A 72089-nucleotide genomic window follows, 5' to 3' on the forward strand; every position below is an offset into this window, starting at 1 on the left:
TTCTAAAATTCCAAAAGAATAAGATTGTCTTTTTTAATAGAATGTCCTTTGGGACTAGTCATGAGTTAATCATAAAATGTTAAATATTCTCTTTCAGTGTGATTAGTTATTTGAGCTTTCTTTTCTTCCCTCCTTGCTTCTTTCCTCTGTTTTTTTAAGTAGCATGGGACCCTACAAGGAGTAACCACCCTAATCATCAGGAGGCCCAGGTTCTTAATATTGCACTTCTATCTCCATGACCTTAAGCCAATCGATTCTTTATTTATTTGTTCCCTCATCTCACAAACAGAAGTATCAGCCCAGATTGTTGCTAAGGTAGTTTTCACTTCTAACACTTCTGGGATTCAAAAAAACTTTGAATGAGTTTCAAACCTAAGCAATCAGTAGTTAAATCTTCAGAGAAGCTACTACAGCAGAAAACTAACTTAAGTTTTTCATCCGAACATTTTTACTAATCTTCTGTCTAACAAGATGCTTTGGGCATTATTAAGACTGATTGAGTGTTCAGAGATGGGCGATTACTAACCTTGAAAGAAATTATTTGCCTCACTCCTAAACAAGTTTCAGAGGAACTAATTAATGAAGGCAGTTTTAAATAAGAAAACTCCCTGGGTGATAATTGCTGTTCAACTCTGAAATGTAGCTCTTGAGGCCTGATACAGTGAGGCAGCAGAGAAGAACTGACCCCGGGGAATCACAATGACTTTGTAAATTAATGTAAGGAGTGGGGTAGTTCTGTATAACACTATGAGTTTATTGATTGTTATCCTGGTTTCTTGAAGTTAGATTGTTTGCCCTACAAAACAAACAAAAGAAAATTTATTCCCATTTAGCAAAAACTGGCAAAGCTAGAAGAATAAATTACTTTATAAAAATCAGAAGCTATAGGAAACCCTCTAATTCAAACTCTTTGCTAGTTGAAGAACATGGATCCTAGTCTTCAAAGGCTGCATATTTTGTTATTCCCATTATATGACATTATAGAAAAGGCATAAATATACAGACAGAAAAAGATCAGTGATTGTCAAGGGTTTGGAGGTGGGTAGATATGTAAAGTAGGTGAAGCAGAGGAGATGTTACATTAGAAAAATTAAGTAAAAAGTGTATGGGATTTCTTTGTATTATTTCCTGCTGCTGCATGTGTGTCTACAATTATCTCAAATAAAAACTTAATTAAAAACAAAAACAGAAGAGTGTGTGTACCTCAGGAGGACACTTTCAGGTCAGAACACCAGGCCTTGATCTTGAGCAAGTTATCTAAAACCCCTGACTTTCTGTTTCTTACAGTGTAGCAGCAAGTTAGTGGTATTCACAGTCAGGAATTAAATAAGACAGTGTATATAATATGCCTAGTAGATCATAACTGCTCAATAAATATTAATTCTCATTCTTGCTTCAGTTCAGTTCAGTTCAGTCACTCAGTCGTGTCTGACTCTTTGTGACCCCATGAATCGCAGCACGCCAGGCCTCCCTGTCCATCACCAACTCCCGGAGTTCACACAGACTCATGTCCATCAAGTCGGTGATGCCATCCAGCCATCTCATCCTCTGTCGTCCCCTTCTCCTCCCGTCCCCAATCCCTCCCAGCATCAGAGTCTTTTCCAATGAGTCAACTCTTCACATGAGGTGGCCAAGTACTGGAGTTTCAGCTTTAGCATCATTCCTTCCAAAGAAATCCCAGGGCTGATCTCCTTCAAAATGGACTGGTTGGATCTCCTTGCGGTCTAAGGGACTCTCAACAGTCTCCTCCAACACCACAGTTCAAAAGCATCAATTCTTTGGCACTCAGCCTTCTTCACAGTCCAACTCTCACATCCATACATGACCACAGGAAAAACCATAGCCTTGACTAGATGAACCTTTGTTGGCAAAATAATGTCTCTGCTTTTGAATATGCTATCTAGGTTGGTCATAACTTTTCTTCCAAGTAGTAAGTGTCTTTGAATTTCATGGCTGCACTCACCATCTGCAGGGATTTTGGAGCCCAAAAAAATAAAGTCTGACACTGTTTCCCCATCTATTTCACATGAAGTGATGGGACCGGATGCCAAGATCTTCGTTTTCTGAATGTTGAGCTTTAAGCCAACTTTTTCACTCTCCTCTTTCACCTTCATCAAGAGGCTTTTTAGTTCCTCTTCACTTTCTGCCATAAGGGTGGTGTCATCTGCATATCTGAGGTTATTGATATTTCTCCCGGCAATTTTGATTCCAGCTTGTGCTTCTTCCAGCCCAGCATTTCTCATGATGTACTCTGCATATAAGTTAAATAAGCAGGGTGACAATATACAGCCTTGACGTACTCCTTTTCCTATTTGGAACCAGTCTGTTGTTCCATGTCCAGTTCTAACTGTTGCTTCCTGACCTGCATACAAATTTCTCAAGAAGCAGGTAAGGTGGTCTGGTATTCCCATCTCTTTCAGAATTTTCCACAGTTTATTGTGATCCACACAGTCAAAGGCTTTGGCATAGTCAATAAAGCAGAAATAGATGTGTTTCTGGAACTCTCTTGCTTTTTCCATGATCCAGCAGATGTTGGCAATTTGGTCTCTGGTTCCTCTGTCTTTTCTAAAACCAGCTTGAACAACTGGAAGTTCATGGTTCACATATTGCTGAAGCCTGGCTTGGAGAATTTTGAGCATTACTTTACTAGTGTGTGAGATGAGTGCAATTGTGTGGTAACTTGAGCCTTCTTTGGCATTTCCTTTCTTTGGGATTGGAATGAAAACTGACCTTTTCCAGTCCTGTGGCCACTGCTGAGTTTTCCAAATTTGCTGGCATATTGAGTGCAGCACTTTCACAGCATCATCTTTCAGGATTTGGAATAGCTCAACTGGAATTCCATCATCTCCACTAGCTTTGTTCATAGTGATGCTTTCTAAGACCCACTTGACTTCACATTCCAGGATGTCAGGCTCTAGGTCAGTGATCACACCATTGTGATTATCTGGGTAGTGAAGATCTTTTGTGTATAGTTCTACTGTGTATCCTTGCCACCTCTTCTTCTTATCTATCTTATCATTCTTATCTTGTCTTCTTGTCTATCTTATCGTTCTTGCTTAACTATCACTATTATTCTCACCCAGGCTATTGCACTAGCTCCTACCTGGTTGCATCACCTCTAGACACTCTGACCATCCTACACAAAGCCACCTTTCCAACAGGGTAGCTCTAATGTGATCAAAATTAGCCTCTTTCTAGAGAGTAATGTTCCAACTCACTACACCAATTAGATCATAATATGACTCCACCTATTTTTCTGTTCATATCCCATACCACTCGACTTTACTGTTCCCACAGTCTCAACTAAATGTGACCCCCTATTTGTCACATCTTCAGGCCCCTCCTTGGGTCATTCCCTTCACCTGCTATTCCTCTCATCCCAGTTGGACATCCAAATCCTACCTTCAGTGCCCGTCTCAAAGGTCACCTCCTCCACAATGATTATTTACTGCCTAATCTAATACACAATAAATATTCCTTCCTTCTTTCCTTCCTTCCTTTGAGTCTTCATCAAACCCTGTGTTTCCTTCTTATGACTATTAACAATTCTGTCATAAATTTTAGTCATTATACATTAGCCATGCATTATTCGATTGGGACTTTCATAAGGATAGAGACTATATTTTTCTAGTTATTGTTATTAATAGCAACAATAAAGGCCAAGAAACTATAGTATTTTAACTTTAGTAAATAAGCCCTATTGTGTTGCTCAGAAATGGTTGTAAGTCTATCTTATAAATGTGAAAATGAAGCCCTCCTAGGAGCAAAGTATCCGGAGGTTAAAGAAAAAATTAATGACAAAGTTCAGTCTGATACTCTCCCCTTTGACTTCCTATCCAGTAAGCTTCCCAGACCAATATCTTCTTAATCTTACCTGGACAAGATCACCAGTCCTGTATTGTCAACGTTGTCAACAGTCCATATGCTCTCAGGCTTCCCACATAAACTCTTACACATTTGCCAGAGTATTAGTTTCATGTCAGTTTTACAAAACAAAATTATGCAAAGATTATCGTCATTTAACTTCCCCAGTCGCATGTACTATTCCCGTTGTTTTGTTGTTTTGTTTGTTGTTGTTGTTGTTGTTTTTGTTGTTTTCACACCAAAGGGTCCACAAGCCCAAAATCTCCTAAAAGCCCTTAGAAGTACCTCATCAAGGGCAAAATCCATGCCACAGAGGCCTCAAGTTTAAAACCAGGTAAATCAAAGTATGAAATGAGAATGGTGAATATGTCTTTTATACCAAGAATAGTAAATTAAAAATTGGAAGGCTATAAATTGGCAAGGGAATGCTTAAAGCATTGTTCTTGACTGGTACTGGATAATAAATATGTTGAACAGGTTTATTTTGAAATCCCAATCTCAATTAAAAATAAATAAAAGGAGACTTACTACCCTGAAAAGGACAATGAAGAATTAAGTGGACATTCTTAAGGGTATTCTAGGATCCTTTTTAAGTAGATATTATAGAAATGTACTCATTATCAAAAGCTTAAACAACACAGAAACATAGAAAAATTTTTCAATGATCTCATCACACAAATATAACTGCTACTAAGTTAGGTGGTTCATTTCTGATCTTCCTTGTTTTAAACCTTTCCCCTCTGTTTAGTGTTTTGAAAACATCTGTATAACATTTTATTTTTACTACATATTTAGCCAGAGAATAATATCTTCGTGGTTTATAAACACTTGTTTAAGACTGGTAATAGCTGAAAAGTAGTTTTATAAACAGGACAAAATGCTACAGTTTATTGGGCTTAAATATTCAACAGAGAAAAATTATTATTTTAGTAGTTGATCATTCCATCTGTAGCCAGGTGCATCTGAGCCCAAAGCTTGTACTTTTAAGGATAAAATTCATAAAAGCCATTTTAAAATCATATTGAGGTTCTCATTTTTTAATTTTTGTTTTTTTTTTTTTTCTTTTTTTGTAGAGAAAAGGTAGAGACCTGGATACTTCTTTAAGGCAGAACATATACCCTTATTCTGTATAAATCCTGTTTATCAATTTTTTAAAAATTAGTAGTAAAATAACATAAACACATATAAAATTGTCATTTTAACCATTCAATGTATAATTGACATTATACGTAATTGACAATGTATAAGTAACATTAGGAAAATAACACTGTCATACAACCATTACTGCCATCCAACTCCAGAATTATTTTTTCACCATTCGAAACTAAAACCTGTACCTATCAATAACTCCATGCTGTCCCCTCCCCTATCTGCTGGTGTTCACATTCTATTTTCCATCTCTGTGAATTTGACTACTCTTAGCTTCCCAGGTGGTGCTAGTGGTAAAGAACTCACCTGCCAATGCAGGAGATGTAAGAGATACCGGTTTGATTCCTGGGTTGGGAAGATCCCCTGGAGAAGGAAATGGCAACCCGCTCCAGTATTCTTGCCTGGAAGGTCCCATATGGACAGAGGGAACCTAACGGGCAACAGTCCATAGGGTTACACAGAGTCAAAAACAACTGAAGCGACTTGGCACAAGTACCTCAAGTAAGTGGAATAGTACAAGATTTGTCCTTTTGTGTCTGGCTTATTTCACCTAGCTGAATATTTTAAATTTCATTCATGTTGCAGCATGTATCAGAATCCCATTCCTTTAAAAGGCTGAATAATATTCCACAATATGTATATCTGCCTGCAATGCAGGAGATCCTGGTTTGATTCCTGGGTCGGAAAGATCCACTGGAGAAGGGATAGGCTACCCACTCCAGTATTCTTGGGCTTCCCTTGTTTCTCAGCTGGTAAAGAATCCGCCTGCAATGTGGGAGACCTGGGTTCAATCCCTGGGTTGGGAAGATCCCCTGGAGAAGGGAAAGGCTACCCACTCCAGTATTATGACCTGGAGAATTCCATAGACTGTATAGTCCATGGGGTCACAAAGAGTCAGACATGACTGAGTGAATTTCATTTTCACTTTCACTGTATGGATATATCAATTTGATTATCCATTTATTTGTCAATGGATATTTGGGGGTTTTTTCCCCACATTTTTGACCATGATGAATAGTCCAGCTATTGTCAGTAAGCTTTCTAGCCATGCAAGGACAAAGCAAAGATTTTCTACTGAAATTAGGATGAATATGACAATATAAAATATTAGCTAGTTTATGAACATTCATTTAACAAATATTTAACAAATAAGTGTGTCTGGTGAAGTTTTCTGGCAAATACAGCTCCACCTGGGCTCCCAAGTCTGTCTTCACGTTCATCAGACACATGCGCACCTTTGGCTGACTTGTCATGTTACTGACATCTAGGCTGCAACATGACTATCTGACATCTTGTGAACATTTTGCAGTTTGGAGATTCATCAGCTTTTGGAATATGCTATATGTGAACATGAGGCTGGATTTGAAATTCATTTGCATTGTAACAAGAAATCTCAACACTGTGTTTCTCAAAAGGAGAAAATGAAAAGCTTTAGCATCATTTCTTTAAATTTAATGTCAGGCCCTTTAAGTATTTGAATGAGACAAAAATTAAATTTCAAATTATTATGGACAAAATTGATAGGGCTTCTCTGGTGGCTCAGGTGGTAAAGAATTGGCCTGCAATGCAAGAGACCTGGTTTCGATGCTTGGGTAAGGAAGATACCCTGGAGAAGGAAATGGCAACTCACTCCAGTATTCTTGGCTGGGAAATCCCATGAGCAGAGGAACCTAGTGGGCTACAATCCATGGGGTCCCAAAGAGTCTGACATGACTTAGCGACTAAACAACTCCAACAAATAAAGTAGAAAACTGATGAGAACTGACTACATAGCAAACTCTACTGCTCTGTGGGGAAATAAATGGGAAGAAAATCAAACAAAGAGGAGGAGATAATATGCATATGTAGAGCTGATTCACTCTGCTGTATAGCAGAAACTAGCACAACAGTGTAAAGCAACTATACTCCAATAAAAATATTTTTTTTTAATTTAAAAGATTATTCTTCAGAAATTTTTCATAGTCATTTCAACTGAAAAAGCTGAGGTAAACTGTTGGAAGCACACTCAAGTTTTCCATTCAAACATTTGGAAAAAAAATTATTTGTAATTTTTATACAAATTCAAATCACCTTTCTTATCATTTTGAATTGTATTTGTTTCATTAAAATATGATATTTGAAAATAATACAATATTCCACTTGGATACTCCAGTCGTTTCCCAGTGTCTTCAGTGTGCTGAACAATTAACATGTTTCTTTATTTTACCATGACATGAAATCTATTCGGCTCTATGATGACTAATTTTATGTGTCAATTTGGCTGGGTCACAATGCCCATCTGTGACCAAACATTATTCTACATGATCCTGTGGCAGACTCCTTTCAGACTTGAAATTCCAGCATTGGGTTTTCCTGTGTCTTCAACCTGATGGTTGGACTTGAACTATAACATCAACTCTTTCCTGAATCTCCACCCTGCAGAGTTTGTACTTGCCAGCCTCCGTAATATCATGAGTTCATTACTTAAAATAAATGCCATTCTACTTATACACACACATGCTATTGGTTCTGTTCCTCTGGAGGACCCTGACTAATACAAACACAAATGATAACAGCAAACAACTAGAGTTCCTGTGTAACAAGACACTATTTCAGTCACTTTACAAAAATTAACTATGTAAATACTATTATTATCATTTCACTCTATATATGTGGTTACAAAAGCTCAGAGGTATTAAGTAATTTGCCTAGGTTCACACAGCTATTAAGTATAAAAGTAAGAATATAAACCCAAGTTCTGTTTTAATGTATATGATCTTAATTAATATGTATTAATAATATACTTCTTCTCTAGGTCTGAATAAGAATAGTGTTTTTCAAACTGCAATTTAAGTTCTGTTAATTGGAGTAAAATCACTGTGCATGGAGACTGTAGCCATCAAATTAAAAGAGGCTTGCTATTCTTTTCGCATATGATATTATACATGTTTCAATGCCATTCTCCCTAATCATCCCACCCTCTCCCTCTTCCACAGAGTCCAAAAGACTGTTCTATACATCTGTGCCTCTTTTGTTGTCTCACTTACATGGTTATCGTTACCATCTTTCTAAATTAAAAAAAAAAAAAGATATTGGTCAACTTAAAAAAATAAATAAATAGGAGGAGGAGCCAAGATGGTGGAGGAGTAGGACGGGGAGAACACTTTCTCCCCCACAAATTCATCAAAAGAGCATTTAAACGTCGAGTAAATTCCACAAAACAACTTCTGAATGCCGGCAGAGGGCATCAGGCACCCAGAAAAGCAACCCAACTCTTCGAAAAGAGGTAGGAAAAAATATAAAAGACAAAAAAAAGAAACAAAAGAGGGAGGGATGGAGTTCCGTCCCGGGAAGGGAGTCTTAAAAAGAGAGAAGTTTCCAAACACCAGGAAACCTTCTCACTGCCGAATCTGTGCCGAGCTTTGGAAGCACAGAGGGCAACATAACAGGGAGAAAAAATAAACAATTAAAACTCACAGATTGCGAGTCCTACGGTAACTCCCCCAGCGGAGAAGCAGCGCAGACGCCTGCACATGCTATTAGCAAGCGGGGGCTGGGCAGGGAGGCGCGGCGTGGGCTGCATCGCTTAGAGTAAGGATCTGGCCTGAATACCCTGAGCGCTATCTAAGCGAAATAATTTGGGCTAGCAAACCAGACTGTGGGATATCTACCACGCGAAAAGCCAGCCCCAACCTAAGACACCGCCAGGCCCGCACACGGAACAAAGGACTGAACAGAGATAGCCGGCTGCAGACTTTCCCCCTCCGGTGACAGGCAGCCAGAACCGGAAGGGGACAATCGCAGCCCCAGAGAGACATTACCTATAAAACTGTAGGCAGGCTTCTTTGCTAACTAAAACTTCTTGGGGGTCTGGATGGTCAACATCTGCCTGAGAAGGTGCGCCGGTTTTACACCCAGATAATCGAGTGGTGGGGAGGCGATAAGTCGCAGCATTGGCGCTCGCCAAACACCTCATCACCTGAGCTGCTCGGACCTGGGAAGAGCACAAAACGCAGACTCAACTGAGTCTGCGCCTCTGAGGACTACCCGAGTGCCTGAACCTGAGCGGCTTGGACCTGGGAGGTACATGCAGCCCAGGGCCGGCCACGGATTGTTCCCGGCGGAACAACCTAGAGCCTGAGCAGTGCGGGCAGGGAGGCTACACGCGCCGTGAGCGGGGGCAGACCCAGTGTGGCTGAGGCACTGCGAGCGCACGCCAGTGTTATTTGTTTGCAGCATCCCTCCCTCCGCGACTGAACAAGTGAGCCTAAAAAAAAAAAAAAAAAAAAAGTTTCCCCCACCATCCACTTTGTGTCAGGGCGGAAGCCAGACACTGAAGAGACCAGCAAACAGAAGAAGTTATAACAGAGGGAAACGCCTTGGAAGCTACGGGCAATAGATTAAAACCCCGTGGTTTCTACCGACTACATAGGAAGGGGCCTATAGATCTTGAGAAATATAAGTCGGACCAAGGAACTAGCCAAAAATGAACTGAATCCACAATACAACAAAACCAGAGAAAGTCCTAGATATATTTTTACTATTTTTACGATCATTATTTCTTTCTTTTTTTTAATTAAAAAAAATTTTTTAAGTCCTCTATTGTTCCTTTAATTTTCACTTTTATAACCTATTACTTTGCAAAAAAAAAAAGACCCTATTTTTTTCTTCTTCAGCAAACTTCATATATATATATTTTATAATTTTTTGACCTTGTTTCTTTTTTTTTTTTTTTCCTTCTTCTTTTCTTTAACATTGTATTTCTGAAATTCCAAACTCTACTCTAGTTTTTTTAATTTTAGCTTTTTGGCATATGTTATCAACTTTGTACCTACAGATTTTTCTTTTATAAATTTCTGTGACTTTTTTTTTTCTGTTTCATTCTCTTCTTCTTTTATATAACATTGTATATCTGAAATTCCAAACTCTACTCTAGATTTTTAATTTATGCTTTTTTGTATTTGATATCAAATTTGTACCTGTATTTTCTTTATAATTTTTGCAACATTGTTTTTGTTTGTTTGTTTTCTCTCTTTATGTTTCTTCTTCCTTTTTTTTAACATTGTATTTTTGAAATTCCAAATTCTACTCTAGATTTTTAATTTTTGCTTTTTGGTATTAGCTATCAATTTTGTACCTGTATTTTCTTTATAATTTTCGCGAACCTTGTTTGTTTTTCTTTGTTCGTTTTTTCTCTCTTTCTTTCCTTCTTCTTATCTTTAACATCTTATTTTTGAAATTCCAAACTCTACTCTAGATTTTTAATTTTTGCTTTTATGTATTTGTTACCAATTTTGTACCTTTAAGAACCCAATCTTCAGGACCCATTTTTCACTAGGGAACGAGATTACTGGCTTGACTGCTCTCTCTCCCTTTGGACTCTCCTTTTTCTCCACCAGGTCGCCTGTGTCTCCTCCCTAACCCCTCTCTACTCTACCCAACTCTGTGAGTTTATGTGTGTTCCAGATGGTGGAGAACACTTGGGGAACTGATTACTGGCTGGATCTGTCTCCCTCCTTTTCATTCCCCCCTTTTATCCTTCTGGCCACCTCTGTCTCCTTCCTCCTTCTTCTCTTCTCTGTATAACTCCATGAACATCTCTGAGTGGTCCAGTTGTGGAGTGCACATAAGGAAGTGACTACTGGCTAGCCCACTCTCTCCACTATTGATTCCACCTCATCTCATTTGGGTCACCTCTAATTCCCTCCTCCCTCTTCTCTTCTCCATGTAATGCTGTGAACCTCTCTGAGTGACCCTCACAGTAGAGAAACTTTTCATCTTTAACGTAGATGTTTTATAAATGGTGCTGTATAGAAGGAGAAGTTTTGAAACTACTGTAAAAATAAGACCGATAACTGGAAGCAGGAGGCTTAAGTCCAAACCCTGACTCCAGGGAACTCCTGACTCCAAGGAACATTAATTGACAGGAGCTCATCAAACGCCTCCATACCGACACTGAAACAAAGCACCACACAAGGGCCAACAAGTTCCAGGGCAAGACATACCAGACAAATTCTCCAGCAACAAAGGAACACAGCCCTGAGCTTCAAGATACAAGCTGCCCAAAGTCAGCCCAAAACCATACACATCTCATAACTCATTACTGGACATTTCATTGCACTCCAGAGAGAAGAAATACAGCTCCACCCACCAGAACACTGACACAAGCTTCCGTAACCAGGAAACCTTGACAAGCCACCCGTACAAACCCACACATAGCGAGGGAAAGCCACAATAAAGAGAACTCCACAAACTGCCAGAATACAGAAAGGACACACCAAAATTAGCAATTTAAGCAAGATGAAGAGACAGAGGAATACCCAGCAGATAAAGGAACAGGATAAATGCCCACCAAACCAAACAAAAGAGGAAGAGATAGGGAATCTACCTGATAAAGAATTCCAAATAAGGATAGTGAAATTGATCCAAAATCTTGAAATTAAAATGGAATCACAGATAAATAGCCTGGAGACAAGGATTGAGAAGATGCAAGAAAGGTTTAACAAGGACCTAGAAGAAATAAAAAAGAGTCAATATATAATGAATAATGCAATAAATGAAATTAAAAACACCCTGGAGGCAACAAATAGTAGAATAACAGAGGCAGAAGATAGGATTAGTGAATTAGAAGATAGAATGGTAGAAATAAATGAATCAGAAAGGATAAAAGAAAAACGAATTAAAAGAAATGAGGACAATCTCAGAGACTTTCAGGACAATATTAAACGCTACAACATTTGAATCACAGGGGTTCCAGAAGAAGAAGACAAAAAGAAAGACCATGAGAAAATACTTGAGGAGATAATAGTTGAAAACTTCCCTAAACTGGGGAAGGAAATAATCACCCAAGTCCAAGAAACCCAGAGAGTACCAAACAGGATAAACCCAAGGCGAAACACCCCAAGACACATATTAATCAAATTAACAAAGATCAAACACAAAGAACAAATATTAAAAGCAGCAAGGGAAAAACAACAAATAACACACAAGGGAATTCCCATAAGGATAACAGCTGATCCTTCAATAGAAACTCTTCAAGCCAGGAGGGAATGGCAAGACATACTTAAAATGATGAAAGAAAATAACCTACAGCCCAGATTATTGTACCCAGCAAGATCTCATTCAAGTATGAAGGAGAAATCAAAAGCTTTTCAGACAAGCAAAAGCTGAGAGAATTCTGCACCACCAAACCAGCTCTCCAACAAATACTAAAGGATATTCTCTAGACAGGAAACACAAAAACGGTGTATAAGTTCGAACCCAAAACAATAAAGTAAATGGCAACGGGATCATACTTATCAGTAATTACCTTAAACGTAAATGGGTTGAATGCCCCAACCAAAAGACAAAGACTGGCTGAATGGATACAAAAACAAGACCCCTACATATGTTGTTTACAAGAGACCCACCTCAAAACAGGGGACACATACAGACTGAAAGTGAAGGGCTGGAAAAAGATTTTCCATGCAAATAGGGACCAAAAGAAAGCAGGAGTAGCAATACTCATATCAAATAAAATAGACTTTAAAACAAAGGCTGTGAAAAGAGACAAAGAAGGTCACTACATAATGATCAAAGGATCAATCCAAGAAGAAGATATAACAATTATAAATATATATGCACCCAACATGGGAGCACCGCAGTATGTAACACAAATGCTAACAAGTATGAAAGGAGAAATTAACAATAACACAATAATAATGGGAGACTTTAATACCCTACTCACACCTATGGATAGATCAACTAAACAGAAAATTAACAAGGAAACACAAACTTTAAATGATACAATAGACCAGTTAGACCTAATTGATATCTATAGGACATTTCATCCCAAAACAATGAATTTCATCTTTTTCTCAAGCACACATGGAACCTTCTCCAGGATAGATCACATCCTGGGCCATAAAGCTAGCCTTGGGAAATTCAAAAAAATTGAAATCATTCCAAGCATCTTTTCTGACCACAATGCAGTAAGATTAGATCTCAATTACAGGAGAAAAACTGTTAAAAATTCCAACATATGGAGGCTGAACAACACGCTGCTGAATAACCAACAAATCACAGAAGAAATCAAAAAAGAAATCAAAATTTGCATAGAAACGAATGAAAATGAAAACACAACAACCCAAAACCTGTGGGACACGGTAAAAGCAGTCCTAAGGGGAAAGTTCATAGCAATACAGGCACACCTCAAGAAACAAGAAAAAAGTCAAATAAATAACCTAACTCTACACCTAAAGCAACTAGAAAAGGAAGAAATGAAGAACCCCAGGGGTAGTAGAAGGAAAGAAATCTTAAAACTTAGAGCAGAAATAAATGCAAAAGAAACAAAAGAGACCATAGCAAAAATCAACAAAACCAAAAGCTGGTTCTTTGAAAGGATAAATAAAATTGACAAACCATTAGCCAGACTCATCAAGAAACAAAGGGAGAAAAATCAAATCAATAAAATTAGAAATGAAAGTGGAGAGATCACAACAGACAACACAGAAATACAAAGGATCATAAGAGACTACTATCAACAATTATATGCCAATAAAATGGACAACGTGGAAGAAATGGACAAATTCTTAGAAAAGTACAACTTTCCAAAACTCGACCAGGAAGAAATAGAAAATCTTAATAGACCCATCACAAGCACAGAAATTGAAACTGTAATCAAAAATCTTCCAGCAAACAAAAGCCCAGGTCCAGACGGCTTCACAGCTGAATTCTACCAAAAATTTAGAGAAGACCTAACACCTATCCTGCTCAAACTCTTCCAGAAAATTGCAGAGGAAGGTAAACTCCCAAACTCATTCTATGAGGCCACCATCACCCTAATACCAAAACCTGACAAAGATCCCACCAAAAAAGAACACTACAGGTCAATATCACTGATGAACATAGATGCAAAAATCCTAAACAAAATTCTAGCAATCAGAATCCAACAACACATTAAAAAGATCATACACCATGACCAAGTGGGCTTTATCCCAGGGATGCAAGGATTCTTCAATATCCACAAATCAATCAATGTAATACACCACATGAACAAATTGAAAAATAAAAACCATATGATTATCTCAATAGATGCAGAGAAAGCCTTTGACAAAATTCAACACTCATTTATGATAAAAACTCTCCAAAAAGCAGGAATAGAAGGAACATACCTCAACATAATAAAAGCTATATATGACAAACCCACAGCAAACATTATCCTCAATGGTGAAAAATTGAAAGCATTTCCTCTAAAGTCAGGAACAAGACAAGGGTGCCCACTTTCACCATTACTAGTCAACATAGTTTTGGAAGTTTTGGCCACAGCAGTCAGAGCAGAAAAAGAAATAAAAGGAATCCAAATGGGAAAAGAAGAAGTAAAACTCTCACTATTTGCAGATGACATGATCCTCTACATAGAAAACCCTAAAGACTCCACCAGAAAATTACTAGAACTAATCAATGACTATAGTAAAGTTGCAGGATATAAAATCAACACATAGAAATCCCTTGCATTCCTATACACTAATAATGAGAAAACAGAAAGAGAAATTAAGGAAACAATTCCATTCACCACTGCAACGGAAAGAATAAAATACTTAGGAATACATCTACCTAAAGAAACTAAAGACCTATATATAGAAAACTATAAAACACTGGTGAAAGAAATCAAAGAGGACACTAATAGATGGAGAAATATACCATGTTCATGGATTGGAAGAATCAATATAGTGAAAATGAGTATACTACCCAAAGCAATTTATAGATTCAATGCAGTCCCTATCAAGCTACCAACAGTATTCTTCACAGAGCCAGAACAAATAATTTCACAATTCGTATGAAAATACAAAAAAACCTCGAATAGCCAAAGCGATCTTGAGAAAGAAGAATGGAACTGGAGGAATCAACCTACCAGACTTCAGGCTCTACTACAAAGCCACAGTTATCAAGACAGTATGGTACTGGCACAAAGACAGAAATATAGATCAATGGAACAAAATAGAAAGCCCAGAGATAAATCCACGCACATATGGACACCTTATCTTTGACAAAGGAGGCAAGAATATACAATGGATTAAAGACAATCTCTTTAACAAGTGGTGCGGGGAAAACTGGTCAACCACTTGTAAAAGAATGAAACTAGAACACTTTCTAACACCATACACAAAAATAAACTCAAAATGGATTAAAGATCTAAACATAAGACCAGAAACTATAAAACTCCTAGAGGAGAACACAGGCAAAACACTCTCCGACATACATCACAGCAGGATCGTCTATGACCCACCTCCCAGAATATCGGAAACAAAAGCAAAAATAAACAAATGGGATCTAATTAACCTTAAAAGCTTCTGCACAACAAAGGAAACTATTAGCAAGGTGAAAAGACAGCCTTCAGAATGGGAGAAAATAATAGCAAAGGAAGCAACTGACAAACAACTCATCTCAAAAATATACAAGCAACTCCTACAGCTCAACTCCAGAAAAATAAATGACCCAATCAAAAAATGGGCCAAAGAACTAAATAGACATTTCTCCAAAGAAGACATACAGATGGCTAACAAACACATGAAAAGATGCTCAACATCACTCATTATCAGAGAAATGCAAATCAAGACCACAAAGAAGTACCATTTCACACCAGTCAGAATGGCTGCGATCCAAAAGTCTACAAATAATAAATGTTGGAGAGGGTGTGGAGAAAAGGGAACCCTCTTACACTGTTGGTGGGAATGCAAACTAGTACAGCCACTATGGAGAACAGTGTGGAAATTCCTTAAAAAAACTGGAAATAGAACTGTCTTATGATCCAGCAATCCCACTGCTGGGCATACACACTGAGGAAACCAGAAGGGAAAGAGACACGTGTACCCCAATGTTCATCGCAGCACTGTTTATAATAGCCAGGACATGGAAGCAACCTAGATGTCCATCAGCAGATGAATGGATAAGAAAGCAGTGGTACATATACACAATGGAGTATTACTCAGCCATTAAAAAGAATTCATTTGAATCAGTTCTAATGAGGTGGATGAAACTGGAGCCTATTATACAGAGTGAAGTAAGCCAGAAGGAAAAACACCAATACAGTATACTAACGCATATATATGGAATTTAGAAAGATGATAACAATAACCCTATGTTCGAGACAGCAAAAGAGACACTGATGTATGGAACAGTATTATGGACTCTGTCGGAGAGGGAGAAGGTGGGAAGATTTGGGAGAATGGCATTGAAACATGTAAAATATCATGTATGAAACGAGATGCCAGTCCAGGTTCGATGCACGATACTGGATGCTTGAGGTTGGTGCACTGGGACGACCCAGAGGGATGTTATGGGGAGGGAGGAGGGAGGAGGGTTCAGGATGGGGAGCACATGTATACCTGTGATGGATTCATTTTGATATTTGGCAAAACTAATACAATTATGTAAAGTTTAAAAATAAAATAAAATTTAAAAAAATAAATAAATAAATAAAAGAGGCTTGCTCCTTGGAAGAAAAGCTATGATAAACCTAGACAGCATATTAAAAAGCAGAAACATCACTTTGTCTACAAATGTCCATATAGTCAAGGCTATGGTTTTTTCAGTAGTCATGTACAGATGTGAAAGTTGGACCATAAAGAAGGCTGAGCACTGCAGAATTTATGCTTTTGAACTGTGATGCTGGAGAAGACTCTTGAGAGTCCCTTAGACTGCAAGGAGATCAAACCAGTCAGTCCTAAGAGGATAATAGGGGATGTGAAATCATGCAAAGTCAGCAGTCTTTGATCCTTATCAAAAACCAGGGTTTCTTTCCTGCAAATTTATTGTATACAAATGGTTTAGGTGATTTACATCATCTTCTGGCCAGAAGGCCTATTAACATTTTATGACTCTTGACAAAGGTTTATCAACCGTAAGACTTATTTTCTCTAAGAGTAATTATTTTAAGGTTTGACGCCATCCTCCGAAGGTGTTAGATAAAGTTACATTCCTATAGGGCAGATGTGCAGTGGGTTTACAACAAAGGAAATAATTTATTACCTTAAGGGTCTAAAGTTGCTAACACCAAGGCCACTACTTATTTTTTCTACATACCAACTATATTAATTAATATACATTCAAGGATACAACACAGGGGATGTGGAAACTTGGCAGCAAGCATTGGCTCATCAATGAAATCTTTTACTAGTTTTATTCTGACAGTTTCTAACTCTTTGAGAGGCTCTAAGCTATTTGAATATCTTAAGCTTCCCGTGCCCCTCAAGGCTGGGAGACTGTAAATAATCATATGCATAGCTGTAGGAGTCCGGGTAGACTTGTCAGGCAAGTTAGAGAGCTATCTGTGGGGTTTGGATTTAAACACTCCTAATGCCCAGGAACTTTATTAATTGGAGCTGTAAGTTAACTTTTTGTCAGAGAGAGCAAGATGGTGGTGGGGGACAGCCCCCAGTAATGTCAGAGGTGAGAGCACAAAGCAATAAAGTAGGCAGACTCTGGTTTTTGGGGGTAGATGCTCGAGAATATCCAGGGGGACTCCTGAGGCTCGATCCCGCCTTTGCATATGCCGAGCCTCCTTCCTCATGACCTTTGTCATGAGTGGAGTGCCTCTCACCGGCTCCCGGCACTGACTTACTAGAAGAGACCCTGATGCTGGGAAAAATTGAGGGCAGGGGGATAAGGAGGCAACAGAGGATGAGATGGTTGGATGGCATCACCAACTCAATGGACATGAGTTTGAGTAAACTCCAGGAGTTGGTGATAGACAAGGAAGCCTGGCATACTGCAGTCCATGGGGTCGCAAAGAGTTGGACATGACTGAGTGACTGAACTGAATTGAACTGTTAAACTTTATTCCTTCTTTATTCTGTTCTATCCCTTTAAACAATTCTATTCTATTCCATCCTACCAAACTGGTTTTATTAATATTCCCATTGTTGTTGTTCAGTCACTAAATCGTGTCCAACTCTTTGGAACTATCTCCTGGAATTGGCTCAAACTCATGTCAATATATGGTCAAATCTATCAGGTTTTTTCCCACAGTTATTTTAAGCTTAAAAAATGCACCGCTACCCCCATGTGTCTTTACTGGTATTATGTTATGCTTATGTTTACCCATCATGATTTTCAAACCAAACCCCCACAAAATATCCGTTAAATATATGTACCACATCTTCTTTACTCATTTAACTATTTATGAACAATTAGGTTGCTTCCATATCTAGGCTATGTAAATAACACTTCTATGAACATTAGGGTACATATGTATTTTCAAATAAGTGTTTTTGTTTTCTTAGGATAGATACCCAGGAGTGGAGTTGTCATATTGTATGGTAGTCCCATTTTTAATCTTTTGAGGAACCTCCATATTGTTTTTCATAGTGGTTGCTTTAATTTACATCCCCACCCATGTGCACAAACGGTTCCCTTTTCCTCACATTTCACCAACACTTGTTATTACTTCTCTTTTTTAATTTTCCATTCTAACAGGTGTGAGGTGATAACTCACTGTGGTTTTACTCAACCATTAAAAAAAATGAAAATTTGCCATTTGTAACAACATGAATGGACCTGGAAGGTTTAATGCTTAGTGAGATAAGTTAGACAGAAAAAGACAGATGCTGTACATTTTCTCTCTCACACACACACACATATAATTTTCCTCCATTCCATCAGAAGGTCTTTCAAGCATGAAATTCATTAGCGATAATCCCAAGGGCCTGTGTTACTATAAACAGGCTCTGTGGACCACTCCGTTTGTCAGGGTTGAACACAAATAGATCTTTAGTTCCTAGGATACACATAGCTCCTTTTATCAAGGCCATTCCAAAAAGTGGTGTGTACAGCCAGGGATTTCATTCCATTTATGAGGTTGAACGTAAAATCCCACATCATTTATTGTACCAATTCCTATCGATGGGAGCTAAATGTGAGTGCAAAACCTTGTGCAAACACTGGCATTTTAAAAGTCAAATTCCAAGGAATCAGCAGAAAAAGAAAATAGATATACAGAATTTTTATTTAAAATAGTAGTTAATATTAAATAATAAGCTTTTTCTGAAAATGATTGGACTATGAGGTGGCTGAAAGGAACCAGATTAAATGGGCTGTGGATTTGAACTATAACTTTGGCTTATTATACAGAAGAGATCAAGGCTTAAGGAATCCACGTTGATTGACAAGATGAATGAATAATTGGATGGATGAATGGATAAAGAGGTACCACTGCATCCCCAAATACTTGCAAGAGGCCTGGAACCTTAGGAATCCACACAGTCTGTCATTTTTAGCTTTTTCCTCCAATTTCCATTCTAGATAAGAATTTATGCCCTAGAAAACATCCTTTTCAACACGGCCCTATGGATGGTATCTTTGACCTCCTTATTCCTCAAGCTATAGGTAAATGGGTTCAACATGGGGATGCCTGCAGTATAAACCACAGACACCACTTTGTCAAGACCCAGGGAGACACAGGCACTAGGCTGGACATAAATAAAGAGAAGAGGGCCATACAAGATAGATACGGCTGTCTGGTGCGCAGAGCAGGTAGACGAGGTTTCACGTCTCCCATCAGCAGAGCGGATCTTCAGGGTGGGGATGAGGATGTCTGTGGAGGAGCCCAGGACAGTCAGGCCACTGAAGACGACCATAGCTCCAGCCACAACAAAAACCACCCACTTGCTGAGACTGGTGTCGGCACACAAGGGAAAGCAGAAGGGGCAAGTCACAGAAGAAGCGAGGGATGACATGGAGCTGCAGAAAGGAAGGCCAAAAGCATCATGTGTGCGTCATGGGGTTCACGAACCCAGGGACATAGGGACCCACCACCAGCTGGACTCAGAGTCTCTGGGACATGGTGACGTAATACCACAGTGGGTTTCAAATGGCGCCACAGCGGCCATAGGCCACGGACGCCAGAGAAAACACTCTGCTGGGACGAAGAACCCAAAGCACCCCTGTCGCAAAGCACAGCCCCAGAAAGTCAGAGAGCATCTTGGGGCTCACGACCAAACAGAAGCACATGTCCACAAAAGACAAGTGACTGAGGAAAAAGTACATGGGGTGCAAAGGCGGGAATCCATGTGTATCAGAATAATCACACCCAAGTATCCTGTTAGGTTGATGAGGTAGAAACTCAGAAAGAGCAGGAAAAGGCAGACCTGCAATTGAGGGCTGAAATTCAAACCTCTGAAGATGAACTCTATGACCCTCATGTCGCTGTCATTAGCCGGGGACAGACTCCGGATTCCGCTGGAGAAGAGAAGAGAAATTTGGTAAACATGTCTTCAAAAAGGGGACACAGGAAAAAATAAACTAGTCCCTAGGAGAGTATACGACTTTTAGGTGCATGCCGTGGCTAAGGAAACAATAGTGAAATAGAGACCAGAGCAAAGGATCAGATTTGAAGCTATAATATTACAAGGCTCCATAGGAATCCATCAATATATGGGTGAGAAAACCACAGCTTAGGAACTCAAATTCCCATAACCAATAGCAGAGAAAATTCCAGAATAACTTTCCAGTAATTTTAACTTCAGTGAAGTTTACCTGAGTTCACCAGGTGGGTACAGGCCTGGTGAAGTGATGTAGGAGAGTGAAATGAAACAAGCAGAGAAGAATGAGCCGCTGCTCAGTTTCAGGCCACGTGCTGTGCACTTTGGGATTACAGCTTAAGCCTTAGTGCACGCTCTGCAAGTGCTCTGACCCTAGGAAAGTTACTTTTCTTCACCTGTGAAATAGGAGTAATAATAGTAACACCTACCTTGTAAATTGCTGTGAGGATTAAATGAGTTAATGCGTGCAAACATTTAACAGAGTCTTATTGAGTTCCTAGTAAGTTCACACTAATTATTGGCATTTGTGCCTTACATATTGTCTTTAACAAGCCTGCAAGCTAAACATCATTATTTCCTTTTACATAGGAGCAAAATAAAAGTTTAATCCGTGTTCCCTATTCTAGTGACTGGCAGAAGTGGGCACTGAGTATTTACCTGTCAAAACAGACTGTAATATTTCTTTTTTCACACTGTAACAGTGTTTCCTGTGTCTTCATAAATCCTTTCATCTTAAAGAGATTAAACATTGTACATTGCAATAGGAGTACACAATAATGCATTTTGGCTTCCTATTTTTTTGAGGTTATAGCCAATGGTCATTAGTGGGAAGCCCATAGGATAATAGAATGCTGAGTTGAAGCATCACTTTATGGAAACAATACAAGGAAGAAACCATGAGAAAAGCCTGAAGTAGCCCACCTCTATATCCTCTATGTATTCTTTTTTCATGCACTATAAGAATGGCCTTGGTTAAGTCAACTGATCTCCTTGAACCTGAGTTGTTCAATCATTCATTGTTGGCCGTGCTGGGATTTCATGGCTGAGCGGCTTTTTCCCTGGGTGCGGCAAGTGGAGGCTCCTCTCTAGTTGCGGTGCTCAGGCTTCTCATTGTGGTCCTTCTCCTGTTGTTAAGCACCAGCTCTAGGGTGCTCGGGCCTCGACAGTTGCAGCGTGTGGACTCCACCATGAGCTCAATAGTTGTGGAGCACCCACTAAGCTGATCCACAGCAAGTTAGATCTTCCCAGGTCAGAGATCAAACCCATGACTCCTGCATTGGCAGACTGATTCTTTACCATTGAGCAACAAAAGAAGCCCTTGCCCAGGCCTTCTGCATGACATTTTAATTTCTCAGTTTTTCAATGTGGCTTGATGCCTAAAATAGATTACTGTGCTCCAACAGGTGAGACCACGCAGGATGAGGAACACAGGTCTCCCTGGGGTTCAGAGCACTTAGGATAACAACAACACAGCCCACAATAATTCTTTCAGCAAGGAGAAAGGAAATCACCCAGATGGCTCAGACTGGAATTTGAATTGAATTCAGGGCTTTTCTTTTCCCCTTTTCCTCCTCTCTGACCCATTTTATACTCATGTTATAATATTTTGATCCAGTTGCAGAATCTAAACTTTTCTCTACCTAGGTTATCTCTTCTTAGATCTTCCTTAACCATCCATCAAAGACAAGGATAATGCCATCGTGGCCATGAATCAAATATAAAATTTATTTTAAATTTACTTCATTTATGTTCTCCTGAACTTGCTAAAAATCAGGTAGGAAAAGGAACAGATAATGATTTAGAAGTTCTTAACGTTTCAATGGGGTCCCTCTTGTTTAAAGATGACAAGAAGAACTAAAGTAAAAACAAACCAAGTTGGTTAGCTTTCATCTCTTCCCTTACCTTCACACATAGAATGGGTCCAAATTTTCCACAGTCATTTGATTTTACTTTTTACTTTCTTCCAGAAAGAAAGTGTGGAAGACTCCACTGTGACACATACAGAGTCTTAGACAACTAGCTGAAAGTCCCCTGAATTAGTTGCATCATTTTCTGCTTGTTCTTATGGAAGATGTCCTGTCCCCAAAGTGTACTGTATCTTGGGAAAGAACAGTTAAGGGAAAGTGCAATTAAAATTCTGCTCCATAACCTCAGTCAGTCCAATCAGATCTATTTTCTGATAATTTTATATTTGTTTCTAACTGGATATAGGCTCTCCATTTTCTCTAGTTCCAAGATACACAGGAAACTCTATGGAATCCTTTGTAAATTAAAGTAGTAGAGGGGACTTCTCTGGTATCCAGTGGTATCCGGTATCCAGACCTTGTCTTCTGATGCAGGAGGTATCCCTGGTCGGGGAGCTAAGATCCCTTGTGCTTTGTGGCCAAAAAATAAAAAAATAACGTAAAATAGAAGCAGTATTGTAACAAACTCAATAAAGACTTTAAAAATGATCCATACCCAAAAAAAAAAAAAAAAAAAAAATCTTAAAAAATAATGAAGGAAATGTGAACAAGCTTTTATTGTGATTGATAAGCTGATGCTGCCACCTCGTGGCAACGTTTAACACCACCTTGAAAAGGAACTATAACAATGTTACTTCACTAAGAACCTTGCCTACACTTTATTTGAACACACCCTATATTCAATATAGGGGCAATATAGCAGAAAGTGGACTTCCCTGGTGGCTCAGACTGTAAGGAATCTGCCTGCAATGCCAGAGATGCAGATTCAATCCCTGGGCCAGGAAGTTCCTCTGGAGAAGGGAATGACCACCCACCTCAGTACTCTTGCCTGGAGAATTCCATGGACAGAGGAGCCTGGGGGCTACAGTCCATGAGTCTCAAAGAGTCAGACACAATTGAGCGACTAAAGCTTTCTATATGCACTGAAGCTTCCCTGGTGGCTCAAAAATAAAAAGTCTGCGGGCAATGCAGGAGACACAGGTCCCATCCTGGGGTTGGAAAGATCCCCTGGAGAAGGAAATGGCAGCCCACTCCAGTATTTTTGCCTGGAGAATTCCATGGCAGAGGAGCCTGGTGGGCTATAGTCCATAGGGTCACAGAGTCAGACACGACTGAGTGATTATCACTTTCACCTCACTGTATTCACTGAGACCCTGTTAAATAGGAGATGAATAAAAAGGTAGAGGGGAATCTTTCATTAAGAATGTGAAATAGTGCATCTCATGGTACTGAAGGTACAACAAATTTTAACAAACTTTGACCCTCTTGTTTTCAAGTAATTTTGTAAAGTAATCAGCCTCTATAAATAAATTTAATTTTAAAAAATGTAAAAAAATTAAAATTGGGTTTATAACAGTTTAGAAAATAAGGTCATTTTGAGGGAATCTTTATTAATATGATGTTGGAGCAGGACTAGTATGAGTCTTAGAAGTTAATGTTTTGTCGCATTCCTTTCAAAATACCTTGAGATAGATTTGTTGTTGTTGTTTAGTCACTAAGTTGTGTCAGATTCTTTGCAACTCCATGGACTGTAGCCCGATGCGCTCCTCTGTCCGTGGAATTTCCCACGCAAGAATTCTGGAGTGGGTTGTCATTTCCTTCTTCAAGGCATCTTTCCGATTCCTGAATCAAATCTATGTCTCCTGCATTGACAGGTGGATTCTTTACTGCTGAGCCACTGGGGAAGCCTAAGATAGAGTTAACAAATTTCTAGTGAATAAACTACTTGAGAGTCGTATATTTTCCTAGACCCTGACGATAAAGAAGTAGTGTTTCTCCAGGACATTCGATAAATAAGAATTCCTCTTTTCCTGGGCTACTAAAACTTTATAAAGTTAATTAGGAACAGATATTGTCTTATGCCTATAAAGATGATAATATGGAATTTTTATTAACTTGAAGAGTATTGTACACCCATGGCTGATTCATGTGAATGTATGGCAAAAGCCACTACAATACTGTAAAGTAATTAGCCTCCAATTACAATAAATTAATTTGCAAAAATAAAAAAATTTAAAAATTATCTTACTTAAGTATAAAAAAAGAAAGCTATTGCATTTACTTTGCAAATCAAATTTAAAAATCAACAAAACCTACAGTCAATACTGCTATAAATATGTTTTTATATAAAAAAGAATATTGATAATAAAAATAGTAAAATCTCACTTACAATCTTCTGAGCACTTTTTTATGATCTCTTACTTATTTTTATATTCATACAGTGCCTCACATAATGTTATCCCCATTTAATAGATGAGCAAAATAAACTGTTTGTTTAAATTATCTGTAATACCAAATACTGCTTCTTATTTTAAATTTTTCATTATGTAGTCTCACTTGCATAACCTAAAATTAATTGGGACATTCCCATTTAACTTCTCTCTTTCTGCCTCTGTCTCTGCCTCTCTGCCTCTCTCACACACACAAAAATCTAAGCACATTAAAAATGAGGGTTTTTTTTTTTTCAGAGTGTTTCTCACATTGCTCTGGCATAGGAAATTGTGAAAATGGTGTCTTTCTCTCACCAAAATATCTTCTTTAAACCTTTCTCTATCTTTCCTCAAAGTTTCATTTCAAATGTGTTTATCTGTCTGACCAGATCTCTCTTTTTCCTTCTTTGGCAACAGAATTACTCTTTTATTATAAATAACTTGTCCATCCTAGACCTGGTAGGGCTGTCAATCATGAGACCCTGCCTCTCCCAAATCAGTGACATAAGCACTTGCTCCAGCAGAGAAAACCAGTGAGGAAACCCCAACATTCTGGACAGAGCCACCAGATTACTAAGCACGAGTTGGGTCAAAATCAGCATTTGTTTCTCTTGAATGGTGTCAACTGGAGAGAGAGACAGTAAATAGAAACTATTTCTTTACTATCTTCTCTGAATATTACTATATTTTAATGCTGCTGCTGCTGCTAAGTTGCTTCAGTCGTGTCCGACTCTGTGCAACCCCATAGACGGCAGCCCACCAAGCTCCTCTGTCCATGGGATTCTCCAGGCAAGAACACTGGAGTGGGTTGCCACTTACTCCTCCAATGCATGAAAGTGAGAAGTCAAAGGGAAGTCACTCAGTCGTGTCCGACTCTTAGCGACCCCATGGACTGCAGCCTACCAGGCTCCTCCGTCCATGGGATTTTCCAGGCAAGAGTACTGGAGTGGGGTGCCAATGCCTTCTCCAATATTTTAATGCACTAAACCTAAAAACCAAGTCAACAGTCAACCAAAGTATGGTACAGATATGCTGTTTCCACCTTCTGCCTCCAAAATAGGCATCTGGGTTAATTTGAATTAGGATTGCCTATTCCTATGATGGAGAAGGCAATGGCACCCCACTCCAGTACTATTGCCTGGAAAATCCCTTGGGCACAGGAGTCTGGTAGGCTGCAGTCCATGGGGTCACTGAGAGTCGGACACGACTGAGCAACTTCACTTTCACTTTTCACTTCCATGCACTGGAGAAGGAAATGGCAACCCACTCCAGTGTTCTAGCCTTGAGAATCCCAGGAATGGGGGAGCCTGATGGGCTGCCATCTATGGGGTCGCACAGAGTCAGACACGACTGAAGAGACTTAGCAGCAGCAGCAACATTCCTATGATATAAAACTCAAAATAAGTGATTTTGTTAAAGTATTTAAAAGAATTTGTTTTTGCCACAATACAGGACTAATATGGTTATACAAAGTATCAGGGATACGAATGCTTCCTCATGGTCCAAAATGATTGCTCAAGTTCCAGCCATCAAAGCTGCATTCCAGGTCACACAAGGGAGCTAGCTGAGAAGAAAGGCACTCTCTGAAAGTATAAGAAGACTTCCTATAGGTGCCTCATAAATCTTCCACTTACCCATCAGGACTTAGTAACATGTCAACACCCAATTACAAAGGACGATGAGAAATGCAGTCTTTTATACTGGCTTCCCAGGTAGCACTGGTGGTAAAAAACCCACTTGTCAGTGCAGGAGACATAAGACATGCGGGTTCAATCCCTGGGTCCAGGAGATCCCCTGGAGAAGGAAAGAGTAACCCACTCCAGTGTTCTTGCCTGGAAAATCCCACGGACAGAGAAGAGTCAGACACAATGAAAGCAACTTAGCACTCATGCATACAGGTTTCAATGTACCAACCAAACACAGGTCATCTGTTAAAGATGGGCAGAATGAAATACTGATGTTTCTTCAGTAGTTTCTGCCACAGAAGTATATGGGGTCCGTTTGACTTCTCCTTATCTGTTATTTTTCCTCAGTGATCTGACTATGATGATGGCATTAATACAATAGCTAGAAGTATAAGCTTTACTGTCTGAGGATCTGAGTTGGAACCCCCAACCCCACTACAAACCAGCTGCATGATCCTGCCTCCACTGCAAGATATACTCCACCTCTTTATGCTCTTCTTTCATAATAATACTGGTCACAGTTTGATTTGTCTTTATTTGCAAGCCTCTCTCCTCTCAATGCGTTACTCCCCTGGTGGCTCAGAGGTTAAAGCGTCTGCCTGCAATGAGGGAGACCTGGGTTAGATCCCTGGGTAGGGAAGATCCCCTGGAGAAGGAAATGGCAACCCACTCCAGTATTCTTGCCTGGAGAATCCCATGGACGGAGGAGCCTGGTGGGCTACAGTCCATGGGGTCGCAAAGAGTCAGATACAACTGAGCGACTTCACTTTCTTTCTTTCTTTCTCCTCTCAATGGAATGTAAGCTCCATGTAGGAAGGGTCTTTGCTTGTGTGGCTCACAGATAAATCCTCAGAACCTGGGATACTGCCTACTAAGCATCATGTTATTATAAGTCATCACAAGTGTATTTGTTAATTGTATAAATTATTTTGGCAATTAAAACTCTTGTTGAGAAGAATAGTTAATAAGAATAGTCCAATTAAAAATATTTAGGATATATAATTTAAATAGGCAAAATAATATTCCATAAGAAATCTTTTCAAATATTACCTGTACATACACAGAAAAATCCTGGAAGAATATAAACAAATGATTTAACACAAATGTTCTGTACAGACCAACCATATTATATAAGGACTTTTGTTTTTTAATATCCCATTAGCTCACAAAATAAATTGTATGCATTGATGTATTGCTGAGTTCTACATATACTATACAAATACACACATACAAGAAATAACTTAAATAAACATATGAAAATAGCTGCAGTTTGTATATGTGACTAGTACAACTACATGTGATTTGTGTCTCTTTCGTGTTCTGTTTTCCAAATATTCTAGAGTGATTTAAGTATCAGCTCCAGAAGTGTCTTTTATTATACTTCCTAGGCAACAACAAAAATATTTTTAAACTTTAGTCACATATATTTTATATTCTTATTAGTTTTTTGTTGGATTTTTACACTAAATTGTATAATAACCCAAGAAAGTTGAAATATCCTCTCAATTTAAAAAAAAAAATTGCCCATTTTTAAAGAGTGGTAAAAACCATGGTCCAAGAAAGTAATTTATGGAATCTCCAGGATGGTCAAAACCTCTTGTCACACTCAAAGGGACCTTTTGTGAAGGATACAGACAAATCTACTCTCCATCAGCATCAGGATATCTGACTTCAACCCCATTATGTTTGGCTTTGAAATGGTTCAAGTGAGATTTGGGGACGGTGTGGTCATGGACCCATAACCCTGAGTTTAGATGGGAGCCACTTTCAGCTAGATGGAAGGTCCAGTCTTTGAATGAGCTCCACTTAAAGCCTCCACAGACTTGACAAAGTAGAACGTCTACTCGGATAATCCGTGTGTTTCACGGAATTTTCAAACACCTGAAGAAGACCCGATTCATGTTGATGTATGGCAAAACCAATACAATATTGTAAAGTAATTAACCTCCAATTAAAATTAATAAATTTATATTAAAAAAAGAAGACCCGAGAGCCCCTAATCCTTTCTAAAGTTTGGGTTCTGCATCAAGAGATATTCAGATGCTCAGGGACTTACAGTAAACACTGTATCCTCTTTCCTGATAAATTACTCTTTCTTAAATTGTTTATAAATCTTTCCTTCTTTGATTGAAACATAAAATAAGGTATAGTTTGCCCTGATGGAGTCTTCAGACATGAGATGAAGAAATTCTAAGCCTATAGGACTACACTGTTCCTAGCATCACTTTATCTCCCCAGAGATGCAAGAGTCAGTCTTTCTAGAGGAGGAGGATGAACTGTGGTTTGCATCAATTACTGCTGAGATTCAGAGTGGTCACTGGATGACTGTGAATGAATTCTCTGGCTTTTTTCTTATGTAGCTATCCTCCCAGATTGTTTGAAAGGGGCCCAGAGTCATCTCACTTGGCCTAGGGGAAACATGTGAGTCATGAAGCTCCCTGTAGCTTTAGGCTCACCCAGAACTACCTGGACCCAAATAACTCAGGCGTAGTAGGTTTTTGTATTCTTGCCACCTCTTCTTACTATCTTCTGCTTCTGTTAGGTCCATACCATTTCTGTCCTTTACTGAGCCCATTTTTGCATGAAATGTTCCCTTGATATCTCTAATTTTCTTGAAGAGATTTATCATCTTTCCCATCCTATTCTTTTCCTCTATTTCTTTCAACTGATCACTGAGGAAGGCTTTATCTCTCCTTGCTATTCTTTGGAATTCAGCATTCAAATGGGTATATCTTTCCTTTTCTCCTTTGCTTTTGGCTTCTCTTCTTTTCACACCTATTTGTAAGGCCTCCCCAGACAGCCATTTTACTTTTTTGTATTTCTTTTTCTTGGGGATGGTCTTGATTCCTGTCTCCTGTACAATGTCATGAACCTCTGTCCACAGTTCATCAAGCACTCTGTCTATCAGATCTAGTCCCTTAAATCTATTTCTCATTTCCACTGTATAGTCACAAGGGATTTGATTTAGGTCATACCTGAATGGTCTAGTGGTTTTCCCTACTTTCTTCAATTTAAGTCTGAATTTGGCAATAAGGAGTTCACGATCTGAGCCATAGTCGGCTCCTGGTCTTGTTTTTGCTGACTGTATAGAGCTTCTCCATCTTTGGCTACAAAGAATATAATCAATCTGATTTCAGTGTTGACCATCTGGTGATGTCCATGTGTAGAGTCTTCTCTTGTGTTGTTGGAAGAGGGTGTTTGCCATGACCAGTGCATTCTCTTGGCAGAACTCTATTAGTCTTTGTCCTGCTTCATTCTGTACTCCAAGGCCAAATTTGCCTGTTACTCCAGGTGTTTCTTGACTTCTTACTTTTGCATTCCAGTGCCCTATAATGAAAAGGACATCTTTGTTGGGTGTTAGTTCTAAAAGGTCTTGTAGGTCTTCATAGAACCATTCAACTTCAGCTTCTTCAGCATTACTGGTTGGGACATAGACTTGGATTACTGTGATATTGAATAGTTTGCCTTGGAAATGAACAGAGATCATTCTGTCGTTTTTCAGATTGCATCCAAGTACTGCATTTTGGACTGTTTTGTTGACTATGATGGCTACTCCATTTCTTCTAAGGGATTCCTGCCCACAGTAGTAGGTATAATGGTCATCTGAGTTAAATTCACCCATTCCAGTCCATTTTAGTTCCCTGATTCCTAGAATGTCAATGTTCTCTCTTTCCATCTCCTGTTTGACCACTTCCAATTTGCCTTGATTCATGGACCTAACATTCCAGGTTCCTATGCAATATGGCTCTTTACAGCATTGGACCTTGCTTCTATCACCAGTCACATCCACAACTGGGTATTGTTTTTGCTTTGGCTCCATGTCTTAATTCTTTCTGGAGTTATTTCTCCACTGATCTCCAGTAGCATATTGGGCACCTACTGACCCTGGGAGTTCCTTTTTCAGTATCCTATCATTTTGCCTTTTCATGCTGTTCATGGGGTTCTCAAGGCAAGAATACTGAAGTGGTTTGCCATTCCCTTCTCCAGTGGACCACATTCTGTCAGACCTCTCCAACATGACCCATCCACTGTGGGTGGCCCAACAGGCATGGCTTAGTTTCATTGAGTTAGACAAGCTGTGGTCCGTGTGATCAGATTGGCCTGTTGTCTGTGATTATGGTTTCAGTGTGTCTGCCCTCTGAGGCCCTCTCTCAGTGCCTACCGTTTTACTGGGGTTTCTCTTTCCTTGGACGCGGTTTTTGGTCTCTGGGTGACTTTTTTAATGTTGCCATATATATCTTCTAATCCAAAATCACAGGTTAATTAGATCACATTTGTGACAGTATAACATCAAAATTAGTATTAGAAATTCAACTGTCAAAAAACTTATTAGAGGTTGGGACAGGAAAAAACAAGGGAATGCTCTAGAAATTTTCTTTGTTGCAGAGATCTAATAACGGTATTTTAAGTAATTGTGTATGTGGTTCAGAGGGCTTCCCAGATGGTGCTATTGGTAAAGAACCCACCTGCCAATGCAGGAGACATAAAAGATACGGGTTCTTTCACCGGGTGGGGAAGATCCCCTGGAGTGGGACATGGCAACCCACTCCAGTATTCATGCCTAGAGAATCCCATTGGCAGAGGAGCCTGGTGAGCTACAGTCCACAGAGTCACAAGTAGTCAGACAAGATGGAAGCGATGTAGCACTCTTACTTGTGGTTCAAAGTCAAGATGAAGAGCAATCTCTTGGCAGCAGGATTTGATGCGCTGAGTATGGGGTTTGAACTTTATTCTTTTCCTGGGAAACTGAGAAGCAATCATGGCATCCAAATGACAGGAATGTAAATTCTGATCAAGCAGCCTCTCCTTTTCCCATTCATTCAGAAGTCTTGCTAAGTGGCATCGAATCATAGGAACATTCCCAGTTCATTTGATTTTCATAGAAGCTCTTTCCCCCCCCATATCCTGTATTGGATATGAATTTAGATCTTAAGGGGGGAAAATCTTCTTTTTTCTAAATACTCCTTTTGTTGATGAGACCTTAGTGTTAAAGGCTTCACTCCTTTAGAGAAAGTCAGGAGAACTTGGAAGACTAAGTCATAGATAAAGAAGCGATTCTCATTCAGTGTAGAGATCACGCAGGGTAAACGCAAGGGTGAAAGTCTGTGTCCTCCAGCAGCTGAGTGAATTCTCACAATGGCCATAAGGAGGTAAACAGAGAGTACCTGGACTGTAGCCCACCAGGCTCCTCTGTCCATGGGATTTTCCAGGCAAGAATACTGGAGTGGGTTGCTATTTCCTTCCCCAGGGTGTCTTCAGGACCCAGGGTTGGAACCAGGGGCTCCTGCATTGCAGGCAGATTCTTTACCATCTGAGCCACCAGGAAAGCCCCCTTTTGACTTTCTTCCCCATGCAGGTGGCTAGACCATACCTATAACTCCAGACACAAACAGTAACAACCTGGATGTTGGGAACAGAGGATCTCATTATGTTATGTTATTCTATAAATATAAACATTCCATAAAAAATATTTTTGAGTAAAAATACATTGGATGGAGTGTCAGAGCATTTGATGGCAAACAGTAGGGCAGTGTCTTAGAAATGACCTGGAGAATAATTGGAAATCAACAGTTGTCATGAGCTATAATGGTGTCCACAAACCCAAGGGCAGAAACCCTCTCCACCACCTTAACACATCATCTGTGTGGCTCAGCAAATAAAAAGAGCTCTGGTTTCCAGAAGATACTTAGATGCCATAGATGTTTAGAGGAACCACTTACCATCTGCAAGAACCCCAAGAACCTCTGCTCTAAGCACAGATCAGAACAGTGGTAATTTTCTTTCCATCAAGAGAAAGAAAAGTCACCTCACTTCACTATTAGCAGCAAACACATACACATCTGAAATGGTTCATCCCAGCCTCCATCTAATTAATTGTTTCTACAATAAATAAATAATAGAAATTAAATGGAGGAAATTTCTGAGCTAACATCCTGATCCTTTTAATAGCCTCCTACTAGCACTATTTCTATCTCTCTGACTATTTAGCACATGCCTCATTCCTGCAGAGACAACAGCTTCATTGAATGCAGACTATTATTCCTAGCCTGTACACTGGCTCCACGTCTTCATATCCAGTTGATTCCATAGTCTGCTTACTTCCCTTGAACCCAAGTCATTCCATGCCCAGTCCAGTCCCTGTAATGTGCTATTCTTAGTATAGTTGCAATATTCAAAGCAGGTACAACGACTTCTGGAGTGAGGAAGAAGGATTGTGACACTATCCTTTCATCAATACTGCCTGAGAAATCATTTGCTTATCCAACAACTGCATCAAGATATTTATCCGGGCAGGGGTTTGAGCTAGATTCTACACCCTAGTTATTTCCTACATCACTACTCAAGCATATCTGTTTTTTGTTTTGTTTTTTTCCTCTACTTATATGTGGATCTCTGTATAGCCTAGAGATAAATTTTACATTTTAGATCACCAATAGCTATCAGGGCTAAAGGTAGATGTTGTTAGAATTTAGTTTATACCAAATGGATGCTTTTCAAAAATCACTTAACTTTTATGAAAATGATTGCAGTTCATATAATTCCTCTTTGGATTCTTCTGAGGTTGAGGGGAGCAGAAAGGTGTTGAAATATTTTTTATCTTCATTCTATTGTATTTTTTTAATTTTAAAAGAATAAGAGAAAAATACTAACAAGACAATAAGAAATAAATTTTCTGCATTTTAATTACCAATAACTTCTCAGCTCATTGTTTCTGATTTTTCAGAAGTTTTCTCATTTTTTTTCATTCACTTCTTTGTAATTTATTTCTACTTTCTGTAGTAAGCTATCTCTATCTTTATTTGAAAGAACTAGGGAAAACTGAGTATTAATACTAACATAATAGTTGGAAAACTAAAGAGGTTTTTTTTTTTTTTTTTTTTTTGGTTAACATTTTTCTTCACTTGCTTAGCTGCATTTTCATCTTCAGTGATCATGATATTGTATTTTTGGAAGGTAAGAATTAAGAAAATAAGCATAACAGATATTAAAAATAATGTATGGAGCACTATTTACTTTTTAAAGTCATATGTAAGAGAAGTAAATGTTCTGTTTGATATTTTCAACTCTACATGTAAGGATAGGGGTAATGTTTGTTGTTCCAAAGAAACTCACCTCATCTGGACATTTCTGTTGGTCCAACTAGTGTGAAAGTATTAGTAACTAGGTTTCTTCAACATTTATTAGATTCAATCATATTCTCAGTAATGAAGATGTTTGAGGAGAAGGAATTGCTCTGAGTCTGGGTGATTGGGGATTTTTATCACTAATAGGGACATGATGAAATGGAGCTTTTTTAAAAAAGGTTTTAAAATAAAAATCATGTAGAAGAATGGAAGGATAGCACCCCCCAAATTCTTCAAATTTTTTAGCATCTTTGGATGATGGTCAGATAGTCTAGCCATGTCTGGAAGCTTTACTTTTTAATCTATTTTCTGTTTTAGATGGAAATTTAACTTTTGAGGCAAAACTTTCTCCTGGCGATGGTCCTGCACATAGCAGCTTTCACTTCTTTATTTCTCAAGCTGTAGATGAGAGGATTCAACATGGGAATCACTGCTGTGTAGAACACTGCCACCACTTTATTGAGATCCAGAGAAAAAACTGGGCCTGGCCTCACGTAGGTAAAGAAGAGAGTCCCATACAAGATGGAGACAGCTGTGAGATGGGAAGAGCATGTGGAAAAGGCTCTGTGCCTCCCATGAGCAGAGCGGATGCTCAGGATAGAGATGAGGATGTAACAATAGGAGATTAATATAGTCAGGCTGCTGACGACCAGTACCGTTCCAGCCACGATGAAAACTAGCAATTTATTGATCCGCGTGTCAGCACATACCAGAGATAGAAGCAGGGACATGTCACAGAAGAAGTGATTGATAATGTTGGAACCACAAAAGGGAAGTCGGAAAGCAGCTGTTGTGTGGGTCATGGTGTTCAGAAATCCAACAGCGTAGGGTCCGACCACCAGCTGTATGCAGAGTCTGTGGGACATGACGACGGAATACAGCAATGGGTTACAGATGGCCATGTAGTGGTCATAAGCCATGGACGCCAGGAGAAGGCACTCGATGGCCACAAAGAACCCAAAGAACCACTGCTGCAAGGCGCAGCCCAGGAAAGAAATGGCTTTCCTTTCAGCGAAGAAGTCTCTGAGCATCTTGGGGCCAACCACGGATGAAAAGCAGACATCCGCAAAGGACAGGTGACTGAGAAAAAAGTACATCGGTGTGTGCAGGCGGGAATCTATCCGGATGAGGATAATCATGCTCAGGTTTCCTGTCATGGTGACAAGGTAAAAAAGAAGGAAGAGCGAGAAGAGGAAGCCTTGCACATGCGGATGGTACTTTTAGCCTGTGAAAATAAACTCTGTGATCCTTGTATAGTTTTCACCAGCCATTGGTTAGCTCAGTCACTAGAGTGAGGGAAAAAAACAAGAAATTTATTGTGCACAAAGCTTTAAATTACTTAGAAGCATAACATTATCCATAAGAAAAGAAATTGCAGGTTTTCAGTTTGGGAACGTTGGCATACAAAAGCTAGAATGAAACGCCAGCAAATCAAATACAGTTCTAAAGAGTAATATGCCTTAAACGTTTTAGAGAGAAAATTAGGGTTTAACTAGGAGTTTGTTCGACATTAGAAAACCTATAAAATATTTTGAATGTTAGTCAATCTTATTTCCCCATAAATCCATTTAACTCATCTTGAACTTTTGAAGATATAGAGAATCAGAAATAGGTTTAAAAAGTGAGTTAAACTTACATGGCAGTGAGTTCCTTTCTTCTTTAGAAAATTAACATTGAAGTACAAACTGTGCTCTTTTTTCAGCATGCCTTTCATCTTCCCACCCAGACCTGTGCCTTTGCACAGAGAGGAAGTCCGACTGTCTAGCAGTCACTTGGTCGTATTCTTAGATTTTCCCCCAAGGAAATAGGAAGATTCCACTCTGAAAAAAAAAAAAAAATCTCCACATGAATTAAGATTTTCAGAAGTAGTTACATCATTTTTTGTTCTGAGAGAATTTGTTTCCCTAAAGTATGCCATACCTTGGGAATTTTATTAAGAGGAAAGTAAGTTAAAATGTTATTGCTGCCTCTAAATGCTTTTAAAAATCCTCTGGGATCAAAATATTTGTTTTCTGTGTTTGAATCCTTTTCTTACCTCCTTCTTTAGCTATTTACAGAGTAAACTTCAGAGTAATGATGACAAAATTTCTGGAACTGTTTATCTAAAGTTCATTATAATAGAGAATTTTCCACAGGATACCTTATTTGACATTGTGATCATTTTAATTAGTGTCTTTTTCCAATACGGACAAAAAAAAATCACTGAAAATCAAAATGTGTGAAGAATTTCTACTGTATATACAGATTTTTCCATGAGAAATTGAGAGATGTTTCACTGAAAAAGGCAAATCTAATGCTGCTTTGGAACTTTACCAGCCATTTTGCCAATTTCTAGTGAGATTGAGCAACTTTGCAATATTTTCAGGACATTTATATAACCAATAGTTATTCAAGCGTTTGCCCACATTTTTTCACTAGATTGCCTGACTTGTTTAAAAAATATATGGTAATTATTCATGTATTTCAGGTATACCAGCTATATTCACTGTAAATACATCTTTCCTTGGTGTGTCTTACATGTTTATGCTCTTAAAGGCAAGCCTATGGTCTCAATTTTAATGTGGTTTAGGGAATCAATATTTTCTTTCATGTTTAGTATTTTTGTAGCTTATTTTTTTAATTTGCAACCACATATCACAGAGATCCTCTCCCGTATTATTTTCTAAATGTTTTAATCCCTTCCCTTTCACATCTTGATCTCCAAATCATCTTGAGATGACCTTAGTATTTGCTGTGAAGTAAGGGTAAATGATCACTTTTTTCCCATGCAGATCCCATGGATCCAATACCATTTTTTCAAATCTTTTCTCTCCTCAGTATCAGTCAGTTCAGTTCAGTAGCTCAGTTGTGTCCGATTCTTTGCGACCCCATGAATCACAGCATGCCAGGCCTCCCTGTCCATCACCAACTCCCGGAGTTCACTCAGACTCATGTCCATCGTCGTCCCCTTCTCCTCCTGCCCCCAATCCCTCCCAGCATCAGAGTCTTTTCCAATGAGTCAACACTTCGCCTGAGGTGGCCAAAGTACTGGAGTTTCAGCTTTAGCATCATTCCTTCCAAAGAACACCCAGGACTGATGTCCTTTAGAATGGACTGATTGGATCTCCTTGCAGTCCAAGGGACTCTCAAGAGTCTTCTCCAACACCACAGTTCAAAAGCATCAATTCTTTGGCACTCAGCTTTCTTCACAGTCCAACTCTCACATCCATACATGACCACTGGAAAAACCATAGCCTTGACTAGACGAACCTTTGTTGGCAAAGTAATGTCTGTGCTTTTCAATATGCTGTCTAGGTTGGTCATAACTTTCCTTCCAAGGAGTAAGCGTCTTTCAATTTCATGGCTGCAGTCACCATATGCAGTGATTTGGGAGCCCCAAAAAATAAAGTCTGACACCTTTTCCACTGTTTCCCCATCTATTTCCCATGAAGTGATGGGACCAGATGCCATGATCTTTGTTTTCTGAATGTTGAGCTTTAAGCCAACTTTTTCACTCTCCTCTTTCACCTTCATCAAGAGGTTTTTTAGTTCTTCTTCACTATCTGCCATAAGGGTGGTGTCATCTGCGTATCTGAGGTTATTGATATTTCTCCTGGCAATCTTGATCCAGCTTGTGCTTCTTCCAGCCCAGCGTTTCTCATGATGTACTCTGCATATAAGTTAAATAAGCAAGGTGACAATATAGAGCCTGGATGTACTCCTTTTCCTATTTGGAACCAGTCTGTTGTTCCATGTCCAGTTCTAACATATACTGCAGTGTAATTAACCAACATAGTCACCAAAACTGGCAGAAAGCATGACAAAAAATACATAAAACAAAAATTCTAGGGTATTACTAACTACTTTTATCCTTCAAAGTCACTGAACTAAAATTAAACGCATTTTTTGTTGTTCTTTAATTTTTTAAATTAAAGTTTAAATACATTTTAAAGAAAGTCTTTAAGGAATGACAAAGTGTAGATCTCAATAAGTCTTATACTAGTACAAAAACATCATTTCTTCCCCCATTTTTTTGATTTGTTGCCATGTTCCAGAAAACAGAACACAAAAATATGGCTGAAGGAATATTGTAACTGGAGAAAATAAAAGTATGAGACCAAATTATGAAGTCACAGGTAATGCATTGACTCTTCATGGCTGTTGGTGCAGTATCTGTAAATATAGAACTAATATCCTGCGTATGTCACAAAGATCAATAAATAACAATAATAGCTAATACTTTATTAAAGAACATGGAGATATTCTGTACTTCATATGCACAAAGCATATGATTACAGCAGCAAAATCCCAATAAATTATTACTATGACTAAAGAGTATAGAGGATATAAAAGGCCTTGGGAATAAATGTACACCAAACATGAAGGTAATATTAGAGAGTGCTATGGTTACATAGTTTCTGAATATCTCACTTTTTTCAGGTTTATTGATATACAATTAACATAATATTTTATTAGTCCAAGGTATACACCATAATTATTCAATATTTGTGTATATTGCAAAATGATTACCCCAATTAGCTTATCAATCACCTAACAGAGTTCTGAATTTCATTTCTCATGATGAGAATGATTAAAGGAACAGTCTTTTGGACTCTGTGGGAGAGGGAGAGGGTGGGATGATTTGGGAGAATGGCATTGAAACATGTATAATATCATATATGAAATGAGTCGCCAGTCCAGGTTCGATGCACGATACTGGATGCTTGGGGCTGGTGCACTGGGACGCCCCAGAGGGATGGTACGGGGAGGGAGGAGGGAGGAGGGATGAGGATTCAGGATGGGAAACACATGTATACCTGTGGTGGATTCATGTTGATATATGGCAAAACCAATACAATATTGTAAAGTTAAATAATAAAATAAAATTTTAAAAAATCTTCTCTCTCAGCAACTTACAAATATAAAATACAGTGTTGTTAGCTACAGAAACTGTGCTATATTTTACAGCCCCAGAACATATTTATCTTATAATTGAAAGCTTTAAACTTTTGACCTTAATACATTTTTTAACAGTCTATGTTTAAAGAGTCAAGGTCAAGATTACAGACGAGAGACCGCAACACACTGTAAGGAAAATGAAAGTACTGCTAAGTCACTGCTATGATTACAACATTTACTCAGGACTTAACAAGGAACTTCTGATATCCTAGTCATAAATTTTTTTATATGATAAGAATATTTTTAAGTCTTGGGATTCAATAATCTACTCTTTTAAGTTTAAAAGTTCTAAAATCCATCCCTACTGAATCAGAAATGAGAAAAACAAAGTGAGAAAATTATAACCCAAGACATTGTATGACTTGTCAATGACCCAAAATCTCAACATAAAATAAAGATTCTCTATACCCAGCCCATGTGGTTACATCTTGCATTCAGATTACTCTCAATCTGTAGTATAAATGGTGTTCCAGTTTATTTACCCATAAGAAACTTCTTCCTTTCTGAATGATTCTTTTACTTCCTTGTTTCTCAGGCTATAGATAAGTGGGTTCAACATGGGAATCACTTTATTAATATCCAAGGAGAAACTGGAACTTGAACATACATAGATGAAGAAGAGTGTCCCATAAAGGATGGAGACAGCAGTCAGGTGTGAAGAGCAGGTGGAGAAGGCTTTCCACCTCCTGTCAGCAGACGGATCCTCAGGACAGTGATGACAACTAAATGTAGGAGACCAAAATGATACGGCCACTGAGTACTCCTGGAGCTCCAGCCAAGAGAAAAGTAAAACTTCATTGACCCGTGTGTCTGCACATGCCACGGAGAGAACATGAAGAAGGTCACAGAAGAAGTGATTGGTGATTTTTGGACCACAGTAAGGCAGGCAAAAGGTGAAGGTTGTGTGGATCATGGTGCTTATAAGGCCCTCGATATAAGGAGCTACCACCAGCTGCCCACAGACTTGCTGAGACATAATTAGTGTATACAACAGGGGCTTACAGATGGCCATATGCCAGTCATATGCCATGGAAGCCAGGAGGAAACACTCAGTCACTACACACTGACCAAAAAAAAATAAAAAAAATAAAAACCAGATCTGGGCAGCACAATCAAAGAAAGAGATGACTTTTTTCTCCACAAAGATGTCAGTTACCATCTTGGGACCAGTGACAGACAGGAATAGATGTCCACAAAGGACAAGTGGCTGAGGAAAAAGTTCAGGGGGCTGTGCAGGCGAGAATCCATCCAAATGAGAGTGATCATCCCCAAGGTTCCCAGAAAAGTGCAACATAGACCAAGAGAAATATCACAAAAAGAACAGCCTGGAGCTGGAGGCGGTTTGTCAAGCCCGTGGAAACACACTCAGTCACCAGAGTTTCATTTTCCATAATCCATTTCTCTGAAAGAGAGAGATCTTTCTTTGGAGTCAATTCATAATTGGGTTTCCTCATTTTAAAAATGAATGAATCTTTTATCTTTTTTACATTTACAGGGTAGATCGAACGACAACACTCCTGACTTCTACCTCTGAGTGGTCATCCATCCACTTATTGTTTGCATGATATTAAGTCACTAAACCTCAATTTCTTCTTGATTAAAACAGAAATTTTTGAAGAGAATCATAGATTTTAGGTGTAGAAGTAGCTTTTGGAGATTATCTAAAGCAATCCTCTAACTGTGCCAGATGACATTTCTAAAAATCCCTGCCTTTGAACCAAGGATATTTTAAGACATGTTTCACAGATAAGGTATCATGTGCATTTGATTAATTCAGGCTGATAGTTCTCACTCTCACCCTAGATAAAGGCTGTAAGAAATATAATTTCCTTGCTAATTTCTTCAGATTCTGGAAAAAAATGTCAGCGTGTTCTCTAAAAGATAACTTCTGAAGTCTAAGAAGGAATGCAAGCTCAGACAAATGAAGTTGGCTTTCAAACAGAGTTCAAAGTCCTCAGCAGTGTCTACTCTGTGATGCCTTCTCCGAAACACCTGTATTCCTCATATTATTAATGCACATGCTGATTACTTTATCAAACTCCATTCTCTTTTCAGCCCATTAGAGAGACTAGTTCTTAAACATTCAATAGGTGCTGAAATCAATTGTGACTTATCAGAATCTTGGAGAGAAAAATAATATCTTAAGCATGAAAATGACACACCTAGGCATTTATCCCCCTAAAAACCTATGCTGACAGAAAAACCCGGACAACTGTATTCATAGAAACATTATTCATAATGTCCAAACACTTGAAATAACAAATATAATTGAGCAAACTGTGGTATATCCATACCACGGAATACTATTCAGTAATAAAAAGAAACAAAATATGATACATGCAACAATCTGGCTGAGTATCAATAGTGGAGTTGATAAAATAAAAAACAATTTGAAAAGGCCATGTACTCTATGATTCCATTTATAAAACATACTCAGATGGCAGAATCTTAGAGATGGAGAAGAGATTGCTTGGGATTAAGAATGTTGGGAAGGTTACCATCTTTCTAAATTCCATATATATATGTGTTAGTATACTGTATTGGCGGAGAAGGCAATGGCACCCCACTCCAGTACTCTTGCCTGGAAAATCCCATGGATGGAAGAGCCTGGTAGGCTGCAATCCATGGGGTCACTAAGAGTCGGATACGACTGAGCAACTTCACTTTCACTTTTCACTTTCATGCACTGGAGAAGGAAATGGCAACCCACTCCAGTGTTCTTGCCTGGAGAATCCCAGGGATGGGGGAGCCTGGTGGGCTGCTGTCTATAGGGGTCACACAGAGTCGGACACGACTGAAGTGACTTAGCAGTAGCAGTATACTGTATTGGTGTTTTTCTTTCTGGCTTACTTCACTCTGTATATTAGGCTCCAGTTTCATCCACCTCATTAGAACTGATTCAAATGTATTCTTTTTAATGGCTGAGTATTACTCCATTGTGTATATGTACCACAGCTTTGTATGCAAGACAGCAAAAGACACACAGATGTATAGAACAGTCTTTTGGACTCTGTGGGAGAGGGAGAGGGTGGAATGATTTGGGACAATGGCATTGAAACATGTATAATATCATGTAAGAAATGAATCGCCAGTCCAGGTTCGATGGATGTACAGGATGCTTGGGGCTGGTGCACTGGGATGACCCAGAGGGATGGTACGGGGAGAGAGGTGGGAGGGGGTTCAGGATGGGGAATGCGTGTACACCCGTGGTGGATTCATGTTGATATATGGCAAAATCAATACAATATTGTAAAGTAATTAGCCTCCAATTAAAATAAATAAATTTAAATTTAAAAAATTAAAAATTAAATTTAAAAAAAAAGAATGTTGGGAAGGAGGGTGGTGATGTTACTATAAAAGGATAACACACAGGAGATCTTTGTGGAGATGGAATAGTTTTGTATCCTGATTGTGCTGGTGGTTAAATAAATCTACATTGAGTGCTAAAACAATACAGAATTATACACATAACATACCAATGTCAATTTCCTGGTTTTTTTATTGTACTATAGTAGTAAACGGGAGAAGGCAATGGCAACCCACTCCAGTACTCTTGCCTGGAAAATCCCATGGGAGGAGCTTCGTAGGCTGCCGTCCATGGGGTCGCTAAGAGTCTGACATGACTGAGCAGCTTCACTTTCACTTTTCACTTTCATGCATTGGAGAAGGAAATGGCAACCCACTCCAGGTTGGAGAATCCCAGAGATGGGGGAGCCTGGTGGGCTGCCGTCTGTGGGTTCGCACAGAGTCGGACACGACTGAAGTGACTTAGCATAGTAGTAAACTGGGGTAAAACTGAGGGAAAGGTACATGAGACCTCTCTGTACTATCTTTGAAGCTTCCTGTGAATATTTATTTCAAAATAAAAAGGTTTTAGAAAAAAAAATGAATAGAAAGTTAGAGGAAGGGGAAGTGAGTATAGCACCAAAAAGAAAAAGAAAAACTGGAGAAGGGAGGTACGCATTTTGGACATGGAAATAATCATGGTGATGCCAGCAACACAATCACACAGAAATATTAAGTGCAGTGTGTGCAGCAGATGTGTTGACAGAAAACGAATGCCAGTGTTCCCTGGTAAGACACCTTGAAAAGGATTTTACTTAACAGGAAATTAATGAAATAAAAGCAACAGACCTCCTGTGGTCTCAGAGGCAATGGAGCTCAGAGGGAGGAGGGAGAAGGGTTCAGGATGGGGAACACATGTATACCTGTGGCGGATTCATTTTGATATTTGGCAAAACTAATACAATTTGTAAAGTTTAAAAATAAAATAAAATTTAAAAAAAGAAAAGAAAAGGCCTGGAGGGGTGGAATTTTAGATTAGTCAAAAAATAATACCTAAGTAGTGACATGTTTCTTTGTAAACACAGAACTCATTTCAGGTCATTTATACTTATGTTCGCTCTCACTCAAAGATGGAAACAAAGCATTTTAAGTGTCAAAATAAATTAAGGTGATAAAAAATAATCTATGAAGATGTAACTAGAATATTCTCCTCTGTGATCTCAACCAACTCAAATTACTATGTGAAAACAACAGTTTTTGACAGTCAAAATGCGTATCACTTTATTTTTCCCAGCCTTGCCCAGATAAAATTTTCCAGTTCAGAAAACTCATGATCTTTGGATATGAGTAGCATAAGATGTAAGTTAGCTGATTCAGAGGTTTGTTTTCTACATATAATATTCCAGTATATGTAATGTGAAGAAATTAAGACCCAGAGAAACCAACCAAGGTCTCATCATTCTAACATTCTATGAGCCCATATGTCTTAAAGTGCATTCACCATCTCTATGCCAAATACAAAATTCAAACAAAATGTACATTCAAGTTAGGTCATTTAAACCAAAAGACAAAGACGAAACGTTCTATTTCTACCAAATTATCCTTCATAATAAGCTTAAAGATAATGCTTTCCTAAGCTTCTAAACTCATCTTCCACGTCTGGCTTCCTGATGGCACTTTGGGAAATTTCCTAAAAAGGAAACGAAAAAATGCCCTACTGTGACACCCTAGAGGGGTGGGATGGGGTGGGTGGTGGGAGGAAGGTTCAAAAGGGAAGGGACATATGTATACCTGTGGCTGATTCGTGTTGATGTATGACCGAAACCAACAGAACATTGTAAAGCAATTATCTTTCAATTAAAAATAAATTAAAAACAGACATGACCAAAACTAGTTATGGCAAAATTAATTATGAAATTAACATTCCCTCATATGAAAATGAATTACTCTACAAATGTAGACATGCCATTTTTCTCTCAGCTTCTTCATGTTGACTAGGAGGATAGATAATATTCTGATACCATCTTGAAACTTGGACCTTCTTAACGGTACTTTAGTGAATTCATTGACTCAATTCTGCAAAACCCTCACCAGAGGATTTTCTAAAGAGCTGTTGTGTAAATTAGCAATAACTCCCACAAGGAAATGGAAGCTCAGGAGATCAGGCCTACAGGGAAGAAATTAAAGTTATTTTATGAGAAAATAGTTTGGGGACTTTGAATCAAATGTACTTGCACAAAGTAAAACTACACCTGCATTTGGGACCACCTGCCTCTTTGAAATTCCAACTCTGAACCTTCAACTACCACATAATTATCACCAGCCCTTGACATTGTGCAGTTTGAGGGTGTAAGATAAAGTCTTGCTTCAGAGAGATTATAATCAGAAGGGGAGTCTGAGTCCACAGCAGCACTAAGGACCCCAAAACTGGTTTGTGAGCTAAACTAAAAGGGTGGGATCATTGCAACAAAAGTTTTGGAAATAGTCTCTTGGACATAAGCAATCTCAAAAGGTGATTAAGGTATTCAGTTCAGTTCATTTCAGGCACTCAGTCGTCTCTGACTCTTTGCGACCCCGTGAATCGCAGCACGCCAGGCCTCCCTGTCCATCACCAACTCCCAGAGTTCACTCAGACTCATGTCCATCGACTCCCTGATGCCATCCAGCCATCTCATCCTCTGTCGTCCCCTTCTGCTCCTACTCACAATCTCTCCCAGCATCAGGGTCTTTTCCAATGAGTCAACTCTTCACATGAGGTGGCCAAAGTACTGGAGTTTCAGCTTTAGCATCAGTCCTTTCAATGAACACCCAGGACTGGTGTCCTGTAGGATGGACCAGTTGGACCTCCTTGCAGTCCAAGGGACTCTCAAGAGTCTTCTCCAACACCACAATTCAAAAGCATCAATTCTTTGGTGCTCAGCTTTCTTCACAGTCCAACTCTCACATCCATACATGACCACTGGAAAAACCATAGCCTTGACTAGATGGACCTTTGCTGACAAAGTAATGTCTCTGCTTTTTAATATGCCGTCTAGGTTGTTCACTTTCTTTCCAAGGAGTAAGCATCTTTGAATTTCGTGGCTGCAATCACCATCAGCAGTGATTTTGGAGCCCCCCCAAAAATAAAGTCTGACACTGTTTCCACTGTTTCCCCATCTATTTCCCATGAAGTGATGGGACCAGATGCCATGATCGTAGTTTTCTGAATGTTGAACTTTAAGCCAACTTTTTCACTCTCCTCTTTCACTTTCATCAAGATGCTTTTTAGTTCCTCTGCACTTTCTGCCATAAGGGTGGTATCATCTGCATATTTGAGGTTATTGATATTTCTCCCAGCAATCTTGATTCCATCTTGTGCTTCTTTCAGCCCAGCGTTTCTCATGATGTACTCTGCATATAAGTTAAATAAGCAGGGTGACAATATAGAGCCTTGACGTACTCCTTTTCCTATTTGGAACCAGTCTGTTGTTCCATGTCCAGTTCTAGCTGTTGCTTCCTGACCTGCATATAGGTTTCTCACCATCGTGATTATCTGGGGCAGTGGCCAAGAGGAGCTACTCCACATCCGAGGATAGGAATGGTGGACGAGAAGAGCAACCTCACGTCCACGGAGTGGCGGCTGTACGGGCGCAGGAGGACCAAGAGGAGCTACTCCACATTCAAAGTCAGGATGGGTGACTCATCCAAGGTAAGGAGCAGTGGCTGTGCTTTGCTGGAGCAGCCATGAAGGGATGCCTCACATCCAAGGTAAGAGAAATCCAAGTAAGACGGTAGGTGTTGCAAGAGGGCATCAGAGGGCAGACACACTGAGACCATAATCACAGAAAACTAGCCAATCTGATCACACAGACCACAGCCTTGTCTAACTCAATGAAACTAAGCCATGCCCGTGGGGCCACCAAGACAGACTGGTCATGGTGGAGAGATCTGACAGAATGTGGTCCACTGGAGAAGGAATGGCAAACCACTTCAGTATTCTGGCCTTGAGAACCCCATGAACAGTATGATTAAGGTATAGGTAAGTAAAAATAAGGTGGATTGATGGTATCTATGCAGCAGTGGAGTGCTAAAATTTGGACAACATCTTTGAAAGACAAAATCAGTACACGCTGTATATATGAAAATTTCAAAAACAAGAAAAATAGGATTGGACTCAAACTTCAAAGCATTTGAACACTTAGAGTAAAAAATTCTTACTCTAAGAAATGAAGAATCTTTCAAGGTATTACAGAAAACAGATAATATCTATTCACATAAACGTTGCCCCAGGACATCCATCTTGTCATTAGAGATGCATATTAGGCATCCCTCAAGAGGATGCACTGGTCATAACAAACACCCTCTTCAAACAACAAAAGAGGAGACTATACACATGGACATCACCAGATACTCTATACCAAAATCAGACTCATTATATTCTTTGCAGCCAAAGATGGAGAAGTTCTATACAGTCAGCAAAAACAAGACCAGAAGCTGACTCTGGCTCAGATCATGAATTCATTATTGCCAAACCCAGACTTAAGTTGAAGAAAGTAGAGAAAACCACTAGACCATTCAGGTATGACCTAAATCAAATCCCTTATGATTATACAGTGAAAGTGAGAAATAGGTTTAAGGGATTATGTCTGATAGACAGAGTGCCTGAAGAACTGTGGATGGAAGTTCATGACATTGTATAGGAGGCAGGGATCAAGAACATCCTCAAGAAAAAGAAATGCAAAAAGGCGAGATGGTTGTCTGAGGAGGCCTTACAAATAGCTGTGAAAAGAGAAAGTGAAAATGAAGTTGCTCAGTCGTGTCCGATCCTTTGCGACCCCATGGACTGCAGCTCGCCAGGCTCCTCTGTCCATGGGATTTTCCAAGCAACAATACTGGAGTAGGCTGCCATTTCCTTCTCCAGGGGATCTTCCCAACCCAGGGATCAAACCCAGGTCTCCCACATTGCAGGCAGATACTTTTACCATCTGAGCCACCAGGGAAGTCCCTGTGAAAAGAGAAGTGAAACGCAAAGGAGAAAAAGAAAGATACACCCATTTGAATGCAGAGTTCCAAAGAATAGCAAGGAGAGATAAGAAAGCTTTCTTCAGTGATCGATGCAAAGAAATAGAGGAAAACAATAGAATGAGGAAGACTAGAGATCTGTTCATGGAGAAGGCAATGGCAACCCGCTCCAGTATTCTTGCCTGGAAAATTTCATGGACGGAGAAGCCTGGTAGGCTGGAGTCCATGGGGTCGCTAGGAGTCAGACAGGACTGAGCAACTTCACTTTCACTTTTCACTTTCCTGCATTGGAGAAGGAAATGGCAACTCACTCCAGTGTTCTTGCCTGGAGAATCCCAGGGACGAGCGAGCCTGGTGGGCTGCCGTCTATGGGGTCACACAGAGTTGGACACGACTGAAGCAACTTAGCAGCAGCAGCAGCAGCAGCAGAGATCTCTTCAAGAAAATTCAAGATACCAAGGGAATATTTCATGCAAAGATGGGCACAATAGAGGACTGAAAAAGTATGGACCTAACAGAAAGAAGATATTAAGAAGGGGTGGCAAGAATACACAGAAGAACTGTACAAAAAAAAAGATCTTCATGACTCAGATAATCATGATGGTGTGATCACTTACCTAGAGCCAGACATCCTGGAATGTGAAGTTAAGTGAGCCTTAGGAAGCATCACTACAAACAAAGCTAGTGGAGGTGACGGAATTCTAGTTGAGCTATTTCAAATCCTAAAAGATGATGCTGTGAAAGTGCTACACTCAATATGCAAGCAAATTTGGAAAACTCAGCAGTGGCCACAGGACTTGAAAATGTCAGTTTTCATTCCAACCTCAAAGAAAGGCAATGTCAAAGAATGTTCAAACTACAGCACAATTGCAGTCATCTCATATGCTAATAAAGTAATGCTCAAAATTCTCCAAGCCAGGCTTCAACAATACTTGAACTGTGAACTTCCATATGTTCAAGCTGGATTTAGAAAAGGTAGGGGAACCAGAGATCAAATTGCCAACATCTCTTGGATCATCAGAAAAGCGTAGAATTCCAGAAAAACATCTACTTCAGCTTTGTTGACTATGCCAAAGCTGTTGACCTTGTGGATCACAATAAACTGTGGAAAATTCTTAAAGAGATGGGAATACCAGACCACCTGACCTGCCTCCTGAGAAACTGGTATGCATGTCAGGAAGCAACAGTTAGAACTGGACATGTAACAACAGACTGGTTCCAAATCATGAAAGGGTCTGTCAAGGCCATAAATTCTCACACTGTTTATTTAATTTATATGGAGAGTAAATCAAGAGAAATGCTGGGCTGGATGAAGCACAAGCTGGAATCAAGATTGCGGGGAGAAATATCAATAACCTCAGAAATGCAAATGACACCACACTTATGGCAGAAAGTGAAGAACTAAAGAGCCTCTCAGTGAAAGTGAAAGAGGAGAGTGAAAAAGTTGGCTTGAAATTCAACATTCAAAAAACTAAGATCTTGGCATTTGGTCCCATCACTTCAGGGCAAACAGATGGGGAAACAATAGAAACAATGATAGACGTTCTTTTTGAGGTCTCCAAAATCACTGCTGATAGTGACTGCAGCCATGAAATTAAAAGATGATTGCTCCTTGGGAGAAAAGTTTTGAGCAACCTAGATAGCATATTCGGAGAAGGCAATGGCACCCCACTCCAGTACTCTTGCCTGGAAAATCCTATGGACAGAGGAGCCTGGTAGGCTGTAGTCCATGGGGTCGCTAGGAGTCGGACACGACTGAGGAACTTCACTTTCACTTTTCACTTTCATTCACTGGAGACCGAAATGGCAACCCACTCCAGTGTTCTTGCCTGGAGAATCCCAGGGATGGGGGAGCCTGGTGGGCTGCCATCTGTGGGGTTGCACAGAGTCGGACACGACTGAAGCGACTTAGCAGCAGCAGCAGATGGCATATTAAAAAGCAGAGACATTACTTTGCCAACAAAGGTCCATCTAGTCAAAGCTATGGTTTTTCCAGTAGTCATGTATGGATGTGAGAGTTTAACTATAAAGAAAGTTCAGCTTAGTTGATCTATCCATAGGTGTGAGTGGGGTGTTAAAGTCTCCCACTATTATTGTGTTATTGTTAATTTCTCCTTTCATACTTGTTAGCATTTGTCTTACATACTGCAGTGCTCCCATGTTGGGTGCATATATATTTATAATTGTTATATCTTCTTCTTGGATTGATCCTTTGATCATTATGTAGTGACCTTCTTTGTCTCTTTTCACAGACTTTGTTTTAAAGTCTATTTTATCTGATATGAGTATTGCTACTCCTGCTTTCTTTTGGTCCCTATTTGCATGGAAAATCTTTTTCCAGCCCTTCACTTTCAGTCGTATGTGACCCCTGTTTTGAGGTGGGTCTCTTGTAGACAACATATGTAGGGGTCTTGTTTTTGTGTCCATTCAGCCAGTCTTTGTCTTTTGGTTGGGGCATTCAACCCGTTTACGTTTAAGGTAATTACTGATAAGTATGATCCCGTTGCCATTTACTTTATTGTTTTGGGTTCAAACTTATACACCGTTTTTGTGTTTCCTGTCTAGAGAATATCCTTTAGTATTTGTTGGAGAGCTGGTTTGGTGGTGCAGAATTCTCTCAGCTTTTGCTTGTCTGAAAAGCTTTTGATTTCTCCTTCATACTTGAATGAAATCCTTGCTGGGTACAATAATCTGGGCTGTAGGTTATTTTCTTTCATCATTTTAAGTATGTCTTGCCATTCCCTCCTGCCTTGGAGAGTTTCTATTGAAAGATCAGCTGTTATCCTTATGGGAATTCCCTTGTGTGTTATTTGTTGTTTTTCCCTTGCTGCTTTTAATATTTGTTCTTTATGTTTGATCTTTGTTAATTTGATTAATATGTGTCTTGGGGTGTTTTGCCTTGGGTTTATCCTGTTTGGGACTCTCTGGGTTTCTTGGACTTGGATGATTATTTCCTTCCTCATTTTAGGGAAGTTTTCAACTATTATCTCCTCAAGTATTTTCTCATGGTCTTTCTTTTTGTCTTCTTCTTCTGGAACCCCTATGATTCGAATGTTGTAGTGTTTAATATTGTCCTGGAGGTCTCTGAGATTGTCCTCATTTCTTTTAATTCGTTTTTCTTTTATCCTCTCTGACTCATTTATTTCTATCATTATATCTTCTAATTCACTAATCCTATCTTCTGCCTCTGTTATACTACTATTTGTTGCCTCCAGAGTGTTTTTAATTTCATTTATTGCATTATTCATAGTGGGAGACTTTAATACCCCACTCACACCTATGGATAGATCAACTAAACAGAAAATTAACAAGGAAACACAAACTTTAAATGATACACAAACTTTACAATAGACCTGTTAGACCTAATTGATATCTATAGGACATTTCATCCCAAAACAATGAATTTCACCTTTTTCTCAAGCGCACATGGAACCTTCTCCAGGATAGATCACATCCTGGGCCATAAAGCTAGCCTTGGGAAATTCAAAAAAATTGAAATCATTCCAAGCATCTTTTCTGACCACAATGCAGTAAGATTAGATCTCAATTACAGGAGAAAAACTGTTTAAAATTCCAACATATGGAGGCTGAACAACACGCTGCTGAATAACCAACAAATCACAGAAGAAATCAAAAAAGAAATCAAAATTTGCATAGAAACGAATGAAAATGAAAACACAACAACCCAAAACCTGTGGGACACGGTAAAAGCAGTCCTAAGGGGAAAGTTCATAGCAATACAGGCACACCTCAAGAAACAAGAAAAAAGTCAAATAAATAACCTAACTCGACACCTAAAGCAACTAGAAAAGGAAGAAATGAAGAACCCCAGGGTTAGTAGAAGGAAAGAAATCTTAAAACTTAGAGCAGAAATAAATGCAAAAGAAACAAAAGAGACCATAGCAAAAATCAACAAAACCAAAAGCTGGTTCTTTGAAAGGATAAATAAAATTGACAAACCATTAGCCAGACTCATCAAGAAACAAAGGGAGAAAAATCAAATCAATAAAATTAGAAACGAAAGTGGAGAGATCACAACAGACAACACAGAAATACAAAGAATCATAAGAGACTACTATCGACAATTACATGCCAATAAAATGGACAACGTGGAAGAAATGAACAAATTCTTAGAAAAGTACAACTTTCCAAAACTGGACCAGGAAGAAATAGAAAATCTTAACAGACCCATCACAAGCACGGAAATTGAAACTGTAATCAAAAATCTTCCAGCAAACAAAAGCCCAGGTCCAGACGGCTTCACAGCTGAATTCTACCAAAAATTTAGAGAAGAGCTAACACCTATCCTGCTCAAACTCTTCCAGAAAATTGCAGAGGAAGGTAAACTTCCAAACTCATTCTATGAGGCCACCATCCCCCTAATACCAAAACCTGACAAAGATCCCACAAAAAAAGAAAACTACAGGCCAATATCACTGATGAACATAGATGCAAAAATCCTTAACAAAATTCTAGCAATCAGAATCCAACAACACATTAAAAAGATCATACACCATGACCAAGTGGGCTCTGCCTTTTCTAAAACCAGCTTGGACATCAGGAAGTTCACAGTTCACATATTGCTGAAGCCTGGCTTGGAGAATTTTGAGCATTACTTTACTAGCGTGTGAGATGAGTGCAATTGTGCGGTAGTTTGAGCATTCTTTGGCATTGCCTTTCTTTGGGATTGGAATGAAAACTGACCTTTTCCAGTCCTGTGGCCACTGCTGAGTTTTCCAAATTTGCTGGCATATTGAGTGCAGCACTTTCACAGCATCATCTTTCAGGATTTGGAATAGCTCAACTGGAATTCCATCACCTCCACTAGCTTTGTTCATAGTGATGCTTTCTAAGGCCCACTTGACTTCACATTCCAGGATGTCTGGCTCTAGGTCAATGATCACACAATCGTGATTATCTGGGTCGTGAAGATCTTTTTTGTACAGTTCTTCTGTGTATTCTTGCCATCTCTTCCTAATATCTTCTGCTTCTGTTAGGTCCATACCATTTCTGTCCTTTATTGAGCCTGTCTTTGCATGAAATATTCCTTTGGTATCTCTGATTTTCTTGAAGAGATCCTTAGTCTTTCCCATTCTGTTGTTTTTGTCTATTTCTTTGCCTTGATTGCTGAAGAAGGCTTTCTGATCTCTTCTTGCTATTCTTTGGAACTCTGCATTCAGATGTTTATATCTTTTCTTTTATCCTTTGCTTTTCACCTCTCTTCTTTTGACAGCTATTTGTAAGGCCTCCCCAGACAGCCATTTTGCTTTTTTTCATTTCTTTTCCATGGGAATGGTCTTGATCCCTGTCTCCTTTACATAAGCACATATAAAATAGTCTTTTAAACTAATTGTAGTTTTTTTATTCTAATCTAGATAGGTGGCAGTTACAGAAATAGCATTAGACTGGTTGACAATATTTCTAGGGACTAGACCCTGTCACTTGAGCACAGATCCTGTAAAATTGGGCAAGTTCATAGTTGATCTTTTTGGATTCAGCATTCTCTGCCTTCAAGAGTCTAACTGCAATATCGAAAACTCCCATGGGTTCTAAAATTGTATTCCATATGAGATTCAATCTTTGTATTTCATCTTTATTGCATGACAGGATAAGAACACCCCCTAAGAATACAGTTACCAGTGATATTGTAAGACACAAAAGAAAATTTAGATCTTGATAACAGACACTGGGATAAGCTAAGTAGAACAGAAATAAAACACTTTCAGTTCCTCTACTGATGGAATGAATAGTGTCATTTGGATATTATGAAGACAACATTCATATCTGTGTACATTAATCTATCCCCTTATGAAAAGAAAGTATTCAAAAGGTAAATGTATACAACTGCCAGAGTGTTATTTAGCATGAAGAATATTATGTTGTGACACATGACAATTATATTTATGTTTATGTAGGGTTTCGTGAAAATAGAGACTGGATTCATTTACTCTTTGACAACTCTGAAGATAGGAGTGGCACAAAAAGAAAAAGGATTTAAAATTGGGGTTAGCATGAAGAAAATTTCGCCAACCATATAACTTGAATAATGAAATTGCCTTTGGAGAGACTTAGATGCCCTGCTTCCGAGATTAATTAATCTGTCAAACAACACATAACAGCTTTTTATGGAAACTATATAAAAAAACACCTGTATTAAGCTCATCTGACTTAATCTCTAGATGATTTCTACTTATAATTTTTATAAATGTATAAATATATTCTGTTAACCAGAATAATAAGATTATTTCCAAAATTTTATAATATTTAAAAATTATTTAAGACATAGATTATAACAGGTAATATCTCTGTTATTAAGAAAATGTGTATAATGTCAAATGTTTAAAATTTTTATTTAGACTCAATTTTTGCATGCATGCATGCTAAGTCATTTCAGTCACATCTAACTCTTTGCAACTCCATGGGCTGTAGCTCAGCAAGCTCCTCTGTCCATCAGATTCTCCAGGCAAGAATACTGGAGTGGATTGCCACTTCCTCCTCCAAGGGATCTTCCCAAACCAGGGATCGAACCCTCATCGCCTATTATTCTGCTTTGGCAGGAGATTTTTTACCACTAGCACCACCTGGGAAACCCTGACACCATTTTAAGGTAAATATTATTTTTCTGACTCATCAATTGAGGAAGATGATACCAAGCTGTTATAATTACAGTAAGAAGCCCAAAGTGTATCAGTATCCATAGCAAAGATTCTAGTTTCAAATCATGTGTATAATCAACTCACTTACCTCTATAAGTAAAACAAAACATACCACATTTTGAAGATACAATAATTAGGATGTGGAACATGAAATGCTATGGTATAAAACAATAGTTTAAAAAGTCTACATCTCTATATTATTTTTATAATTTAAGAAATTATCTATAGGATTCATTTTCACAAGGCAATTGCCTATTAAATGTCAACTAATAATGTCAGTTGTTATTTTTAGGAATTTAAACTTGGTTGTGGAGACAGGACTTAGAAAGAAAAGGAAAACTTACATTTCAGAGAGGTCCAAGATGAAACATGCCCTAGGGTTTCAGAAGAAGGAAGGGTCACTGTGAGCTGAAGTGGTTGGTGAAATTTCTCATCTGAAGTGTTTCTCAAAGCATAGCTTTCAGCAGTGGTTGTGGATATTATGGGCATTGCAGGCAAGTGTGTGTCGTGAGGGTAGGATGCCACACCTGCCACTAACCAGCATATGAACCTGAACAGGACATATATCCGCTTCTGCAAACAAGGAGAATGATCTCTATGCACTTTCCATTTCTGGCATCTATGACCTTAGAATTCTTCTTGGACATTATGCTATCTCTATCATGTTTAAAAAAAAAAAAAAAGTTCAGTTTAAAAAGTCAGAAGATTAGTTGCTTAGTGCTCTGAAAAGCTAGACTAAACACCAAAGAGCACTCTCTTTGGAGTACTTGGGATGGTGAGTTTTATATTCCCTAAATCTCCAAGTTCATCCGAAGTCTTTCCACTATATTTCAAATTTTCTTTTCATTCCCAAACTATGGAATACTCACTTCATTAAAAGAATTGTTTTTCCATTCACCGCTTTAAGAGGAATAGCAAAACCCAGGGATTTCTGGTTTCCATCAGAAAGTCAGTGTGGAAGATTTAATTCCCAGCTTGGTAGTCAGCTTCTGCAACAAGCACGATGCCCTCAACACTTGGTAAGGAAGATAAGTCTGGATGTTGATGAGTCTGCGGATCAAGAGAGGCACCTTGTCCTGAATACCGACTCACATGCAGCACAATTAAAGGATGCATGTCCCTATAGTTTTAACTGCTCTAAAGCCAGGTCTCAGAAGAACTAAACCTCAAGAGTGTACACCTGAGGGACAAAATTAAAGCACTATCATTGGACTTTGTGCCAAGGTTGTTTCCAAAATAATGTCTTTTCTCAAATAGAAGATTTCTGAGGAGGGGGGAAAATGTTTTTCCCCCTTTAGATACTCTTTGAAAAAAACAGGACCTCATTTGCATCCACAGAGAAGGCAATGGCACCCCACTCCAGTACTCTTGCCTGGAAAATCCCAGGGACGGCGGAGCCTGGTAGGCTGCCGTCTATGGGGTCGCACAGAGTCGAACACAACTGACGCGACTTAGTAGCAGTAGCAGCAGCATTTACATCCATAGAGAGTGATGAGCTAAAAAACTGAGCACCGACAGAGATGAGTAGTGCTCTGCCTGGATCCTGAAGCCTAGGTTCAAATCACAGCTCCTTGGCTTGTCCCTATGAGCTAGTGGGGTTTTTGCTTTTTTTTTTTTTTTTTTTGTATATTTTCTATTTGTTTTTAACTATCTGTTCCTCAGTATCCTTATCTACAAAATGGGGATGATGGATAGCTTGCTCACACTGAAGAATTAGATGAATTATTACATACAAAGCACTTACAAGATTACATGCCACATAAGCACTCATTAATGCCTAGAAAAAAAGATTCTATGTTTTATAAAAATAATTTCCTGAACATCACATTGTTTTGATTAGGTCTTTGATTACTTAAGAATTCCATCTTGGCTAGACTTACAAAAAAAAAGACTATGAGAGAAAAGCAGTCTTTTAGTTTTACTACATGAAAGTAAGATTCTCTGTTGGCTTAGACACTAAAGCATCTGCCTGCAATGCAGGAAGCTTGGATTTCACCCCTGGGCTGTAAAGAGAAGGGAAGGGAATGGATACCCAATGGGAGAAATATCAATAACCTCAGATATGCAGATGACACCACCCTTACAGCAGAAAGTGAAGAAGAACTAAAGAGCCTCTTGATGAAAGTGAAAGAGGAGAGTGAAGAAGTTGGCTTAAACCTCAACATTCAGAAAACTAAGGTCATGGCATCTGGTCCCATTACTTCATGGCAAATAGATGGGGAAACAGTAGAAACAGTGGCTGACTTTTTCTGGGCTCCAAAATCACTGCAGATGGTGCTTGCAGCCATGAAATTAAAAGACGCTTGCTCCTTGGAAGGAAAGTTATGACCAACCTAGATAGCATATTCAAAAGCAGAGACATTACTTTGCCGACAAAGGTCCATCTAGTCAAGGCTATGGTTTTTCCTGTGGTCATGTATGGATGTGAGAGTTGGACTATAAAGGAAGCTTACCACCGAAGAACTGATGTTTTTGAACTGTGGTGTTGGAGAAGACTCTTGAGAGTCTGCAAGGAGATCCAACCAGTCCATCTTAAAGGAGATCAGTCCTGGGTGTTCATTGGAAGGATTGATGTTGAACCTGAAGCTCCAATACTTTGGCCACCTGATGGGAAGAGCTGACTCATTGGAAAAGACCCTGATGCTGGGAAAGATTGAGGGAGAGAGGAGAAGGGGACAACAGAGGATGAGATGGTTGGATGGCATCACTGACTCAATGGACATGGGTTTGGGTGGACTCCGGGAGCTGGTGATGGATGTGGGGCCGAGCGAGCTGTGGTTCATGTGGTCGCAAAGAGTCGTACATGACTGAGCGGCTGAACTGAAATGAACTGAACCCACTCCAGTATTCTTGCCTGGAGAATTTCATGGAGCCTGGTGAGCTACAGTAAACAGGTTCACAAAGAGTCAGACACAACTGGGCAACTAACACTTTCAAAGTGAATTTAATAGATTTTTTTTGTTAGAAACTTCCATGCCAAATCATTAGAAATAAACAAGGTCTTTTCCTACCATACAAGCTATAGTATTAAGATAGAAATAATAACAGAACAATTTTTCTCACTGTAATAAGTCTAAAATTTTGTAATCTTGTCCCTTGACACCAAATTTTGCAGTGTTAAGTAACGAGGTTTCACATTTTTGATAGAAAGCTTAAAATCAGAGAGGGGATTCTTTTTTTTTTTTTTATTGCAATGTTGTTTACAATAACGAAGATAGCCAAGACATAGAAACAATCTACATGTCCATCAGCAAATGAAAGAATAAAGAAGATGTGGTACATATATACAATGGAATATTACTAAGCTATTAAAAAGGATGAAATAATGCCAATTGCAACAACATCGACTTGGAGAATCTCATACTAAGTGAAGTAAGTCAGACAAAGACTTATATGATATTGCTTATATGTGGACTCTAAAAAGCATGATGCAAATGAACTGATTTATAAAACAGAAACAGACCCACAGGCTTAGAAAATGAATTTAAGGATACCAGGGTTAAAGGGTAGAGAGACAGATGGACTGGGAGTTTTGGATTGACATGTATACACTGCTATATTTAAAATAGATAATCAAAGAGGACTTACTATATAGCACAGAAAACTCTGCTCAGTATTCTGTAGTAATCTAATTAAGACTTTGAACTGCTAAGTCACTTCAGTCATGTCTAACTCTGTGCCACCCCATAGACAGCAGTCCACCAGGCTGCCCCATCCCTGGGATTCTCCAGGCAAGAATACTGGAGTGGGTTACCATTTCCTTCTCCAATGCATGGAGTTTGAAAGTACATGTATAAATGAATCACTTTGTTGTACATCTGAAATTAAGACAACACTGTTAATCAACTATTGTGCATGTTCAGTCACTCAGTTCTATCAGACTCTGTGACACCATGGCCTGTAGCCTGCCAGGCTCCTCTGTCCATGGGTTTTACAGGCAAGAATACTGGAGTGGGTTGATGTTTCCTCCTCCAGGGGCTCTTCCTGACCCAGGGATCAAATCCATGTGTCCTGTGTTTCCTGCTTTGGCAGGTAGATTCTTTACCACTGAGCCAGCTAGAAAGCCTGTTAATCAATATACTATACTGTACTCCAATATAAAATAAAAATTGAAAATAGTGCTAATAAAATGCTTAGAGAAACTTATGGTGTGAAACTTCAAGCTACTGAAGGGCCAACTTTGTTTTGATGGCATAAACCAACCAGTGCTTCTTCAGGATTCTGTCACCTTCCCAGGAAAAGACCAGGCTTGGCACATAAGAAATTGGTGGTCATTAACTGCTTGCCTTTGTAATAAAATAACTCGCCTCTGAAATTTATTCTTTTTTTAATTAGGAAATTAAAGATTTTTTTAAATTGAAATATAGACTGACCTACAATATTACGCTTGTTTCAGATGTATTGGGCTTCCCTGGTGGCTCAGCTGGTAAAGAATTCACCTGCAATGCTAGAGATCTGAGCTCGATCCCTGAGCTGGGAAGATCCCCCAGAGAAGGGATAGGCTACCCACTCCAGTATTCTGGCCTGGAGAATGCCATAGACTCTATAGTCCATGGGGTCGCAAAGATTCAGGCAAGACTGAGTGACTTTCAATTTCAGATGTGTGTTATATTATGTTGCTATCTGCCTACATTGTGAAATTATCACTATGAAGATATGTCTAGTAACCATCTGTTCCTATACAAAGTTATTACATTGTTATTGACTATATTCCTTATGCTCTGTATCATATCACCATGACTTTTATATAACTGGAGGTGTGTACCTCAATCCCCTTCACCTATTTCGCCCACTCCTTTCAGCCTCTCTCCTTCTGGCATTTACCCATTTGTTCTCTGTATCTCTGAGTCTGTTTTTATATCACTTTGGTTTGTTTGTTCATTTTATTTTTTAGATCCCATGTATAAGTGAGATCATGCAGTATTTGACCTAACATGACACCCTCTAAATCCATTCATGTTGTCACAAATGGGCACTTCATTTTTTATGACTGAGTAGTATTTCATAATGTGTATGTATATATATACATATTTACATATCCCATCTTCTTTATTCATTCATCTGTTGAAAGGCATGTAGGTTACTTTCATATGTTGGCTACTGTAAATAATGCTACAATAAATACCTTTTCAAATTAGAGTTTTTGTTTTCTTCAGGTAAATACCCAGAAGTGAAAATCCTGGATCGTATGACAGTTCTACTTTTAATTATTTGAAAAAATTCCATAGTGTTTTCCAAAGTACAATCTATAGTAGTTTTCCAATCTACAATGCCACCAACAGTGCACGAGGGTTCCCTTTTATCCACATCCTTGCTAGCACTCGTTATTTGTCATATTTTTCATATTAACCATTTGGATAAATGTGAGGTGATGTCTCACTGTGGTTTTGATTTGCATTTCCCTGATGAATAGTGAGGTCTAGAGTTCTTAACTGAATTGATCTTTAAATCTGTAGCCAGTCTTTACAGGACCATATATGAGCTCAAGTCTTAAGTGATCTGTTCTTCTTGGAGTTCTTTCTTGAATTCAAGGGGTAAATGAGGACTAAAATTTCTTAGAGCAAGCCATTCCAAAAGGATAGTTTTCTGAAATTCAGTTTCCAAATTTTATTGGAAAGTGTTTTCTGTCTCTTTGTGTTAGAAATTCGCCGAACCATATATGTAAATAGATTGAGTTAATTCAGATTATTGAAATTATTCAGATGAAGCAGTGGCAGATTAACTATTATAAAAATCCAAGCTTTCACCACATTAAACACTAATGTTTTTGTTTGTTTATAATATATGTAGAAAATTTTGTTTAGGTTTTGTAATTCTAACAACTTATCTTAGTAAATTGTTTGACTAGTGCATTCAGCAGATTCTTGGAATGGGATCCTGGAATCAGACCACTCACAGACAAATGGAAATGAGAGTCCATTGTTGGTGGAATGAGGTGGTCATAACCATCAGCATGCCCTAGCACAGCATTACTACAACTCACCAGCACCGAATTGGGATAGAGTACAGTTGAAAACTGTGCATTGGCTTTGGCAATTTTTTCTAACATGTGAGAACTATTGAGAGCAGTGGTAACCACTGCACAATGAAACTGACACTTGTGAAATTCCACTAATATGATAAATGATGAGAAAATAACATTTAGGCCGGGTAATTTCCAACTCAAGGATGTAAGAGCAGAGAAGGTATTGGGTGACTGTTTCCTGAGAAGGCATGTCTTCCACTAAAGGAATTTTTTAAAGACACTAATGGAAGGGACTCGAGTTTCATAAGAAACTCAGTGGTAGAAGGTTCTGTTGTGGATCTAAACTTCCTAGATTCAATGGAGATGATAGGATTCCAGAATACTTGAAACGAGAAATTAATGCCTTCACCAAATATATAAAGGGTGCTTCAGAAGTAGTCACATTATTTCTCTATTTAATTCAGCAGTCTAGACCATCCAGAAACCAGATGACTCTAAAAGAATGCCTGTAACTGAACGACTACGTGTAAAAGATGAAATTAGAAGATTTGAAGCACCAAATACAAAAATAAACCCAAAATTAACTAAAGACCTAAACGTAAGACTAGATATTCTTTTTTTTTATTTTATTTTATTTTTAAACTTTACATAATTGTATTAGTTTTGCCAAATATCAAGATGAATCCATCACAGGTATACATGTGCTCCCCATCCTGAACCCTCCTCCCACCTCCCTCCCCATACCATCCCTCTGGGTCATCCCAGTGCACTAGCCCCAAGCATCCAGTATCGTGCATTGAACCTGGACTGGCATCTCATTTCATACATGATATTTTACATGAGACAGCAAAAGAGACACTGATGTATGGGACAGTCTTATGGACTCTGTGGGAGAGGGAGAGGGTGGGAAGATTTGGGAGAACGGCATTGAAACATGTAAAGACTAGATATTCTAAAACTCTTAGAGAAAAACATAAGCAGAACACTCTATGACATAAATACATAAATTGCAGGAATATTTTTTTCAATCTGCCTCCTAGAGTAACAGAAATAAAAGCAAAAATAAACAAATGGGACCCAATTGAACTTAAAAGATTTTGCAAAGGAAATGATAAAATGAAAAGACAGCTTATGGAATGGAAGAAAATATTTGCAAATGATGTGACTGACAGGGGATTGACTAATTTCTAAAATATACAAACATCTCATACAGTTTAATGTAAAAAAAAAATCAAATAACTCAATCAAAAAATGGGTGTGCATGCATGCTAAGTTGCTTCAGTCATGTCTGACTCTTTGAGACTCCATAGATTATAGCCATCCAGGCTCCTCTGTCCGTGGAATTATCCATGCAAGAAAACTGGAGTGGGTTGCCATTCCCTTCTCCAGGGGATATTCCCAACCCAGGGATCGAACCCAGATCTCCTGCATTGCAAGTGGATACTTTACCTCCTGAGCCACTAGGGAAGCCCTCACCTCAAAAAAAAAAAAAAAAAAATGGGCAGAAGACCTGAATAGACATTTCTCCAAAAAGGACATACATAGAGCCAACAGGCATGTGGAAAAATGCTCAGCATTGCAATTATAAAGGAAATGCAAATCAAAACTACAATGAGGTATAACCTCATGCCAGTCAGAATAGCTGTCATTAAAAAGCCTACAAATATTAAATCCGGGAAGTGATGTGGAGAAAAAGGAACTCTACTGTTGATGAGAATATAAATTTGTTTAGCCACTATATAAAACAGTATGACGGTTCCTTAAAAGCTAAAATTAAAGTTAACATAAGATTCTGCAATAACACTTCTGGGTGTATATCCAGAAGAAAAAAAAAACATAATTCAAAAAATACATGTACCTCAATATTCACTGCAGCACTATTTACACTAGCCAAGACGTGGAAGCACATTACTTGTCCATCAATGGATGGATAAACAAGATGTGATATTTATATATACAATGGAATACTACTTGGCCATAAAAAGAATTAAATATTGCCATTTGCAGCAACATAGATGGGCCTACAGATTATCCTATGAAGTGAAGTAAATACGACAAAGAAAGGCAAATAGCATATGATATCACTGATATGTGGAATCTTAAAAGAATGTATGAAAATGATAAAAATGAATGTATTTAAAAACCAGAAATAGATTCACAGACTAGAGACATTATGGTTACCATAATGTAAGGAAAGTAAGGGCGTGAAACAAACATAACATTGTAAATCAACTATACTTCAGGTTTTTTTTTTAATGAATTAAAAAAGAAAAAGGATGCCTGTAGACTGCTTCAAGTTCCAATAAGCATTAGTACCTCTGACAGTGCTCCACAAATACAGGATACTTTAATGGAGCTCCAGTACACGGCATGCAGTCATGATTTGAGGAATGTAGTCTTTTCCATTCTGATTAGAAAAAATAAATAATCAGAAACAGTTTACTTTCATGTAAGATGAACAAAAATATTCATTTACAATATTGCTTTAAGGCTATGTTAACCCTATTTCATTCCTTGATATAGTCTGCAGATATCTGACCCCCCTCTGCATCCACTACACTTAGTGGATACAACACTTAATGTCCTTTACACTGATAACATCACATTAATATAGCAGGTCACACAAACAGGTGCTCCAATATTGGAGGTCTTGGTAAAATGCATGTGGTACCCAGTTCAAGCTCGCTCTGCTCACTACATGACAGGCCAATAAATCTGAGAGACTAGGAGTTGAAGCAAAGATTACTACTTTATTCACAAAGTCAGCTGACCGAGAACATGACTAACATCTCAAAATAACCATTTTATTGTGGCCTGGATGCTAGTTTCTTTTATAGAAAAGAGATGAGGTAGGGGGAGGTGAGGAAACAAAGTAAAAAGACCATTAATCTTGTAAATATCTCTGGAATGGCAAGACTCAGGGAGGGGATGTGTTAATTTCTTCCTTCTTGCAGCCATTCACCGGTGGACAGGGTCCCAAACAGAGGCATTTTGGTTGAATTTTCTGGCAGAGGGGTAGGGTTCCCAGGCCATTGGGTATAAACAGTATCCTTTTAATGAACAAAAGGAATGGGAAGCAACGTAAAAGTAAAAGAAACAGATCTAATGTGGAGTCACAATAGGCTCTTCACAATTGGCAACATACATTCTCCAAAGGATGAGAGAAAACTCATTAAGATTCAGAAATTTGACACATTAGGTAAATATTTACAGATCTAGTGGTGAAGTCTAGTGCTCATGCTAAAACACCTCCTACAAAGAAAAATTCATGAAGAAAGAACTTGAGTGTCCAGGGAGGCTTCTTTCAGTTTGGAGACAGCATATTCCACAGTTGGGACTGTACCTAGATAGCACATTGAAAAGCAGAGATATTACTTTGCCAACAAAGGTCCGTCTAGTCGAGGCTGTGGTTTTTCCTGTGGTCATGTATGGATGTGAGAGTTGGACTGTGAAGAAGGCTGAGCACTGAAGAATTGATGTTTTCGAACTGTGGTGTTGGAGAAGACTCTTGAGAGTCCCTTGGACTGCAAGGAGATCCAACCAGTTCATTGTGAAGGAGATCAGCCCTGGGTGTTCTTTGGAAGAAATGATGCTAAAGCTGAAACTCCAGTAGTTTGGCCACCTGATGCGAAGAGTTGACTCATTGGAAAAGACTCTGATGCTGGGAGGGATTGGGGGCAGGAGGAGAAGGGGACGACAGAGGATGAGATGGCTGGATGGCATCACTGACTCGATGGACCTGAGTCTGAGTGAACTCCAGGAGTTGGTGATGGACAGGGAGGCCTGGCGTGCTGCGATTTATGGAGTCGCAAAGAGTCAGACATGACTGAGCGACTGAACTGAACTGAACTGAAGAGAGATACGATCCGTCACTTGGGTCACATGCATAAATATTCTCTTTTGTTTCATTATTTTTTCTTTAACACTGACTGTGGTACATTAAAGTTTCCTTGTAACATTGAGTTTGCCCAATTTAAATAGAATTCACATATCCACAATTGTACAAATACTCAGTTTCTTCTAGTATATTTTTATATTTATATTCTCAATTCATTTCTATATTGTTTTTAAACCATTCTCATGTGACAAAGAACAAGACTGGAACAGAAAAAAAAACTTAAGAACTACACCATCTCTCAAATCGTCTTGAATAGGCAGAACCAGGACTCACATGAAATTTCAGATTTCCAGGCTAGTGTTCTTATCACTAAATGTTCTGCACCAACATCTACACTAAAACATTAATAGACTTCTATTTCACCTACCAATTGGACAGTTTTTCCTTTCAAACTTTGTACTGAATGAATTCTTCACCTCTTTGTTCCTCAAGCTATAGATCAGGGGGTTCAACATGGGGGTAATCAGAGTGTAAAAGAGGGAAATCACTTTATTGATATCTAGGGAGGAACATGAGCTAGGTCGAACATAATTGAAGAAAAGAGTTCCACCTAGGATGGAGACAACTGCCAGGTGGGAAGAACAAGTAGAGAAAGCTTTCCTCCTCCCATTGGCAGTCTGGATCCTCAGGATGGCCACCAAGATGCAAACATAGGAGATCATGATGATCAGGCCACTGAGCACTCCTATTGCTCCAGCCAAGGTGAAAAGCACCAACTTATTGATCCAGGTGTCTGCACACGCAAGGGAAAGCAGTGGTGAAATATCACAGAAAAAGTGATTGATAACATTTGGACCACAGAAGGGTAAGCAAAAGGTGAGACTTGTATGAGTCTTGGTGCTTATAAGAGCCACAGCATAAGGGCCTATAACCAGCTGCACACAGACCCTCTGGGACATAATGAGTGTGTACAACAAGGGCTTACAGATGGCTGTATATAGATCATAGGCCATGGAAGCCAGCAGGAAACATTCAGTGGCCACAAAAAGACCAAAGAAAAACATCTGTGCAGCACAACCCATGAAAGGGATGCTTCTTTTCTTTACAAAGATATCACACAGCATCTTGGGGGCAATGGAAGAAGAGGAACACAAGTCTACAAAGGACAAGTGGCTAAGAAAAAAGTACATAGGAGTGTGGAGTCTGGGATCAATCCACATGAGAGTGATCATCCCCAAGTTACCACCCAGAGTGGCAAGATAGAAAAAAAGAAGAATGAAAAAGAGAACAATCTGCTGATAGAGATGATCTGTGAGGCCCAAGAAAAGAAATTCAGTCACTGCTGTCTGATTCTGATCTTCCATTGGTCATCTGCAATCTGTTATAAGAAAGATTTTTTTTTTGATGAAAAACAATCATTGAGTTACAAATAACATATTAAGCCAATAAAAGGTTCTGTTAGATAGGTCTACAATAGACAATTACTGAAACACTTTGGAACTAAAAAATAATATTCCCAGATTCTAGGTTGAGCTTCTCAGTTGGTGCAGTGGTAAGGAATCCACCTGCCAGTGCAAGAGACACTAGAGACATGGGTTCAATTCCTGGGTCATGAAGATCCCCTGATGTATGGAATGGCAACATGCTCCAGTACACTTGCCTGGAAAATCCCAAGGGCAGAGGAGCCTGATGGGCTACAGTATGGGGTCGCAAAAGTCAGACATGACTGAACGACTGAGCACACACACACATACTAGATCCTGGCAGTTTGTGCAAAGATCCTGTGTAAACTAGGGTAATTTACCTTTAATCTCTATTGTTTGCCACCACAAAGAGTCTAATCCTGTAATCTAAAACTCTTTCAAGTTACAAATTTGTATATGAACTACCTTTCATGTTTCATCTTATTGCATAATTGGATATAAAACCCCAGCTAGAGAAACACTGCTAGGAATACTGTAAAACCAATGAGATATTCAGATCCTAACAACATATGACATCTGAGAAGTGAAAAATAGGGTATTTCTTTATTTTAATGATCACATGCATCCTAGTATTTTAAACACACAATTCACATATGTGTTTATCAGTCCATTCCCTACTACCACTTATACAAAGATGTTGAAAGGGTAATATACACAAATGACAGAGGTTACTAATTTAAAAGAATATGACCCATGGAAGGAATGAGGATGCCTTGCCTGTAACATCAAATGATCTGGCAACGTTGGACAGCAAGTTGTCATGGAAACTATATGTAAAATTTAGCATCTCTGCACCAAAATAATGGAGAATTATTCTATATGATATATTATATTTCATATAAACTTATTTTAGGGCATTTATCCTGAAATCTACCAGGCAATATCAATTATGGTAATGTTATATGTAAAATATCAAATGCATGAGACTTTATGCATGAAATACATTCAAGAATATGTTACTTTTGGACTCATTAATTAAGGAATTAGGACTCAAACTGTTTAAAATTCCTACAAGAAGATTACTATGTAGGATAATTTATATGAAAAATAACTTGTTTTAAATAACATTTATTATCACTACAGTGATAAATAAATACAACAAACTACTCGAATTATATAATAGTTATATGTAGAGCTTGATAAATGAAAAACAAAAGTGACTCGATTTGTGATTATCTATCATTATGATTTTCTGCTAATGCTAAGGTGGAGTATATTTTCAACAGTCATAAAGATATTTCTCAGCATAGATTAAGAGCATTATCCATTGCATAAATGCTTTTGTTTAGTTCAAGTTTTAGTTCAAAAACTTTTTATTTATTTGAATGTGAGTCAATTTAGGTCCTTTATAAAGCAAGGAAGATAGTCTTTATGCCACTTTCACAGCTAACATTCTGTGACCTTAGAATTCTTTATGGACTTTGTAGTACCTCTATATTATACAGAAATAAACAAGAAAATAAGTTCTGAAAAAGTCACAGAAAACAGTTACTTTGTCTGTTTAAGGAAGTAAACAAAGTGCCAGTCTGCTCTCTTTAAAAGAGAACTTGGTCTGGAAGGGTTATATTCCCAACGTTCAAGCGCAGCCTGAAGCTTCTCCATCATACTTCAAAACTGTCATATTATCTAGAATGCAATGTACTCACTTCCTTAAAGATATTCTTTATGTAGGTCCATTGATTGCTTCAAGTAAATAACCATTTCTTTATATAAGTGTGAAATATTCAATTTCCTTCATGGTGACAATTTTTTCTAAGAGGCATGACTTTCGAGTATTGGAAGAAGACAAATCCATCATCTTGAACATTGTAGGAGTAAAGAGATACTCTTTGACCTGCATATTGATTCATATACTGCCTAGAAGAAGATACTTTCCCTTGGGAGTTTACAATAATTTAGAGCCAGGTCCCCAAAGAACTAAAGCAACAAGAGTTTACACCTGGAGTCACAAAATTAACATGATCACAGAGGCATCTGGACCAAGTGTTTTATCCTGTCTTCCCTGGAAAGAAGATTACTCCTAGGAAAACAGTGTATGTTTTCCCCCTTTTGGATCCTCCCAAAAGAGAGCTCTCTTTTCTATCAGTGAGGAGTGATCCATTGAGCACCCAGCACCAGCTGGGAGCTGGTGCTACCAGATAACAGTCTGCTATCTGATTCTAGAGCCACACTGCCTGGGTGTAAATCTTAATTTCATTATTTACTGGCTGTGTCACTCTGAGCAAGTTTTTAAATCTTTCCATGCCTCATTCTCTTAATACAATAAATAAATAAATAAAAATGGTTTCTAGCTCACAAAGGTGTTGGAAAGACTTAACAAAGCAAAACATTAAAAGAATTAAAAACAAGGTCCAGCATAGAATCACTGTTCACTAGTCATTTACTATCATAAGGGAACTATAAGAGTATTTAGGAGATAATATCTAGATATAAAATAACAGAATGATCTTTGTTCATTTCCAAGGCAAACCATTCAATATCATGGTACCAACTCTATGCCCAGACCAGTAATGCTGAAGAAGCTGATGTTGAACGGTTCTATGAAGACCTACAAGACCTTCTAGAACTAACATCCAAAAAAGATGTCCTTTTCATTATAGGGGACTGGAATGCAAAAGTAGGAAGTCGGGAGACACCTGGAGAGACAGGCAAATTTGGCTTTGGAGTACGGAATGAAGCAGGGCAAAGGCTAATAGAGTTTTGCCAAGAGAACACACTGGTCATAGCAAACACTCTCTTCCAACAACACAAGAGAAGACTCTACAATGGACATCACCAGATGGCCAACACCAAAATCAGGTTGATTATATTCTTTGCAGCCAAAGATGGAGAAGCTCTATACAGTCAGAAAAAAACAAGACCAGGAGCTGACTGTGGCTCAGAACATGAACTCCTTATTGCCAAATTCAGACTTAAATTGAATAAATTGGGGAAAACCACTAGACCATTAAGGTATGACCTAAATCAAATCCTTTATGATTCTACAGTGGAAGTGAGAAATAGATTTAAGGGACTAGATCTGATAGACAGAGTGCCTGATGAACAAAGGATGGAGGTTCATGACATGGTACAGGAGGCAGGGATCAAGACTATCCCCATGGAAAAGAAAGGCAAAAAAGCAAAATGGCTGTCTGAGGAGGCCTTACAAATAGCTGTGAAAAGAAGAGAAGTGAAAAGCAAAGGAGAAAAGGAAAGATATGCCCATTTGAATGCAGAGTTCCAAAGAATAGCAAGGAGAGATAAGAAAGCCTTCCTCAGAGATCAATGCAAAGAAATAGAGGAAAACAATAGAATGGGATAAAAAAAAAATAAAATGGAAAAGACTAGAGATCTCTTCAAGAAAATTAGAGATACCAAGGGAACAAACATTTCATGCAAAGATGGGTTCGATAAAGGACAGAAATGGTATAGACCTAATAGAAGCAGAAGATATTAGGAAGAGGTGACAAGAATACACAGAAGAACTGTACAAAAAGATCTTCATGACCCAGATAATCACAATGGTGTGATCACTCACCTAGAGCCAGATATCCTGTAATGCAAAGTCACGTGGGCCTTAGGAAGCATCACTACGAACAAAGCTAGTGGAGGTGATGGAATTCCATTTGAGCTATTTCAAATCCTAAAAGATGTTGCTGTGAAAGTGCTGCACTCAATATGCCAGCAAATTTGGAAAACTCAGCAGTGGCCACAGGACTGGAAAATGTCAGTTTTCATTCCAATCCCAAAGAAAGGCAATGCCAAAGATAGCTCAAACTACCATACAATTGCAATCATCTCACACGCTAGTAAAGTAATGCTCAAAATTCTCCAAGCCAGGCTTCAGCAAAACATGAACCGTGAAATTCCAGTTGTTCAAGCTAGTATTAGAAAAGGCAGAGGAACAAGAGATCTAATTGCCAACATCTTCTGGGTCATCAAAAAAGCAAGAGAGTTCCAGAAAATATATATGTTTCTGTTTTATTGACTATGCCAAAGCCTTTGACTCTATGGATCACAATAAACTGTGGAAAATTCTGAAAGAGATGGGAATACCAGACCACCTGACTTGCCTCTTGAGAAACCTATATGCAGGTCAGAAAGCAACAGTTAGAACTGGACATGGAACAACAGACTGGTTCCAAATAGGAAAAGGAGTACGTCAAGGCTGTATATTGTCACCCTGCTTATTTAACTTCTATACAGAGTACATTATGAGAAACGCTGGGCTGGAAGAAGCACAAGCTGGAATCAAGATTGCCGAGAGAAATATCAATAACCTCAGATATGCAGATGACACCACCCTTATAGCAGAAAGTGAAGAAGAACTAAAGAGCCTCTTGATGAAAGTGAAAGAGGAGAGTGAAAAAGCTGGCCTAAAGCTCTACCTTCAGAAACTAAGATCATGGCATCCAGTCCAATCACTTCATGGGAAATAGATGGAGAAACAGTGGAAACAGTGGCTGACTTTACTTTTCTGGGCTTCAAAATCACTGCAGATGGTGAGTGCAGCCATGAAATTCAAAGATGCTTACTCCTTGGAAGGAAAGTTATGACCGACCTAAACAGCATATTAAAAAGCAGAGACATTACTTTGTCAACAAAGGTCTGTCTTGTCAAAACTATGTTTTTTCCAGTAGTCATGTATGGATGTTAGAGTTGGACTATAAAGAAAGGTGAGCACCGAGAATTGGTGCTTTTGAACTGTGGTGTTGGAGAAGAGTCTTGAGAGTCCCTTGGACTGCAAGGAGATCCAGCCTGTCCATCCTGAAGATCAGTCCTGGGTGTTCATTGAAAGGGCTCATGTTGAAGCTGAAACTCCATTACTTTGACCACCTGATGTGAAAAGCTGACTCATTTGAAAAGACCCTGATGCTGGGAAAGATTGAGGGCAGGAGGAGAAGGGGACAACAGAAGATGAGATGGTTGGATGGCATCACCGACTAAATGGACATAAGTTTGGGTAAACTACGGGAATTGGTGATGAAGAGGGAGGCCTGGAATGCTGCTGTTCATGGGGTTGCAAAGAGTTGGACATGACTGAGCAACTGATCTGAACTGATCTAGATATAAAAATAAGACACCAGTTCAAAGTAGCATGTTCTTATCTCTAGACAAAAGATTAAAAAAAAAAAAAAAAAAAAACAGTCTCTGGATTTGAAAGGAGGACAGGTCATTGTAGGAATAAAGAAGGAAATTTTCAAAAAAGAAGTTGGTCTGAAAAGTACAATTTAGATATACTGAAGTTAAGAGCAAAGGCATTCCAGGCAGTGCTAATGAGTTGGTAAGAAGCAGGGAGGCAGGAAAAAAGGCAAAAGTTTTGTTTTGCATAGAATGGTTGCAGAAGAGAGAGAAGAACATGCAGAGTCTGATGACATTGGGTGAATTCTCTAAATCACCACTTCTCTGAGAATCCTGATTACTCATCCCCCTCAACAAGGGCAGATATCACTGCCATAACACTTCACTATTAGCTCATTTATGACTCCTGTTAAGTATCTAACTCAGAAGGCTGTCAATAATTGTGTTCTGTACATATTTGTTGAATTTATGGAAACAAACCTATAAAATCTATATATTCATAATGGTTCATGTTTTGCAATTTAAATTATGCTATATTATTTTTAAATTGGAGGATAGTTGCTTTATAATGCTGTGTTGATTTATGCTTTACAACAATGTGAATCAGCTATAAGTACACATACTTTTGCTATAATTAAAGATACTGATGGAAAAATACTTCTGCTATTTTTCTTAAAATGATCTAAAATCAATGAGAAAGCAATGAAAACAGATTTTTAATAGAGAATGATAGTACATTAAACCAACCAAAAAAGTTATAGGAAAAATAACAGAACGTATTCAATTAATTAAACAGTTTTTGGAAAATCCTTGTTTGTCACATTAAAATAAAAGTAATATCTACTCTATGGAATAGCAAGGTTAAAAAAAGAAATAGCAAAATGATATCAGGTAATGCAAGGTGAGCCGGCTGAGCCCAAGAAAGAAAATTATATGAGAATTTTTTAGTCACATGAAACAAAACAAAAAAAGGAGCATAGATGCTTCTCAAAGCAATCATGAATGACACATAAGATCTCTGTGGAATAAAAGTGTACAAATTGTCTTGAAAGAAAAAAATATAAATTAAATAGCTCATGGTTTATTCTAGTAAAGTGTGTGGACTTCATTTTTTTCTTGACTGTATGATAAAACTCAAATTGTTCTCAGACTTCTCCATGATATCATTCCACACTACATTCTTTGCAATGAATACTCTTATTGATGGAACCAAGACTGAAAAACTCCGTTTACAGGAAATGGTGGTATGACAATAATAATTTAACCAGTAAAGACTAATACTAATAATATAGTAATATAATCAAACAACAAACTTGAAATAAAAAAGAAGGAATTTTGCAGGCACTCTGTACAGCCCACCAGCCTCCTCCTCTTCTGTGTGCCCGACTCTGTTACCCCATGAACTCTAGCCAGCCAGGTTCCTCTGTCCATGGGATTTTCCAGACAAGAATACTGGAGTGGGTTGCCATTTCCTTCTCCACCTCTTGGTGTAGGAAATTGTTAAATATTGCTTAAGTGTAACACACATCATTTTATATGTAAGTATATTCTAAGATGGAAAATTTGCCACTGGGGCATTGAAAAGTGAAAGTGAGAGTGGTTCAGTCATGTCCGACTCTTTGTCATCCCATGAACTGTAGCTTGCCAGGCTCCTCTGTCCCAATAGTGGAGTGGGTGGCCATTCTCTTCTCCAAGGGATCTTCGCAACCCAGGAATCACCCCTAGTTCTCCCGCATTGCAGGTGGATTATTTACCATCTGAGCCACCAGGGAAGCCCAAACGTGGAGCCCCACCACTAAGAGCAGAGAATCTTGACCACTGACCTGCCACGGAAGTCCCTAGGGGCATTAGGGATAATAATGTAAACTATCAAAATCAGGCTATAGAAAGAACATAAGGAATGTAAATGTACTCATATTAATATCTTTCATACCAATATGATCTTAAGGTAATAATTCTAGAAACAAAAATGTATAATATTGCTTCTAAAGATTAATATCAGAATGGATAAAAATGAATTGTAAAATTTTCAAATTACCAGAAGAAATTCACATATTTTATACATGCCAAAAACATGAAAAATTTATACCATGAAGTAAAATATTTTTAAAAGAAATACTAAAAGCAAAACAGCTTTTAAATGAAATAGCACATTTAAAACAGAACTTATTTATTGTTGCAGCACAATCATTTATAATAACAAAAGATTGGGAGTAATTTTGTATCAATAAGGGATATATTAAATAGTTCTCAAAATGAGTTAGAGCTATGTGTATTGATTCAACGTAATATTCTAAAGTATTTGACTCAAAAAAGGAAGGAGTAGAAGTGTGTACAAGGTAAGCTTTCATTTATGTTATTATAAAAGCACACAAATTTACATCTGTGTATGCTTTTCCTCAATAGACATGGGTTTGGGTGGACTCCAGGAGTTGGTGATGGACAGGGAGGCTTGGTGTGCTGTGGTCACAAACAGTCAGACGTGACTGAGCGACTGAACTGAACTGACGCTTTCATATGCAGAGAAAAACCTCTTGATAGAAAATATCTCCATAGGAATCTTTGTAAAGTGGATGAGAAACAGCAC

General features: G+C 38.6%; 1 protein-coding gene and 3 pseudogenes across 1 annotated transcript; all 4 read right to left on the minus strand.

The window, feature by feature from the left end:
- Window positions 19281-20159, minus strand: OR5G33P (olfactory receptor family 5 subfamily G member 33, pseudogene; annotated as a pseudogene).
- OR5G1BP (olfactory receptor family 5 subfamily G member 1B, pseudogene) lies at window positions 33601-34545 on the minus strand (annotated as a pseudogene).
- OR5G32P (olfactory receptor family 5 subfamily G member 32, pseudogene) lies at window positions 38691-39603 on the minus strand (annotated as a pseudogene).
- Window positions 63377-64321, minus strand: OR5G34 (olfactory receptor family 5 subfamily G member 34). Its single transcript, NM_001390189.1, has one exon. It carries the CDS (start codon window positions 64319-64321, stop codon window positions 63377-63379), a length of 945 nt encoding a protein of 314 aa, NP_001377118.1.
- Window positions 64322-72089: the final 7768 nt, after the last annotated feature.

Source organism: Bos taurus, chromosome 15 (genome assembly GCF_002263795.3).
Source record: "Bos taurus isolate L1 Dominette 01449 registration number 42190680 breed Hereford chromosome 15, ARS-UCD2.0, whole genome shotgun sequence".
Taxonomy (NCBI): domain Eukaryota; kingdom Metazoa; phylum Chordata; class Mammalia; order Artiodactyla; family Bovidae; genus Bos; species Bos taurus.

Excerpts from the sequence above, each read along its gene's own strand:
- OR5G34 (NM_001390189.1), bottom strand. The coding sequence starts at position 64,321 with ATGGAAGATCAGAATCAGACAGCAGTGACTGAATTTCTTTTCTTGGGC.